At 42.2% G+C, this 72089-nt stretch overlaps 4 protein-coding genes across 5 annotated transcripts; 1 reads left to right on the forward strand and 3 right to left on the reverse strand.

Moving 5' to 3' along the window:
• Positions 1 to 11728: 11728 nt before the first annotated feature.
• LOC123044241 (stress-response A/B barrel domain-containing protein DABB1) lies at positions 11729 to 12717 on the reverse strand. Its single transcript, XM_044466930.1, has one exon. It carries the CDS (start codon positions 12639 to 12641, stop codon positions 11841 to 11843), a length of 801 nt encoding a protein of 266 aa, XP_044322865.1. The 5' UTR covers positions 12642 to 12717; the 3' UTR covers positions 11729 to 11840.
• A 333-nt stretch (positions 12718 to 13050) lies between these two features.
• On the reverse strand, positions 13051 to 18650 carry LOC123044240 (peroxisome biogenesis factor 10). Its single transcript, XM_044466929.1, has 11 exons — positions 18320 to 18650; positions 18198 to 18229; positions 16775 to 16864; positions 16180 to 16274; positions 15882 to 16083; positions 15661 to 15730; positions 14859 to 14937; positions 14489 to 14622; positions 14295 to 14383; positions 13762 to 13847; positions 13051 to 13659 (listed from the first exon to the last, which is right to left on the reverse strand). The coding sequence occupies exons 1-11, from the start codon at positions 18633 to 18635 to the stop codon at positions 13557 to 13559; spliced, it is 1296 nt and encodes a 431-aa protein (XP_044322864.1). The 5' UTR covers positions 18636 to 18650; the 3' UTR covers positions 13051 to 13556.
• On the forward strand, positions 18610 to 22035 carry LOC123044242 (probable small nuclear ribonucleoprotein G). The gene is made up of 4 exons (XM_044466931.1): positions 18610 to 18908; positions 19015 to 19037; positions 21479 to 21600; positions 21731 to 22035. The coding sequence occupies exons 1-4, from the start codon at positions 18874 to 18876 to the stop codon at positions 21791 to 21793; spliced, it is 243 nt and encodes an 80-aa protein (XP_044322866.1). The 5' UTR covers positions 18610 to 18873; the 3' UTR covers positions 21794 to 22035.
• Positions 22036 to 22984: 949 nt separating this feature from the next.
• Positions 22985 to 34061, reverse strand: LOC123044238 (DNA mismatch repair protein MSH4). 2 transcript variants are annotated; one of them, XM_044466927.1, is made up of 24 exons: positions 33812 to 34061; positions 32600 to 32803; positions 32480 to 32515; positions 32270 to 32382; positions 30375 to 30420; positions 29597 to 29643; positions 29342 to 29449; positions 29167 to 29242; positions 28524 to 28596; positions 28278 to 28423; positions 28053 to 28138; positions 27299 to 27438; positions 27094 to 27233; positions 26967 to 27017; positions 26471 to 26534; positions 25723 to 25866; positions 25537 to 25604; positions 25388 to 25446; positions 25136 to 25292; positions 24700 to 24752; positions 24510 to 24608; positions 23728 to 23842; positions 23527 to 23649; positions 22985 to 23445 (listed from the first exon to the last, which is right to left on the reverse strand). In XM_044466927.1, exons 1-24 carry the CDS (start codon positions 33917 to 33919, stop codon positions 23278 to 23280), a joined length of 2424 nt encoding a protein of 807 aa, XP_044322862.1. In that variant the 5' UTR covers positions 33920 to 34061; the 3' UTR covers positions 22985 to 23277. The 2 variants fall into 2 exon arrangements, with proteins under 2 accessions (XP_044322862.1, XP_044322863.1); XM_044466928.1 differs by having other exon boundaries at positions 32270 to 32527; positions 33812 to 34042.
• Positions 34062 to 72089: the final 38028 nt, after the last annotated feature.

Below are 72089 nucleotides of genomic sequence, written 5' to 3' on the forward strand. Positions count from 1 at the left end.
CAAAAATATGAAAAAGAGTGTCACTTGTTCTCCAGCAGCTATGCAACATCCTTGGGTGAAAGGAGTTTTATCCATCACGAGAAAGCTCCGCAAGGAAAAGATGGTCCTCAAGAAGCAAGTCAATAAGCTCGAAGAGGATAATCGTATCCTGAGGGCCATCATCGCCAAGAAGATCTCACCACCAACTTCGAAGAAGGATACAAATCACATGGGTATGGGCACTCCCCTTGGCAACTGCCAAGCTTGGGGGAGGTGCCCCGGTATCGTATCACCATCACACTCCTATCTTTACCATTTTTATTAGTTCGGTCCTTTTAGTAATATCTTCATCTAGTAGAATAAAGTTTTGGTATGATTTAGTTTTGAGTTTTTCTTTATGATCCCTCTATGTAATCGAGTCTGTGAGCCATATATAATAAAGATTAGTGTTGAGTCAAGGGCTTTGCTATCTTGCTATGATCTTGAGTGAATAAAAGAACAAAAAGAAATAAAAGAGACCATATTGATCTTGTGGATAGTAATGACTTCACATATAAGAGTATGATGATTAAAAGTTGTTGAGAGTTGGCAAACGTAGTTTTGGTCATCGTTGCAATTAATAGGAAGTAATAAAGAAAGAGAGGTTTTCACATATAAATATACTATCTTGGACATATTTTACGATTGTGAGCGCTCATTAAAGTATGACATGCTAAAGAGTTGATGTTGGACAAGGAAGACAACGTAATGGGTTATGTTTTCTCACATCTTAGTTAAAGTATATTGTCATGGATCATCCAACATGTTGAGCTTGCCTTTCCCCCTCATGCTAGCCAAATTCCTTGCACCAAGTAGAGATACTACTTGTGCTTCCAAATATCCTTAAACCCATTTTTGCCATGAGAGTCCACCATATCTACCTATGGATTGAGTAAGATCCTTCAAGTAAGTTGTCATGTTGCATGCAATAAAAATTGCTCTCTAAATATGTATGACTTATTAGTGTGGAGAAAATAAGCTTTATACGATCTTGTGATATGGAAGTAATAAAAGCGACAGACTGCATAATAAAGGTCCGTATCACAAGTGGCAATATAAAGTGATGTTCTTTTGCATTAAGATTTCGTGCATCCAACCATAAAAGAACATGACAACCTCTGCTTCCCTCTACAAAGGGCCTATCTTTTACTTTATGTCTTATACCTTACATTAAGAGTCATGGTGATCTTCACCTTTCCTTTTTACATTTTATCCTTTGGCAAGCACCTCGTGTTGGAAAGATCCTGATATATATATATATATATATATATATATATATATATATATATATATATATATATATATATATATATATATATATATATATATCCAATTGGATGTAAGTTAGCATGAACTGTTATTGTTGACATTACCCTTGAGGTAAAAGGTTGGGAGGCAACACTATAAGCCCCTATCTTTCTTTGTGTCCGATTTAAACTCCATAACCATAAGTATTGCGTGAGTGTTAGCAATTGTGAAAGACTAAATGATAGTTGAGTATGTGGACTTGCTGAAAAGCTCTTATATTGAATCTTTCCGATGTTATGATAAATTGCAATTGCTTAAATGACCAAGATCATAGTTTGTTGGTTCTCAATGAAGTTTCTGATTCATACTTGATATTGTGAATAGATTATTACTTAAGCATAAGAAATCATATGACAAAATGTATTTATGTTGCTGTTATAAGAATGATCATGATGCCCTCATGTCCGTATTTTATTTTATCGACACCTCTATCTCTAAACATGTGGACATATTTTTCGATATCGGCTTCCACTTGAGGACAAACGAGGTCTAAGCTTGGGGGAGTTGATACGTCCATTTTGCATCATGCTTTTATATCGATATTTATTGCATTATGGACTATTATTACATGTTATGTCATAATACTTATGGCTATTCTCTCTTATTTTACAAGGTTTACATAAAGAGGGAGAATACCGGCAGCTGGGATTCTGGGCTGGAAAAGGAGCAAATATTGGAGACCTGTTTTGCACAGCTCCAAAAGTCCTGAAACTCCATGAAAGTCATTTTTGGAATTAATAATAAATATTGAGCCGAGGAAGTACCAAAGGGGGCCCACATCCTGGCCATGAGGGTGGGGGCGCGCCCTACCCCCTAGGCGCACCCCCTTGCCTCGTGGGCCACCTGGAAGCCCTCCGGTGTGCATCTTCTGCTATATGAAGTCTTTTACCCTGGAAAAAATCATAAGCAAGCTTTCGGGACGAAGCTCTGCCGCCACGAGGCGAAACCTTGGCGGAACCAATCTAGGGCTCCGGCGGAGCTGTTCTGCCAGGGAAACTTCCCTCCGGGAGGGGGAAATCATCATCGATCCTCTCATCGGGAGGGGGTCAATCTCCATCAACATCTTCACCAGCACCATCTCCTCTCAAACCCTAGTTCATCTCTTGTATCCAATCTTTGTACCAAAACCTCAGATTGGTATATGCGGGTTGCTAGTAGTGTTGATTACTCCTTGTAGTTGATACTAGTTGGTTTATTCGGTGGAAGATCATTTGTTCAGATCCTTAATGCATATTAATACCCTTCTGATCACGAACATGAATATGCTTTGTGAGTAGTTACGTTTGTTCCTGAGGACATGGGTGAAGTCTTGCTATTAGTAGTCATGTGAATTTGGTATTCGTTTGATATTTTGATGAGATGTATGTTGTCTCTCCTCTAGTGGTGTCATGTGAACATCGACTACATGACACTTCACCATTATTTGGGCCTAGAGGAAGGCATTGGGAAGTAATAAGTAGATGATGGGTTGCTAGAGTGACAGAAGCTTAAACCCTAGTTTATGCGTTGCTTCGTAAGGGGTTGATTTGGATCCATATGTTTCATGCTATGGTTAGGTTTACCTTAATACTTCTTTTGTAGTTGCGGATGCTTGCAATAGGGTTTAATCATAAGTGGGATGCTTGTCCAAGAAAGGATAGTACCCAAGCACCGGTCCACCCACATATCAAATTATCAAAGTAACGAACGCGAATCATATGAACGTGATGAAAACTAGCTTGACGATAATTCCCATGTGTCCTCGGGAGCGCTTTTCTCTATATAAGAACTTGTCCAGGCTTGTCCTTTGCTACAAAAAGGATTGAGCCACCTTGCTGCACCTTATTTACTTTCATTGCTTGTTACCCGTTACAAATTATCTTACCACAAAACTATCTGCTACCTACAATTTCAGTGCTTGCAGAGAATACCTTACTGAAATCCGATTGTCGTTTCCTTCTGCTCCTCATTGGGTTCGACACTCTTACTTATTGAAAGGACTACGATAGATCCTCTACACTTGTGGGTCATCACACATCACATAGCATACCCTGCAAAAACAAGTTAGATGTCCTCTAATTGTTGTTGCATGTTTTACGTGGCTGCTATGGGTTTCTAGCAAGAACATTTCTTACCTACGCAAAAGCCACAACGGTGATATGCCAATTGATATTTACCCTTCGTAAGGACCCTTTTCATCGAATCCGATCCGACTAAAGTGGGAGAGACTGGGACCCGCTAGCCATCTTATGCAACAAGTGCATGTCAGTCGGTGGAACCTGTCTCACGTAAGCGTACTTGTAAGGTCGGTCCGGGCCGCTTCATCCCACAATGCCGCCAAATCAAGATAAGACTAGTAACGGTAAGCATATTGAACAAACCAACGCCCACAACTACTTGTGTTCTACTCGTGCATAGAATCTACGCATAGACCTAGCTCATGATGCCACTGTTGGGGACCATAGCAATAATTCAAAATTTTCTACGCATCACCAAGATCAATCTAGGAGATTCTAGCAACAAGAGAGAGAGAGAGAGAGGATGAGCATCTTCATACCTTTGACGCTAAGCGGAAGCGTTACTAGAACGCGGATGAGGGAGTCGTATTCACGACGATTCAAATCGCGGAAGATCCGATCTAATGCCGAATGGACGACGCCTCCGTGTTCAACACACGTACAGCCCGGGGACATATCCTCCTTGATCCAGCAAGGGGAGAGGAGAAGTTGAGGGAGAGCTCCGGCAGCACGACGGTGTGGTGGTGGAGCTTGCAGTTCTCCGGCAGGGCTTCGCCAAGCACTACTATGGAGGAGGAGGTGTTGGGGAGGGAGAGGGCTGCGCCAGGGGAAGGGTGCGGCAGCCCTCCCACCTCCCTCTATTTATAGGGGCAAGGGAGAGGGGAGTCCGGCCCCCTCTAGATGGATCTAGAGGGGGGTGGCGGCCAAGGGGGGAGGCTTGCCCCCCAAGCCAAGGGGGCGCCCCCTTTAGGGTTCCCCCCCCCAACCCTAGGCGCATGGGCCCTAGGGGGGTTGGCGCCCAGCCCACTTAGGGGCTGCTTCCCCTCCATATTCAGCCCATAGGGCCCTATGGGGCAGGTGGACCTCCCGATGGACCCCCGGAACCCTTTCGGTGGTCCCGATACAATACCTATATACCCACGAACATTTTCGGCGACCGAATAAGGACTTCCCATATATAAATCTTTATCTCCGGACCATTTCGGAACTCCTCATGACGTTCGGGATCTCATCCGGGACTCCGAACAACATTCGGTAACCACATACTAATTCCCATAACAACTCTAGCGTCACCGAACCTTAAGTGTGTAGACCCTACGGGTTCGGGAATCATGCAGGCATGACCGAGACATCTCTCCGGCCAATAACCAGCAACGGGATCTGGATACCCGTGTTGGTTCCCACATGATCCACGATGATCTCATCGGATGAACCATGATGTCGGGGATTCAATCAATCCCGTATACAATTCCCTTTGTCAATCGATATGTTACTTGCCCGAGATTCGATCGTCGGTATCCGAATACCTCGTTCAATCTCGTTACCGGCAAGTCACTTTACTCGTTGCGTAATGCATGATCCCGTGACTAACTGCTTAGTCACATTGAGCTCATTATGATGATGCATTACCGAGTGGGCCCAGAGATACCTCTCCGTCATACGGAGTGACAAATCCCAGTCTCGATTCATGCCAACCCAACAGACACTTTCAGAGATACTTGTAGTGTACCTTTATAGCCACCCAGTTACGTTGTGACGTTTGGTACACCCAAAGCATTCCTACAGCATCCGGGAGTTGCACAATCTCATGGTCTAAGGAAATGATACTTGACATTGAAAAAGCTCTTAGCAAACGAACTACACGATCTTGTGTTATGCTTAGGATTGGGTCTTGTCCATCACGTCATTCTCCTAATGATGTGATCCCGTTATCAATGACATCCAATGTCCATGGTCAGGAAACCATGACCATCTATTGGTCAACGAGCTAGTCAACTAGAGGCTCACTAGGGACATGTTGTGGTCTATGTATTCACACATGTATTACGGTTTCCGACTAATACAATTATAGCTTGAACAATAGACAATTATCATGAACAAGGAAATATAATAATAACCATTTTATTATTGCCTCTAGGGCATATTTCCAACATTATATTATTTTTGGGACTAACCTATTAACCAGAGGCCCAGTGCAAATTGCTGTTTTTTTGCCTATTCTAGTGTTTCGCAGAAAAGGAATATCAAACGGAGTCCAAACGGAATGAAACCTTCGGGAGAATCGTTTTTGGAACAAACGCAATCCAGGAGACTTGGAGTGGACGTCAAGGAAGCAATGAGGTGGCCACGAGGTAGGAGGGCGCGCCCAGGGGGGTAGGCGCGCCCCCCACCTTCGTGGGCCCCTCGTGGCTCCACCGACCTACTTCTTTCGCCTATAGTCATATACCCCAAAAACATCCAAGAGCACCATGAAACCCTATTTCCACCGCTACAACCTTCTGTACCTGTGAGATCTCATCTTGGGGCCTTTTCCGTCACCCTGCCGGAGGGGGGATCCATCACCAGTGGCCATCTTCATCATCCTGGCGCTCTCCATGACGAGGAGGGAGTAGTTCACCCTCGGGGCTGAGGGTATGTAGCAGTAGCTATGTGTTTGATCTCTCTCTCTCATGTTTTTGATTTGGCACGATCTTGATGTATCGCGGGCTTCGCTATTATAGTTGGATCTTATGATGTTTCTCCCCCTCTACTCTCTTGTAATGGATTGAGTTTTCCCTTTGAAGTTATCTTATCGGATTGAGTCTTTAAGGATTTGAGAACACTTGATGTATGTCTTGCATGTGCTTATCTGTGGTGACAATGGGATATTCACGTGATCTACTTGATGTATGTTTTGGTGATCAACTTATGCATAGGGGTTGGCACACGTTTTCGTCTTGACTCTCCGGTAGAAACTTTGGGGCAGTCTTTGAAGTTCTTTGTGTTGGTTGAATAGATGAATCTGAGATTGTGTGATGCATATCGTATAATCATACCCGTGGATACTTGACATTGAAGTATCTAGGTGATATTAGGGTTTTGGTTGATTTGTATCTTAAGGTGTTATTCTAGTACGAACTCTAGGATAGATCGAACGGAAAGAATAGCTTCGTGTTATTTTACTACAGACTCTTGAATAGATCGATCAGAAAGAATAACTTTGAGGTGGTTTCGTACCCTACAATAATCTCTTCGTTTGTTCTTCGCTATTAGTGACTTTGGAGTGACTCTTTGTTGCATGTCGAGGGATTGTTATATGATCTAATTATGTTATCATTGTTGAGAGAACTTGCACTAGTGAAAGTATGAACCCTAGGCCTTGTTTCGAAGCATTGCAATACCGTTTTCACTCACTTTTATCATTAGTTACCTTGCTGCTTTTATAATTTCAAATTACAAAAACCTATATCTACCATCCATATTGCACTTGTATCACCATCTCTTCGCCGAACTAGTGCACCTATACAATTCACCATTGTATTGGGTGTGTTGGGGACACAAGAGACTCTTTGTTATTTGGTTGCAGGGTTGTTTGAGAGAGACCATCTTCATCCTACGCCTCCTACGGATTGATAAACCTTAGGTCATCCACTTGAGGGAAATTTGCTACTGTCCTACAAACCTCTGCACTTGGAGGCCCAACAACGTCTACAAGAAGAAGGTTGTGTAGTAGACATCAACCGGCAAGGAAGGGGCATTGCGTATGTGCATTGGGTCGTGATATGTCTACAACGTATCTATAATTTTTTATTGTTCCATGCTATTATAGTATCAATCTTGGATGCTTATCATGCAATTATATAGTATTTTTGGGGACTAACCTACTAACTTAGTGCCCAGTGCCAGTTGCCGTTTTTTGCTTGTTTTTGGCTTTTCAGAAAATCAGTACCAAACATAATCCAAACACTACGAAACTTTTTGACGATTTTTTTCTGGACTAGAGGGATGCTAGAAGCTTCGGGAGAAGACCCGCGGAGCAACGAGGGAGCAACAAGCCCGCAGGGCGCACCCCTCGGCTTGTGAGTCCCTCGTGGCACCTCTTGACCTAATTCTAGCTCTATAAATTCCCAAATATTCCCAATACATCAGTGAGCCACCCGAAACACTTTTTTGCTGCTGCAAGCCTCTGTTCTTCCGCGATCCCATCTAGATGCCTTATCCATACTCTGCCGGAGGGGAATCGATCACGGAGGGCCTCTACATCAACCTTGTTGACCTTCTGATGATGCGTGAGTAGTTTACCATAGACCTACGGGTCCATATCTAGTAGCTAGATGGCTTCTTCTCTCTTTTTGATCTTCAATACAATGTTCTTATCCATGTTCTTGGAGATCTATTCGATGTAATCTTTTTTACGGTGTGTTTGTTGGGATCCGATGAATTGTGGGTTTATGATCAGATTATTCATGAATATTATTTGAGTCTTTTCTGAATTCTTATATGCATGATTGTTATAGCTTTGTATTTCTCTTTGATTTATCCGTTTGGTTTGGCCAACTAGATTGATTTATCTTGCAATGGGAGAGGTGCTTTGTGATGGGTTCGAACTTGCGGTGTTCGTTCCCAGTGACAGAATGGGACATGACATGTATTTGTATCGTTGCCATTAAGGATGAAAATATGAGGTTTATTCATATTGATTGGGTTTATTTTGTCTACACCATGTCATCTTGCTTAAGGCGTTACTCTGTTTTTATTAACTTAATACCCTAGATGCATGTTGGACATCAGTCGATGGGTGGAGTAATAGTAGTATATGCAGGCAGGAGTCGGTCTACTTGTCTCGGACATGATGCCTATATACATGATCATTGCCTTGAATATTGTCATAACTACGTGTTTTTCTATCAATTGTCCAACAATAATTTGTTTACCCACCGTATGCTATGTTTAAGAGAGAAGCCTCTAGTGAAAACTATGGCCCCCTGGTCTATCTTTTATCATATATAAAATTCAAAAATACCTTGCTGCAATTTATTTATGGTATTTTATTTTGTGTTTTAATTTATCTATCTATCATTGCGAGATTTGATCCTTGCAATTAACTGCCGAGGGGATTGACAACCTCCCTGTTTGTGTTGGGTGCAAGTATTTGCTTTTGTGTGTATAGATGCTGCTAGCGAGGTTCTATGTGGTTCTCCTACTGGATTTATAACCTTGGCTCTTAATTGAGGGAAATACTTATCTCTATTGTACTGCTTCCTCATCTCCCGACCGGCGGACCGGATGTAGAGCGCTGGCATGGAGCCAAGGTGAAGTTGGCCGACCAGCGCCCGATGAGGAGCCAACCTCTTGATCATGCTTGCCCTGTGAGCGCTTGAAGAAATCCATGGTGGGCGACAGCTAGGGTTGGTGTCGGGTGGTTGGGGTGCAAGAGGAAGAAGAGAAGTGGACTGGTCGACCCCCCACATCACACAGTGCACGCTTGAAGAAACCCATGGTGGCCAGCGGCTAGGGTTGGTGCCGGGCGGCTGGAGACAAGAGAAAGAGATGCAAATCAAATCTAAATTTGAGACGAAAATGCGTCTAACAAGAGATGGACCCAAACGGACACAACATTCATGGAGTATGCATGGGCATGTCAAAATCGTAAGCACACATAAAGAGGTTGGTGCAGACAGATAAGGTGACTAGTTGCCTGATGGATCACAATTCCACAAGGAGTCCATTATTCCCAAAGAGATGCAATCCTTGTCAGTTAGCGATGACCTTTTTTTATAATAACATCGACACTTTATTGATCAAACTCCGCCTATGTTGTCTCAACATAGCCGGTCCCAAGCCCGGGTAAAGGAGGAGGGTTGTGATAGGCTTGGCGAGCCAACGTAAAAACTCAGCCACTTTTATGGAGATGAAACCCAAAAGATTTTCGTTGGGGCGTAACCCTCTCAGCGACGCGCCACATCGGAACCCGGGTGTGGTGGAAAATGGGCAAGGGCCGGGCCGTCACCCCCCAAGTGGCGCGCCGTATCTTGATCCGGATACGGTGGCAAGTGAGCGAGGATCGGGTCGTCGCATCCTTAGTGGCGCGCTACATCGGCGCCCGGATGTAGTGGAAAATGAGCAAGGGTCTTCGCATTTGACTCGACGAGTGCGAAGGGTAAGGAAGCTAGCCGAGCCTAGGAGGATTCGCTTAGGTAGCTGGAACGTAGGGTCTCTGACAGGGAAGCTTCGAGAGCGAGTTGATGCAGCAGTGAGGAGAGGTGTTGATATCCTTTGCGTCCAAGAAACCAAATGGAGAGGACAGAAGGCGAAGGAGGTGGAGGATACCGGCTTCAAGCTGTGGTACACGGGGACGGCTGCAAACAGAAATGGCGTAGGCATCTTGATCAACAAGAGCCTCAAGTATGAAGTGGTAGACGTCAGGAGACGTGGGGACCGGATTATCCTGGTTAAGCTGGTAGCTGAGGACTTGGTTCTCAATGTTATCAGCGCATATGCCCCGCAAGTAGGCCACAATGAGAACACCAAGAGGGAGTTCTGGGAAGGCTTGGAAGACATGGTTAGGAGTGTACCGATTGGTGAGAAGCTCTTCATAGGAGGAGACCTCAATGGCCACGTGGGTACATCTAACACAGGTTTTGAAGGGACGCATGGGGGCTTTGGCTATGGCATCAGGAATCAAGAAGGAGAAGATGTCTTAAGCTTTGCTCTAGCCTACAACATGATTGTAGCTAACACCCTCTTTAGAAAGAGAGAATCACATCTGGTGACTTTTAGTAGTGGCCAACACTCTAGCCAGATTGATTTCATCCTCTCGAGAAGAGAAGATAGGCGTGCATGCCTAGACTGTAAGGTGATACCTGGGGAGAGTGTTGTACCCCAGCATAAGCTGGTGGTTGCTGACTTCCGCTTTTGGATTCGTGTCCAGCGGGATAAGCGTGCCAAGGTCGCTAGAACGAAGTGGTGGAAGCTCAAGGGGGAGGTAGCTCAGGTGTTCAAGGAGAGGGTATTTAAGGAGGGCCCTTGGGAGGAAGGAGGGGATGCGGACAATGTGTGGATGAAGATGGCGACTTGCATTCGTAAGGTGGCCTCGGAGGAGTTTGGAGTGTCCAGGGGAAGGAGAAGCGAAGATAAGGATACCTGGTGGTGGAATGATGATGTCCAGAAGGCGCTTAAAGAGAAGAAAGATTGCTTCAGACGCCTATACCTGGATAGGAGTGCAGACAACATAGAGAAGTACAAGATGGCGAAGAAGGCCGCAAAGCGAGCTGTTGGTGAAGCAAGGGGTCGGGCATATGAGGACCTCTACCAACGGTTAGGCACGAAGGAAGGTGAAAGGGACATCTATAAGATGGCTAAGATCCGGGAGAGGAAGACGAGGGATATTGGCCAAGTCAAATGCATCAAGGACAGAGCAGGCCAACTCTTGGTGAAGGACGAAGAGATTAAGTATAGATGGCGGGAGTACTTCGACAAGCTGTTCAATGGGGAGAATGAGAGTTCTACCATTGAACTGAATGACTCCTTTGATGAGACCAGCATGCGTTTTGTGCGGCGCATCCAGGAGTCTGAGGTGAAGGAGGCTTTAAAAAGGATGAAAGGAGGCAAGGCGATGGGCCCTGATTGTATCCCCATTGAGGTGTGGAAAGGTCTCGGGGACATAGCGATAGTATGACTAACCAAGCTTTTCAACCTCATTTTTCGGGCAAACAAGATGCCAGAAGAATGGAGACGGGGTATATTAGTACCAATCTTCAAGAACAAGGGGGATGTTCAGAGTTGTACTAATTACCGTGGAATTAAGCTGATGAGCCATACAATGAAGCTATGGGAGAGAGTCATTGAGCATTGCTTAAGAAGAATGACAAGCGTGACCAAAAATTTTGACATGGGAGGAGTCCGTTAAGAGAGACCTGAAGGATTGGAGTATCGACAAAGAGCTAGCTATGGACAGGGGTGCGTGGAAGCTTGCTATCCATGTGCCAGAGCCATGAGTTGGTTGCGAGATCTTATGGGTTTCACCTCTAGCCTACCCCAACTTGTTTGGGACTAAAGGCTTTGTTGTTGTTGTTGTTGTTGTTGTTGTTGTTGTTGTTGTTGTCGTCGTCGTCGATACTTTATTGATCAGATGACAACATTACAAGAATCCGGAGTAGAATGAAAAATACGCAAACGAACAGAATTTTTACATGACTTGGCTGATACATGAGCCGCCACATTCAAATGCCAACGAATACGCTTGAATACCACTGAGGCAGAGATGTCGGTCACATGCTTAATATCACATGTTTAGCGATGAGAAGGGTTGTGAACAAATGGCACAATCATTAGAGACTGCCGCTTGGTTCCTGATTCCTGGTATTAGAAACTGGAGTACCAACTGCCGGATGCATCGGCATGTAAAAACTTGGGAGCACACAACAGGCACATCAATTGATTGTTATTCATCTCAAGATCGATACAGATATCACAAAGGACTCCATTATTCCCAAATCGGCAGCACACTCGGATCCGAAATCAACCTGAAACCCCCCATCAGAGGCTCGCGGCCGCCGGAGCGTCGACGACGAAGTCCAGCACCATGACCTCGTCGAGCATGGGCCTGAGGGCGGCCTTGGCCTCCTCCACCTTGCCGTCGCCCTCCACGGCGTCCAGCTCCTCGACGCTCCCGAACACGGCCACCATCCCGAACTGGTACCCCTTGGCCCGCGCGGGGGAGAAGTTCTCCCCGAAGCTGACCTTGGCGCCGCTGGCCTCGCCGGCGTCCTTGGTGGCCGCGGCCACCTTCTCGACGAGCTGCCCGACCTCCACGCCCTCCTTGACCTTGGCGAGGGTGAGGCGCACGGCGGCGCCGGGGGCGACGGGGGACGGGGCGCCCGCGGCGTTGACCCAGTCAACGGCGGTGGCGTCGAGCGCGTTGGGGGCGACGTGCGCCTGCACGGCGGCCACGTGGGCCGGGTGCGGGGCGTAGGCGGCGAGGTCGGCCTTGGTGGCGTAGCGGGAGTGGAGGAGGTGGGTGGGGCCCAGCGCCTCGGCGGCCGGGGAGCGGAGGCGGAGCACGGGGCCCGCGTGGATGTAGGAGACCCCCGGGACGAGCGTGGAGAGCGCCTGCAGCGCGGAGACCATCGCCGCGGCGGCCCCCGAGGCCACGGCCTCCGGGCGGACCTTGATGAGCACGATGTGCTCGACCGGTGCCGCTACGGTGGGCGCGGCGACGGAGGGGGAGGAGGACATGGCTGCGGCGGAGGGCCTGAGGCGGCGGAGCGGGGAGGAGGCGAGGCGGGGTAGGGGTAGGTGGAGGAGTCGAGGGGAGGGGATGGCTCTGAGGCAAATCATGGTTTTGGTCAGTGCGAGGGGAGGAGGTTAAAATCGGGATGGGGCTGGGGGGACAGTGACCGGCGCGGCATCACATTTGTGTGAGCCAAGATGGATTTTATAGTGGGTGGCGCCGTGGTGGATTCTTCTTCTCCGGGCACGAGGCGAACGGACTAGCACGGTGGCGGCTGCGCTGCATCGCCGGTGACCGGTGTGTGCACGACACAACATGGGCTCTGTTTTGGTGGACGATGACTTTGCTGAAAAACGGCACACCGCCGGCGTCTTTTCTTCGGGAGCTGCAGACCGCCGGGAAGCTATCAGCGGAAGAAACTGTCATCCAGCACTGACGGGGTCAGTGTCAGCACGTATACAATTGATCCATGGCTCCAACAACCATGCGTAGGATGGTGCAATCCAGTTAATATAATGAAGCAGCTAACCTTACGTAAATTTACTGGTCGAAATGTTCAATGCAGATGTGGTAGGAATACATATGGGGTACAGGGCGTACGTGCAGAAAACAAAAGAGTATGACACTGCTCGACTGGTCTATGATCCTAGTCATTCATTCTTCAACCCTACAAAATTCACTTGTGTCCAACATGAACATATCTGTTCGCACTAAAACTTATCTTTTGTTTAATTTCAGATTGGTACTTGGTGTTACCGATGATCTCTACAGCGCGACTGTTTCAACTTCATCTACTGGTCTTCCATCATCCTTCTTTTGGTTGGTATAAATATGTCTTCGTCTTGAGGAAGCCATGGAGCCCGTGGGAGCTCTTTGCCCTACTGATTACGAATCTCGATAAGAAACCATCAGGCCATGTCTCCTGATTAAAGATGATCCGCACAATGGATGTCAGGCCTTGGCTTTATAGGATCCGCGCTAGAGGATATGAATGATATGATTGATCCCTTGCTAATGGTCTGCTAGAAATCTGAATGATATATACAAATTAAACTTGAATGTGTAATAGGAGTTCTGCATAGGGGGCATTCAGGCTTCTCATTGCACCACTCCATTATGCAGTTCCTGCAGCAGGTTATGCCATGAGTTACCATACCATTCCAGAGAGGGTGCGACGGATGAAACCCAGTTTGGTTAAAGACATGGCATTTGAAAGAGAAGTTTTACCAGCAGAAGACATGTCCGCAGGTTGTGGCAGTAGGATTCTGCCGGGTACTGAGACAGAGAGTGCACTTGCTCTTGCTACTGGATGACTGACAAATGATACACAAAACATAAGCACCACACAATAGATCACATGTACAATTTTCTTTAAACGGTGGTTTGAAATATATGCAAGTCTAGCCATAATCTTTTATCTTAAACTGTAACATTTGTACTCCCTCCGTCCGAAAATACTTGTCAGAAAAATGGATAAAAATGGATGTATCTTAAACTAAAATACGTCTAGATACATCCATTCCTTCGACAAGTATTTCCGGACGGAGGGAGTAGATTCAAGAGCTTGCTTTGTCAAGAAAAATGCATTGGGAAGTGCATCTGAAAGAAAACACAGTAATATATAACTGTCCACTTCCATACAAAGGTAAAGATTTTAGTTTGGTTAATGGAGCGTAAGTTAGTTTTCCACAGTTCTAACTTCTAGGGTACACAAAAACAGTAATTTAAACTCGATAATGTTCATATGAAGACACATATACCTCTGAACCAGAAGCCAAATCTACAGCTTTGCCATGACGGATGTCACTGATGATATTTCCATCCTCATTCACAACAGGGACACTCCGACCTGGTTCACCATTCACATGTGTAAGAATTGAACATCATCATAATAAGAAAAACAGTTATTGGTTCCGCAAAAACAGCCATTTAAATAAATTCAGTAAAAGAGTGCCTGTAGATGAAGGATAGCTTCCGGACGAAATTTGATTAATGGAACTAGCTATTGATGATAAGTTACTTCTTCGGAGTCTTTCAGCACCAAGAATACACAACTGGATCAGCAAAAAGATACCCAAAATTTGGTACCTGCAAATGTAGTGAATTAAACTGATCATCTGGAGAATTTTAGACCTCAAAGGAAAACAGTGTGAAGATAGTCCAAAAATACTAGAGACCATGATAAATTCCTTATCATTTACATTCTCAGATTCATTTGTGGCATAATATTGTGGGCTCGTGGCACCAATGGCTGTATGATTTGGTTTTATTGAGTTCATGTAGTTGGTCTTTTAGACAAAGCGAATAAGTACAGAAAAAGGTACCTGGGCCTCTGATTCATTGGCTTACCAATGAATACATAATGAATACCAGCTCCTCGCTTTGATAAATGATAATATAATCCTATTGAAAAGGAAACATAAGCGTAATCAGGCACCGAACAATTACTCCTTCCGCTCACAAATATAAGATGTTTTGGATATTTCAGTATGGACTACATATGGACTGAAATGAGTGAACAAACACACCAAAATGCGTCTATATACATCCGAATCAGAAAAAAGTTAAAACATCTTATAATAGTGAACAGAAGGAGTACTCCCTCCGTTTCTAAATATAGGCGTATGTAGTCCCTATTGAAATCTCTAAAAAGTCTCATATTTAGAAATAGAGGGAGTAGTTAATACAGATCCAACTGAGGTGATGAGAGAAGGATAAGGCCGATCATTACTGAGCCACTGTTACCCCATTGGTTAAGGCTTGAAAGTAAATTGAATGGAGTATTTATTTTTTTGAATAACAGAATTGCACAGCAACTTAACAACAGTGTCTTAGGAATGTATCGATGTGAGACAGTGTTTTGACATGCAGCATAACCTCATGATAAAGCGAGTGAGCTGAATTTGTCATTACGGGGTCAATCTGGGCATTTTAATTTATCTACTGTCCTCACAATAAATTCAGGTTCCATGACTTGGATGATTACTAAGCAGGACACAAGAAAGATAACTCCTCAGTTGATATTGTTACACAAACCCAAATTAACGATAAATTGGTCTACCAATATATCTCAAATAGATAATGATTTTAGTCATTTTATTACGTATCATATTGAATATAAGATACCTTCAAAGTAGAAGAACATCAGGTTTGTCCGTATAGCCAACTGTATAAAATCTTGACCAAGCGGCAGCATCTAGGAACGGCAAGACACGTCATATAGTTGTTTAGACAAGAAAAGCATCTCTTTAGTGTGAGAACTACATTCCTCATTTCTCAATGAGTAAATATAGGGAGGTTTTCTATATATAAACAGATTGCACATAAGAACTAGAACAGTTGCGTACCGAAGGCCATTTCTGAACCACCCATAGCCAAAAGGCATGCGCTTTGCTTCTCAACCTCGAGAGCATAGAGAAACTCAAGCTTCTCGAAGACTCATTCGTATTTGTAGAGGATTCTGTTATGCCTCTACTAGGATTGTCACTTTCATGATGATTATCAAGCTGAGTGTCATCCATGTAAATACCACGGGAGACAATTCTCGAACTGTTAAATCGGTACGAACAGAAAATATGCGATCAGCTTCTTCCAGCAAAGAGAATGTTGGCTAAAGGACCGTATTTAAAACTGTTACTACATTACCTGATTCTTTCAGCGAGATAGGGCACAGTAGTATGATACAAAATGAAAAGCATCCGCCTAGCAGGTGTCGGCGGAAGCCCATGTGAGGTTGCAACCTGAACGGCTCAATAATAACATGGCCATCATCAGCATATAATACATTAATATTATTGCTTCAAGAATCTAATGGTACAACTATTTTCTTCATCTCAAATTTTACAAGATACAAAACAAATTTGACCATCTCACCGGTCATAACACTTGGTGTTCCATGTCTTTTGTTTAACAGGATCTTACATTAATTTGCTAATCAACAGGTCCATCTAGTACACTAATACAGTATTGTGTTTACCGTGAGATGAAAAGTAACCCTATATTTTACATTGACAGACTTTTTTTTCTTGTGATTTCTATGTAGAACTTTTTCTTGTGATTTCTATGCAAAACCGAGACAAGGGTAAATTTCCAATGGCAACAGATGAACTACGGGCCAACAATATACTACCAAGTATAAACTGAAATAGCTGGAAGCACACACTTAAAGGTGGATAACATTTGTCCCCGCTGACAGAAAATAAAAACATAAACGGTGTTAAAGAACAAAAGGCAATACAACCTGAGATATATCACAATATTCTTCTCCGAGTGTTTGCTGGCCTGAACCAGTTGTTAGCAAGTAATATAAGGACTGCCCAAGCAATTTTATCTGTGGAAGTTCAAATCAATGTAAGTTCTCGCCACCTTCAATAAATTACATGACAAAAAAGAAAATTGTTCTACCTCTGTATCAAAATATAAGACGTTTTTGCGGTTCAAATTGAAGTGCAAAAACGTCTTATATTTTGGTACGGAGGGACTATATATGAATGTTGGCACAGGAAAAAAATTACAGAGAGAACAATACTCAAACCCATTCTCTATGAAATAACTGGTGGAGCTCACAAAGATAGGAAACGCAACTCTTTTATCCAGCACGACAATCATCCTACATTCCTACTCTACCGAGATTACCGTACAAATGCCATCTTCACATTCTCCAATCAAAATGTAATATTACCTCATTCAAGATCCTACTCTAGTGTTACAGCTACTGCCTCAGCAGATTCATATAAGGAACAGTCAAGATGGATCAAGGCAAGATGGATGGCGCTCTGCATTTGCCATATTAGTTACTGTTAAGTTTTTAACTAGAAGGACAGGCCTGGCACAGTGGCAGAGTTCCTCCACTTGTGACCTACTCTAGTGTTACAGCTACTGCCTCAGCAGATTCACAAGATGGATCAAGGCAAGATGGATGGCGCTCTGCATTTGCCATATTAGTTACTGTTAAGTTTTTAACTAGAAGGACAGGCCTGGCACAGTGGCAGAGTTCCTCCACTTGTGACCTGGAGGTCCTGGGCTCGAACCAGCCTCCTTGCAGAATTATTATGCAAGGGTAAGGCTGTCTAGAAACTCCCTTCCCCAGACCCCACCTTGTGTGGGAGCTTTCAGCACTGGTTAAGTGTTGAACTGGTTACTGTTCATCTTTCACCCGTTGTTGTTTTAACCTGTACTTAGTTCCCCTTATATAGCACCGCTATCTTGATTTCCAAAATTGCCTTTGAGCAAAACATATACTTATGTTATAGTAACATATACAGCGGAGATATTCCCCGAATATACTTTTCCTCTTTCTTTTCAATCTGGATCCCCAGTTCATCCTCAAACTAACCAGTGGGGTATGACAAAATTGCAAACCTCTGAATCGTGTTATCTTTGCTAGGTGTTCCGCAAAATTCACCCGCTAAAACATCAACGTCTGAAAACATTCGCCACCACTTGTGATCATGGTAAATCTATAAATCGATATTCGACGGCTGAACAATTTCTACCACTAGGTAACCAAATACTGATAGAGTCCATTTGGCTTGGGAGTTTGGAGCACACTCCACATCCCCCAAACCACTCACCAACACGCAAATCATGTTAAATTTCGAGGAGAATAGGATAATTGCCGCAAACTAAGTAGAAGCACATGCCACTTTAGTTTAGCAAGTCACCTCGTTCTGGTAAGCAACGGCAACCCTGGTACCTGCATCACCACCAAAAACACCTCAAATCACCCAAAAAAAATCACCACCAAATCTTAAGCTAGGACGAGCTCGGGGGAGGTTCTGCGAACCGAAGAGGTGGCGGAAGGCGTCGCGGCAGGCCTCGGTGACGTGGGCGGCGTAGCTGTCGTCCTTCTCCGCCGCGCGCATGACCTCCGGCTGCGCCGCCGTCGGGAACCGCCGCGGACGCGCGGCCCGGCCGCCGCCGCGGGAGCTGGGCCCCGCATCGCCGGCGGGATCCCCGGCACTCATCCCCTCTCCCCGCGCGGTCGAGTCCAGAGCTCGGGGGAGTCCGTTCGTGCGCGTGCGCCGTTCGTCCGGACCTCCAGTGGTAGCTTTTGCACATACGCCCCTGCTCTCAGCATTATTTCTGCCCGCACACCACATCCCAGGATTCTCTCGGTGTGTGATTCCTGTGGGCCCGCCGGGCCCGCGTGTCATTGACCCTTCAGCCCCCTCTGCCCTATTTAGAGAGGCGGCTCGTCCCAGTCCTCCTCCCTCGTCTTATATCTAGGGTTCAGGGTTCTTGCGGCGGCGGCGCGACTTCCTTCCCCCTCTTGCGAAGGTCTAGGGTTTGGCCGAGTAGAGGAGAGAGGCTTTCCCCCTCGTCCAGCCGGGAGCCGCCATGAGCCGATCGGGGCAGCCGCCGGATCTGAAGAAGTAAGCCCTCCGCCTTTTCATATCGAATTCGATCCGTTTCGCTTGGTTTTCTGTCTGTTTCGCTGGGATTTTGATGCTAATTTGATTTTGTTCCGGTGGTTCGCAGGTACATGGACAAGAAGCTCCAAAGTAAGTGCGCCTGTCAGATTCTAGATCTTCTTGTTCTGAATAAATATTAATCAGACGCGAGATTTAGTTTATAAGGTTCCCTGGACGTCTATGCGCTGGTATTACTGTGTGCTATCGGGAATGAAGATTAGGTTATGCGATATTTATGTGACTTGGAATAATCTTGTGTTTGTGTTAGTTTTCACTGCATCTGACTAGTAATTGGTACTTGGTATCAGTATATGACTACTGAGGAAATTGTGGAATGCTGTTTAATTTGTTGATCCATTCGTTCAGTCTGTGCACTATTGTGGTGAAACTTTAGTGTTTCTGCGACCTACACAAGTGTGTATGGGCTCTGATCTCTAGAAGTATTTGAGTTGGCATCTTTGTTGGTTTAGACAGTACAGGAATTGTGAAGGGTGGTTGCTTTGCTTCTGGTTTATGAAATAGAGCTAACTATAGTTATGCATGAACACAAATATGCTTGTAACTGGTGACAGATATGTTCTGCTGACCAGCTTTGCTGTTTGCCATATCGGTGATGTAAATGCCCCTAAATGATGATATCTTAGCAAAGCTATGGATTTATGTCCAGATGAAGCTTCTTTGTCATAGTTACTCTGATAGGGCATTTATGGTTCTGTTCTGTTGTTTGGGTAGTCTTACCAATTTATGATATTTGTGCACATGTTGTCATGTGAAATTGTACGTATTCTTTGGAGCTTCTTGTCATGTTTCTTTTTAAGTTCTCCGCTGCTTTGTTATTTTATAATTCTATCTGCTAGTGTTACTCTGTCCGTAGATTGTGGAACCATGATTGCCATGGTACCATAACCTAACGGCTTTTAATGAGTGTTAGGCTGTCAAACTTAGTAAAAGTAGAACTATTGGTAGTGCTGGTAGCTAGTGTTTGCAGCATTCTTTGTCATTTTGGTTATGTAAATGCCCTAAATGATGATATCATAGCAAAGCTATGGGTTTGTGCCCAAATGAAGCTTCTTTGTCATAGTTACTCTGATAGGCATTTACGGTTCTGTTCTGTTGCTCGGGTATAGTTTTACCAAATTACACATTTTGGTATTGGTACACGTATTGTCATGTGCAATTTTGCACATCTTGATTTATTCTCTGGTTTATGAATATGCTAGTAAATAGCGGCGGACATTCTACGCTAACCAGCTTCACAATTTGCCACTGTGGTTATGTAAATGTCCTAAATGATGATATCTTAGCAAAGCTATGGGTTTATGTCCAAGTGAAGCTTCTTTGTCATAGTTACTCTGATAGGACATTTATGGTTCTATTCTTTTGTGCACATATTGTATGTGCAATTTTGTGTAGTTTTTGTACCTTGTTTTTGCTCTATTATTTTATAGTTTATTTATCTGCTAATATGTATGTTGTGTGTTTTTGTGGTTTAGTTCTTGGTTTTCTTAGTTACCATAGTTTACCCCCCTGAATGAGTAATGATTGCCCTGTTGTTAGTTAAAACTTGAGACAATTAAGAATTGTTATGGTTGCTTTATTTCTTTTCTGGTTTATGGATAAAGCTAGCTATGAATGTGCTCCTAATACTATAAAATATAAATGGACTGTTTTTTTACGCTGACCAGCTGCACTATCTGGCACTTTGGTTATGTATATGCCCTAAAGGATGATGTCTTAACAAAGCTATGGGTTTATGCCCAAATGAAGCTTCTTTGTCATAGTTACTCTGATAGGGCATTTACTGCTTTGCTCTGTTGCTTAGGTGTAGTCTTACAAAGTTGACATTCAGATATTTGTGCACATCTACTCACCTTTAGTTCTGTTTACTCCTTGTAGCTGGTTATTATGTTTAAAAAAAAGTTTTCTGCTCTGTTTTATAAGTTTTTGTTACTTTGCTGAGTTTGTGGTATATTCTTGCGATGTATTTCTTGGTTCTCTTAGTTAACTCTATAATGAAGCCATGGTTGCTACTCCCTCCATTCCTAAATATAAGTCTTTGCAGAGATTCCACTATGAACTACATACGGATGTTTATAGATACATTTTAGAGTGTAGATTCATTCATTTTGCTCCGTATGTAGTCCATAGTGGTTCTTATAAAGACTTGTATTTAGGATTAGAATGGAGGGAGTATTTGTATCATTGTTGCAGCCTAGGATATAGTTCTGTGCTGGTCTGCTGTTAAAGTGTTAAGACTCTGATAGTGCAGTTGATGTTATTTCTTGTGTGTGCGTGCTTTTTGGACTATAGTCTAGGTAATTACTTTACCATTAAATTGATTAAAGTTTATCCATAAGGTTGATTAAAAAACATTGTTATTGTTTTCTCAGAATCACTGGGTTCTTAATTTCTGTTTATTTTTAAGAACGGTACATTTTTTTCAACAGGAAATAGTCTGTAACAATCCTCTGAAGAGAATTCTTGTTTATGCATTAGCCAGTACTCACTGGATTTCTTTTCAATTTTGCCAGTCAAGCTGAACGCGAACCGCGTTGTCATTGGCACGCTTCGTGGATTTGATCAGTTCATGAATTTGGTGGTGGACAACACTGTGGAGGTCAATGGAGATGAGAAGACCGACATAGGGATGGTGGTTAGTAGTTCTTCCTCTTGTTCTCCTAGGACGAGTCACCGTGACATTTTGGCCAGACATCAATCTAAATGTTCCCTGCTGGGTCTTCCTCAATTAAAATACTTATCAAGTTCTGTCTCATCTTTTGCAGGTTCTGAGAGGAAATAGTGTTGTGATGATTGAAGCCCTTGAACCAATTGCCAGGTCTCAGTGATATTTTGGCTTACCTGCTTCTGGTTTAGTACTTAATAGTGTTTGGTCAAAACCGATGCTTATGGAATCAGGCATTTTGTGTCCTAATATTTGTAATGTGTGAGATTTAGCACTTGTTGTATGGTTTGGAGTTCGGACTGTCTTCAGAGATGCTTGCCATGCTCACTCAAACTTACATTGTTTGGGTTCAATGCTATTTTGGTCCAGACTGGGCCCACTATTTGTGCAATGTTTGTGCTTTTATGTTTTGTGTGAACCGTAAGCTTAACATCAAATTCGGCTGCTGTTTGGATGCAGAAAATTAACTGCCGTAACATTTGTTTTGCGCTTGTACAACTTTATTTCAGAGGAATTGGGCAACCTGACGACCATTCTTTACAGCGCGCAGAGCCCAGGAGTAAAAATGCCTGCTCCCAAAGACGGACTAAATATGAAACCACAGCACACCAAGATCATTTGCCGCTCAGCCCATTTTTGAGAGTATGGCACAGATGAGATCGGTCGTCAAGATGAGTCAACCCGGGTCTGGCCACAGCAATAGCGCGATGCACGAGCAAATTGCTCCAACTCCTTAACCAGAGTTTGACCTGCGAGATCGAAGAAATTTTAAGTCGTTCCGAATTTTCCACAAGGCCCAAAGGGCGGCTGCATGAACACGGTGGTTATTGTCACTAACCCACCAACAAGAAATAGATTCAAAAAAGTGTCAAAACCAGTAAAACAAGATATAGTTCTCCACATTTCCATAGCCATCACCACACTCAAAGAAGAGATGATTACAGGATTTTGCTTCAGAGGTCAGGAACAATTTGCCTCTTGTTATAGGATGCTCATGTTCCTTGTGTTTGTTATCTCTAGTGAGCAGTTTATTAGTATTAGCCATTAACCATAGGAAATTACGAACCTTAGGAGGCACAGCACATCTTCCAAACTGCCGAAATGTTGACAGGCAAAACCCCTCTAAAATTGACTATGGCATAAAGAGAACTGGCAGAATATTCAGGACATATCACTTGCAAAAAATAAAATTGTCCCCAGATTAATGCGGTGGCTAACGACTATTTTATTTTTACATATTTTTGACTGATTTTTGACATTTTGATATTATTTTTAATGTTAGAGAATAAATAAATACCAATGCCAAATTTCATCACATGTCAAACCTTTGAATTTCGGGGAACAATGTGGGAAAGAGTAAGAAGGTGGCTATCACTTAGCAGGATTTTGTAACTCCATAAAGTACAACTTTTCTTGCGCAAATATGCAATTGTAAGGAGGATTCCTCCTATTCCGCGTCTCAACATCGACTCCGGGTGTGCTTTGTGTTAGGGGATCTCTCCCTTATCGCCACTTTCAGTGTCGGATTTTGACTAATATACTATATAATTACAGTGACAGATGAAAATAAGACTGATGGATCCTCTGCGGCCATAGACCTACAAACAGACCTCTATCAAATTCCTGGAGACGTAATCTCCTGTTGTTTCATATCAAATTGCCTGCAGCGTAACTCTCCTTGAGGTCCTGCAATGCTTCACGGATGTAGTCGTCCCCTTGGTTCGAGTACTTCAAGCAGATGAGCCGTTGCGCGGCCTGGTACGCCATCCTCAGCGGCTGGTACTGCACACAGTTCGCATCCATCCTAACCATTTCCTGCAGGAACCGAACAATAACCAGTCAATAACCAACACAAGGAACATGAGCATCATACTCAGAAGATAATTAGAATTGGACCTGCTCTGTGATACGTGAAGTGATGCTGGTCGCGTTGTCGATCACTGAAGCAGGGAGGCCGGCCACTCTGGCTAGCAGAAGCCCATAGTGCGGTACCCGTCGGACGCCATCCTTCAGCCGGAACTGGTGTTCGGTAGGCGCAGCAGCACGGAGTTAAAGATACGAAAAATGAAATGCCCAGAGTCTTGCATTGAACCCTACCTTGAAATCCAAGCGACCATTCCTCAAGTCAACCTCGAAATGGAGGACCTTCACGTTTGGATACATCGTTGCGAGCTCTGACAAGCCCTCCATGTGTGTCGCAAACACCGTGTAGCTGCATGAGTGGAAGACACAACACTGTTAAATTACTATTCTCTCAAACATGCACCTGACTGACTGCATGTCATTTTGCATTAGAAGAAGAAAGCATCGAAATGACGTGACAACACTAATAAATTTTATATAGCAGGAACTACTCCGGCAGGATACTGTCTTCATTGTTCCACCAAAAAGGGTACCATCTACATAATTAAATGTTAAACCTCTCATTACCAAAACAATAGAGGTTACTCCAGATAGTTTGGGTTACGGATGAACAGTTACTAAAATTAACCAACCAAGTACATGGCCAGCTACATCTGGCATGACAAATCCCCTAGTTAAGCTTAATACTGAAAATTTTGAAAACCAACAGTTTACAGATTGCCATAAGAGGACAGAATGCATAATCTTGGTGTAATTAACTAATTATCTGTACCTATAAGCTAGACGGACATTACTTATTTGATTAAGAAATCAAATTTTCCTTAGAAAAAACAAATAGTTGTTGGCTATAACTAAAATTGGACACTGGAAATGCAGAATAACATGGAACTGAGCCTAGCTCAGTTAGTGGGAGGTGTGGGTGTGTACCACCTCATAGAACAACCTTATCCCAGGCACATCTTCAACATCACGAATAAGAACAACACATCAGTACATATGATGTTGCTAATTCTTACCCTTTGAGGGATAGCAGGTGCTCGCAGCAGCTCCATGCAATTGCCAACCCATCAGAGGAAGAAGTAGCTCTTCCAAGCTCATCCACTACAACCAAGCTCCTGTAACTCAAATGTCCATGGTCATTCATCAGAAGGAAAACAAGACAAAGTCAAACATATCCAATTTCATTCCATTGCAGCAGCGTAGTACCTTGAAGAAACATTTTGCATGATGAAAGCTGTCTCTTTCATTTCCGTCATAAACTGCAAACAGAAATTAAGCTAATTAGGAACAGCTAAGATATACATTGTATTCAACAGTCTGTGCACTGGACAGGAATCTCTTCTGTGCCATGTAATTAGAATATCTGTGCACTCAGCTATTGAGGAAAAATAATCATGTCCAACTTTTCAGGTAGGTAAATCAGTTTCCAAGTATATTAAACACACTGATTGGCTCACACACTATTGATGAGATAACAGGCCTGATGGAAGAAAAGGTATATACATATCGCTGTCCCAAGCAGATCACTATGCTGTGAACACAAGATGCAAATGATAAAACTAGAATAACACATTCAGAACAATATACCACACCTTTTATTTTGACAAAACTAATAGTACAAAGTCTTTCTTCAAGCACGTACCGTGCTCGAGTTGTTTTCAACATTATCTCCAGTGCCTATGCGTGTAAATATACGATCAACCACTCTCAGTGATGCAAATTGAGCTGGGACATAACAGCCGACTTGCGCAAGAATAACTATTAGACAAATCTGTTGAAGATATGTACTTTTTCCACTCCTGTAATAGCAAGATAATGCAGGGACTAAATACACTTGGGCAAATAAATCAGTAGCTTGCTAAAGCAACTTAGAAGCAATGTTCATGTGACTCACATATTTGGCCCCATGACAAGAACCATATTCGATGCTTCGGAAAGGAAGATATTATTTGGCTACATGACAGTGATAACATATAATTAATAAAGAAAATCATGAAATATAACATAAATAAGGAGAACTGAATAAAAATAAAAACAACTCACAACAAAATCAGTATGTAAGCTCTCCAGAATAGGATGTCGTCCAGCATTGATTGCCATTGGACCATCACCTGCTTAAGTGAAAATAGCAACATAAGTATATAAAGATTGGGATTCCATGAACACTAATAACAAAAGAATTCACATTCAAACAAACAAATAATTACAAGCTTTGTGTTATAAGGCCACCTGTGAACTCCGGTCTAGTGTAGCGATCAACAGGCTTTGTAGATATTGTATAGGCAAAAGAATTTACAATCATGTCCAAAAGACATAATACTTCTGCGAGCATTGTTAAGATACGAATGTCTTCTCTGATCTCACTAATAAGTCCTGAAACAATGAAAGAGACTTGGAGATACTTGCATAGTACTAATATGTAATGTTGCATGAAAAATCTAGTGCTCCACTGCCCACAAGCTTCTAAAATTTTGAAAAACATTAGGAGTTAATTTGCATTGAAATTTTGTGAGATAAACCCCAGCCATTGCTTTCAGCCATTCAGGTGTACGATTCCCATTTTCCAACCTGGAAATTTTGGCCAATAGCCCAACACACTCCTCAGCCGGAAGAGCCTGGAAGGCAAATAAATGTCCGACTGGAACATTGATGATACAGTTAAAAATGGAGATCTATATACAGTTATATACACAAAAAGAAGCATGATAATGCTCCGTTATACAACAGCTAATAGCTACTACCTACATGGAGGGTGCCAGTAAATATAGACAGTGAACACTGTGCAACAAATGGGTTCATCACATTACGCAAGTATTCTTTTTTGTCAGTTATAAGAGGGGTTATCAATCAACTGAGACAAAGATGAACCAGTACATTATTGAAATTAACACAAGAAAGAGTACTCCAAAGATGGCTTCAAGCAAGAATTACACGTGATATGAAAAATAAGAAGTCAAAACTTAATGGTTGGAGCAACCTTCTAAACAGAGTTCAGTGCGCAAGAAGCACTCAGCAGCAGCCGACTTGTTCCTAACATTTAGCTGCACTTAATAGAAGACATATATGATGTTAAGTAGCTGTAGGAAGAAATAAGTACTCCTACACTATAATCATGTTTGTCAGGGTTGCACATTTATAAAATAAAATATCTGCTCGCATGCAGTATAATTTAATTTTTCCAGAAGTCAGTCCTCTTCTGAGATTTTCCCATTCCAAGAGCTAATTATTATACAAGTCACAAGGCTTTCACAAGAAGATTACTCCCAGTTATAGTAGATAACATTTTAACCTTTTTTAGCTAAAGTAAAATGGGTGAGATCTACCAAGTAGCTAAGCCTTGTTGGTTAACATGTACTGTACTGGAAACTTAAACCAGAAAAGTTACCCGCACGGTCAAAGCTTTGTAGTGTGGCAGTTAGTGCCCAGTTACCCAAAAAACCTAAGAATATTAACTTACTACGAAGTAAACTTACCGAAGCTAGCTCAAAGCTTGAGCAATGGACATTCTTCCCATGCCTAACAACCTGATTGATTGTTTAGAATTTGCAATTGGTTAGCATGCAATTAGGAAGCTGAATTTTTAAAGGGACATACACATACCTGGATAAATTTATTAGGAAGCTTTTCAGTAATATCCCTCTGCGGTATAATAAAGTAAAACCCCAGTCTATTGTTATACGGTATCTTCAAATTTGGCAGAGTAAACTCCTCTCTGTACTTGGTGGCAAGGTTATGTATGGCTACAAAATACTATGTCACAGTAATGCATTATACAAATTAGAAATGAATATGGAACAATAAGCACCTTCGCTTGTATCGCAGAAGGATCGACGAGCAACATCAAGTAGGCCATCAATCCCTGGTTTAATAGCGAAACATTGCTGAGTGCAGGCTACAAAAGGAGCCCTCGAATGAATAACATCTTCATCAATCACTTCTCCGATTCTAGGGTCAGAAAGGAGAACACAAAAGCATTAGAAAAGAAGGTGAAAAATCACAATTATTTAGTGTACATGAATATAATTAAGCTTAGCCAATGCTGATATATGACAATGCAAGCCAAGAAAGAAAATAAAAAGACAGGAGTATAGCAGGAATGAAAAGGGGGGGGGGGGGGGGGGGGGATACTGATTCAAAACCTCTGGAAAGACTTGATGTTAAAACAGTATCATCATGCTCGACCATACTAAACTACAACTGCCTGTGCTGCTCAGGTGCATGGTGAAATCAGTATTTCATAGGCTAGCAGCTAGCTACAAGCAAGATTTGGAACAACTGATGGTAAAATGTCTTGTGATAATTCATCCTAAGATATTGCTTGGAAGTTGAGTGTAACAATGCAACTTACATCAGTGAAGAATATACCTATAGTTGTAAAAGCACCTTTAAGCAACTGAACGTGATATATACAAACACTAAGGGTATCTAAATTTCCAATCTCCTATTTTCATATGTGTATCGAACAAGACCATGTGTACACATTAAGCAAAAGAAAGGGATAGAGGGCATATAATTTTTTCTCTTTGACACGTGAGGGAAAAGTGCACATAAAACTGCACCTCTTTCTCATGCTCCCATACTTTGGGTTTTCACATATGGTCTGATAAATGTTCTGAAGAAGAAAACTGTTCGCCCCCTTCAGAACCTGCAAGTTAAGGCTACACATTACATGCTTGAAAACTAGCTGTTGTCAGTTTTAGTAGAAATGTGAGGAAAAATCAGCAGAAATACGACAGAATAAGATTCAACTATAAAATGAGATACCAGGATTCTGATTAAAGCACCTTGGAGAGGAATGGTATTGCATCCAGAGCAGTTTTTAGAACAATAATGTCAGATATCAACAATTGGCTCTTTCGACCATTGGCAGGCTTCAGTACCTCATCTGTGACCTTTTTGGGTTTGAAGCAAAAGTGACAGAGAACCTTATATAGGACACAAGAACGGCATGCAGCAATTTTGTATCAGTGAGAATCATATTACCTACAGAACAGCACAACAAGAGAAGGGCATAGAAATTATAGAGTAACCTGATTCTTTTGGAAATTTACGGAGACCTTGTGTCAAGCCAAAGAATAGTTCCTCGTTGCTCACTAGCTCATCCTGAAATTTAGATATTAACATCAAAAGTATGCACAAGTGTCAATTTCAAAAGCATGCATAAAGTTGAAACGCCTTACTGAGATATAAAAATAATGCAATATTAAGGTACAGGCTAATGTTTTCACAAGGGGGAATTTAGAGCCATACCACCACAAAGTTGAAGCTATGAAAAATACTACTGCATCTGCATGTCTCAATGAGATGTGAACTTTGGCCCCGCACCACATATCATACTCACAGTCAGTGGTAATTTTCAAAATGCAAAGTTCATATTCGCATGGTCCCCGTATTTCCTCTCTTTTCTAAGAAAACAGAGATATTCACAAATTATAAGCACTGGTCTAAGGTGGACAGCATATTAACTTCCTACTTTTTAGACCCGGTAGTTACATGCAGCAAAATCGTACGAAAGAACATGGATTTGTAGTTATGAACACTATAAGAAGATCCACTTCTATTTCACATACAAAAATCTCGCACATAAATTCAGAGCTCTTGTATATGTCCAGTTACAGATCAATTTGGTAATGCTCACAAATAGACTATAATGTAAATGCAAAATATACTTACCAAGCAGTCAAGCCGAGCATTGATAGTTTGAATATCTTTTAATGGTTGTAATAAGTTGGCTCTCAGTAGTCTAGACCTGGGACAGCCATGTTGTTGTGCTTAGTAACTCAACATACAGCATCATGATATGAATACAAAGTTAGCGTAAGATTTTAGTATGTGTTGTGAGGCATACCCTCCCGTAGTCTTTGTAGTCTTCAACATCTGAAAGAGACTTTTCTTTTTGTTGCTAGTACCCCACAGTTCAGTATGGAGAGGGTCAATTATTTCTAATGTTTGAACACTGTTGGGTGCAAATCAAAGAATGCAAACCATTCAGTAATGGCAACTGAACTGTTGAACTCTTGTTCTCCCAGCTCTTTTGATGAACAAGATTAATCAGGTTACATTACTTGATAGAATTTGAGGGTCGGTTGTTTCAAAATAATACCTAGTTGAATCGATGTTCATATGGTCAAATGAGCCGTTGAATGTAACCTGGAGGCAAATGCAGTTTTTTTGAACATAACTATGGGACGCCATGAGCTCATAACAGAAAGAAAAGGAGAATAACAGCCTTCAACTGGCATTTTTGGAGGTTAGCACAACACATGAGTAATAACCATACCAAAAAACAAATGAAACATGGTGGCTTACTCTTTGAGGAACATACGTGGGCTTAGGAACTGTAGACACTTAAATCCTAATATCTTCTGTTTCGAGGCTTCAGCAACAAAATTTTCCAAGGAAATAGCGCTTTAAAATTAAAACTATATGATTCGTGTTTAAGTGTAAAATCCATTAAACAAAATTAAACCCTGAAACATGCATGAGCTTTCAGAATACGAAGATCGCAGACAGCGAGCCTGCATGCATGTAACAAGCAGCAATCCAGCATACAGTACAATCTAATGGACAATCAATAGTCATAAAGCTACAGCTCAATACGCTGATTGTTGCCATTAACACACTAATGAATTAATGTGGCTCCAAGAGCCCATTTGTGAAGACAATGCATATGATTTTTCAAGTATGCATACCATTTGTTCTTCAAAAAAAAAGTACACATAACCGGCATAGAACCTATGAATGAAATAGGCATCAATGGGGGAATAAACAGCAAGCAATAGATTTTTCCACTTGTTCATAATAAGTAAATTAATAAGAATGAACATAGGTGAGGCTTCAGAAGTGCAATATATGGTAAAGCAAATTTTCCAATAACTTACTGATAGTGAATGGTTAGTAATAATAACACCTTTTTCTGATTCTATCCTGTAAAAAGATACAGACATAACGTCAGAAGACTCATGTGATGCTGGGTAACCTTGTTGTAGAATGATAGAAATTAGTATCTTACCCTAAAGGTATATTTTAATTGAAAGATTCCATAAAAGAAATGAGTGGAAAAAAAACATGTGTTGGACATGATTAAAATTAAACAGATGTTAGAGCTAGCTTTCAACATAGGGTGCTCAACTCTCTGAACAACGAAAGCTGAAAACAAGGGACCAGCACTGCTCATGGCATACTAGAGTTGTTATTTTTGGAGGTCTGACGCCCGGTTGGTGCACTAGGTGGGGCAACAGATGCCTCGACTCTAGCAGGAAGGTCCTAGGTACACCAGCAATGTGTCGATGCGGCTACCGTGGTTGGCATGGGCAGCAGGTAGTGGAGGATATTTGGATTGAAAGAATTCCATAAACGAAATAACACCTCCAGGAAGGTCCTAGGTACACTAGCAATGTGTCGGTGCGGCTAGCGGGCAACATGCCTTGACTCTTACCCTAAACATAAATTGAAAGATTCCATAAAAGAAATGAGTGAAAAAAACATGTGATGGACATGATTAAACCAATAAACAAACGGATGTTAGAGCAGGTGTTCAACTCTCTGAAGCACATATGTTCAGAGAGTTCAACATAGGATGTTCAACTCTCTGAACAACAGAAGCTGAAAACAAGGGACCAACACTGCTCACAACATACTGGAGGTGTTATTTTTGGAGTTCTGATGCCCGGTTGGTGCACTAGCTGGCAAAAACATATGCCTCGAATGTAGTAGGAAGGTCCTAGGTACACCAGCAATGTGTCGGTACGGCTACCGTGGGTGGCATGGGCAACAGGCAGCAAAGGATCCCGTGTTGTAGCGTCTTGGTCGCATGGAAGCACTTTGACTAGTATTGGTTAACGGTTGTGGGCGTAAGTTGTGTCGGTGTGATGTCTTCCGTACCCTATCAGGACTGCCAGCCCCCCCCCCCCCCGCCGCCCTTCTGATTGGGCCACGGCGGATCTGGTCTGCTTGCTGGTGTGTGAGATGTGGCGGACATCATTGAGACATGTGTGACGCGTAGCAGCCCACGGCGCCATTGATTTGCTGCCTCCAATGTAGGAATGTCCCAACTCTGCCCTTCTTTGTGGAGATGGCTTCTCTATTTCTGTGGTGAGGGTTTGGTAGGTTTGTTGCGCACGATGTCATTGAGGCCGGGGGTTGTTAGGTTGCTTCGGTTGTAATGTATGTCTAGCGGCAGTCGGTTGTGGTCATGTCTCGAGTGGTCAGTTGTGCTGCCTAGTCCCAGGCTTGTGTAAATTATATTCTTTCTATCAATGCATCAAGGCACAAGCTTTGTGTTTTCTCAAAAAAATGTTCGAATTTTTTTCCTTCAATTGCTCATGGAGTTTCAGCTTGAATATTGCATCCCTTTAAATGAATCATGCAGCAATCAATTTTCAGGACCATTATCTAAAATGAGTATCGTCAACTGAAGGTGAAAGTGTTAGGACAAGACCACTATCAAATGGTGCAAACATCAACAAAAGAGCTGTAACTAAATCTGGAAACACATGCACTTTTTGAAATTAGTTAACTATTCATAGAGTTGTAATTAGTTGTCTTGATTCAGCCATAGATTAAACTCAATAATAAGGTCATAAATATGGCAGCTTGGTTCATAGTGATGGTATACAATAGTAACTCGGGTCAGACTGATACTTGATACAATGCTGTATTATATGCATGGGAGACATGTCATGACAAATTCACTCCCATTGGTGTGGGTTAATCATGAAGAGGGAAAACTTCAAACTAATGATGTCTTTGACTCTCAAGTGTTGAGCATATTTACCACTTAATTGTTGCAGAGGCCGCAGCAAGACAAAGATAGTACTGCTTGCAGTAAGTATCCAAACCAAGTGCAGATGGGTCTCTAGCCGACAGATTTTTTACCATAACCGCCCCCTTACAGATAAAGGGAACATGAGTGATATTAAGGGGTCTCATTAACCCGATAACTGAAAGAATAGATGTCCCAGTAAGTGGAAACAAAACATAATACCTTGGTATCATCAAAGCAACCACGTGCCATCGTGACCTACAAAGTGAGCTTTTCATAAGAGTAGAACGCTATTATTCTTTCCTTCTGTAAAATATAGATAAAATGTCATAAGAGTATCACCTTTTTGCTTGCTTGGTAATTTTTATCAACCAGCTCTGAAACTCCAACCATACCATCTGCCGCAGTTTTATTTGGGGGCACAATTACAGTATTCGGATCATAGAAATGCAGTAGTGTCTTCGTATTCTGGTATGAACAGCTCGTCTCGATATACTGAGATAGGTGCAGTGAGGCTGATCTCAAATCAAATGCCGCAACACCAACCTGTAACATTTTTATTTTTCTGTAAACAGATTCTGGCAAAGTAGCAAAACTGTATCTGTTCATGAATTCGAAGATGAAGACCGGCTTTCTCTGCTTTGCTTTTACTAGCATTTCCTTTAGTTGCCAACATCAGATTCATTACTATATCAGCCTAAGGTGCACTTCAATTCTATATATCCACGCATAAAAAAACACAAATGTCCAACACTTGCAGGTGCAGCAACCAATTATGTGACATGGGATGCGGTGAACACACAAAGATCCCTCTAAAAATAGAAGATACATTTTACGCCTGGATATCGAATTTTAATTTGGTGAATTGTGTATGGAGATCAGAAAATGCTGTTTGTAAATAAACAGTCAGACAAACGCCAAAAAATGAACTATACAGACGAAGGAAATCATTTTAGTTACATACTATTCATATACTTATGTGTCCCAAACATAAAACGTCTTATAAGTATTAAGTTACAGATGGAGTAGTTCATAGGAGATTATCTCTGTGGCGGTTAAACAGAATATCAGTCAAAGCAAATGAAATCAAATAGGGTCTGCATTTCTGGACGGAGATTAAAGCAACTTCTAGGAATTACCGCCCAAATCTGTTTATGAGTTACTGCAACATCAGGAAAGTACTAAAAATCTGTTCGCCAGGTGCGGGTGCAGTTTACATCATATCACACGGTTTCGATTTCGATTCAGTCGGGACGGCAAATGCAGCAGAAGAGCTATCGTGCAGCAATCGTTCTGAAACTAATATTCGACCCAAAGACCCTCCAAACCCTAAACAAATCACCGGCCGGAAGATTTTGAGCAAATCCGAAGGGGAAACATCGCACTGGCATGCCAAACCGAGGTAATTCCTTCGATTCAATCCGCGGCAACCCCGGGAAGACACGGGTCGGGCGGGGCACTGAGATGGGGACGTTCGAAATGGAAGGCGCGGGGGCGAAATCGACGATCCGACTAAGCAATGCGGGGGGTGAAGAGGGGGGTTTAAGGCGTGACCTCCTTGGCTCGGTTCTCGATGAGGCCGATCACGAAGCTCGATCGATCGCCGGCGACGGCGACGCCGCCGCCCCCACCCCCTCCTCCTCCGGCAGCGCCCTCCTCCATCTCCTGCGCCGAACCCTGGAAGGATGCAACCACGGCTGCTAGCTGGTGTGTGCGCGCGGATGTGTCTGTGCGAAGCGGCGAGGAGAGCGTTTGGTCGCTTCCGTTTTCTCTACGCGGCCTGCGGCGGGGCCAGAGGAAGTGACGAAGAGGGCGAGATTTGTGAGGCTGAGCTAGTGGCCAACTCCATCGCGCGATCCAAATGGATGTTCGTTTTTCCGGATTCTATCCGTTTATACAGGGGGTCGTGTCCGGGCCTGTTCTGGGATGCTGGGCGCACGGCCGCATCCTTTTGCCCCATCTCATCTGTCAGGTCTAAAAATGTCCATATTTTCATATGAAAACAAGTTTGCACGTCTAAATATTAATTGTTTGAAAATTAAAATAGTTTTACAACCCAATCAAAATCATCTCTAATAAAGATAGTTTTACAACCAAATCAAAATTGTTTTGATGAACATAAAACGAACCAATACATCTATCGGTTGCCAAAATGCTCCCAGACGTGCTCAACCAAGTCATTTTGAAGAGCCTTATGAGTGTGCCAATCACGTAGCTCACGATGGAACTGGCAGAACTGATCAAACGTGGCCGGTTCTTGATGCAGGGGCTCAACATTGTCACCTTGATAGTCAAATCCTTGGTCGAAGATACTGTCATCACGCTCGTCCTCGACGATCATGGTGTGCATGATCACACAAGCAGTCATCACCTCCCAAAGCTTTCTTTCATCCCATGACAGTGCAGGGTATCGAACGATGCCCCATCGGGATTGAAGCACACCAAAAGCACGTTCCACATCCTTTCTAGCACTCTCTTGCATTTGGGCAAATCTCTTTCTCTTCTCACCTTCGGGCTTCGAGATTGTCTTCACAAAAGTTGACCACTGAGGATATATACCATCAGCTAGATAGTATACTTTGTTGTACTGGTGCCCGTTGACCTCAAAGTTGACAGGTGGGGAGCGGCCTTCTGCAAGCCTCGCGAAGACTGGAGAACGTTGCAGCATGTTGATATCATTGTGAGAACCTACCATACCGAAGAAATAATGCCATATCCAGAGATCCTGCGATGCCACAGCTTCTAATATGACAGTGCACTCGCTGACATGCCCCTTGTACTGGCCCTGTCAAGCAAATGGACAGTTCTTCCACTCCCAGTGCATACAATCTATGCTGCCAAGCATGCCTGGAAAGCCTCTAGCTGCGTTGGTCGCCAACAATCTCTCTGTATCAGCGGCAGTTGGCTGCCTCAAGTATTCTGGGCCAAACATCTCGATCACAGCTTGGCAGAACTTGTACATTGACATCAGACATGTTGTCTCGCTCATACGCACGTACTCATCCACCAGATCGCCTGAAATTCCATAGGCAAGCATGCGGACGGCCGTCGGTGCATTTTTGGTAAGAGGAGAACCCAAGCTTGCTAAGGGCATCCGTCTTGCACTCGAAGTATGGGTCATGAGCAACCACTCCCTCTCGAATACGATTGAACACATGCCTTGCCATTCAAAAACGGCGACGGAATTTATCCTGCTTGAAGAGCGGTTTGTTGGAAAAGTAATCAGCATAGAGCAGGGCGTGGCCTCTCTCCCTGTTGCGGTTCAGGTTGGGAGCACGCCCAGGGACTGACCCCCTATACCGAGGAAGCTGCCGTTGAATGTGGTCGTGAACGACCAGTGCAGCCACCACAAGATCTTCATCATCCGACGACGAATCGTCCGATGAACAAAGGAAGTGGTGGAAGAAGAACTCGTCTCCACTGTCCATACCTTTGTGGGCAAAATGTCGAACACCTTGCGGTTGTGGTGGCGAAGAGGTCGCGATGATCACCTCGACCCAGCAAGGGTGGTTGCCGGCCGGCTACTGGCCGCTCTGGAGCCGTCGGAAGCTGCTGCGGCCGCTGTGGTACGTCGCCGGTGGTCGTTTCTCCTCTGCCACCAGCAAAGACGGCGACGGCCAAACCTCCTTCGATCAATGGCCAAAACTACGGCGAAAGCGCGAGCGTCGTGGCGGCCATGTCTACACGTGGTTTGGTATGGACGGTCGGGGGCTGCGCGGTGCGGAGGCGGCCGAAGAATAGCGGCGGCGCCGGCGGCGGGGCGGGGCGGGAGAGGGAGGGTTGAAGCATTGGGAGGGAGGGACTGCTAGTGTCCCCGACAGGCGGGCCACGGGAGGGGGGGACAAGGGCGTGCGTCGCGGCCGTCCGCGCGCGTCCGTTTCACCCAAAACCGAGCGCAACTTTGGGCCGGGGATGGGTCGAAAACAGACAGATTCCGGACATTTGTCCGTTTGAGGCAGCGCGCCGGGCCGCGCTATTCGTCCGTTTTACCCCAAACGGACGCACCCGGACAAGATGGGGTCGTGCGGTGGAGTTGGCCTTAAGGGATTTGCTAGCTGAACATTTTTTTTACAAATTTGACATTTTGAAACTAGGAGAAGGTTTAAGGGGTCAGGGCAACTCCACACTTACCCAAACGAATAAGCAATGTGTCTGTTTTCTTTATCCGTTTGGGTCGGGGCTGGCGTTCGTCCCTTGCCACGTGTTCCCTTGGCAGTACACACAACCGGTCGACTCACTTGATCCGTCTCGACAGGTTTTTTTCCAACAAACATATTTTTATCATCAAAGATAGTAAGTAGATATCAAAATAAAGTTTTTTTTCATAGCCCCATATGTCATGTCGGCATACAACATTGCCTCAAAATAATCGCATCTTGAGCATGGTTCATGCATCAGTTTTGCAAAACGAACAAACATAAGATGATCACGCATCTCGCTCAAACATTAATTGTTGCTTCTTCTTGAGTCAAACTTTTTTTCTTAGGGACATCTTGCTCAAGTCGGCCCCATGATCTCCACTTCATTTGAGCTTAGGGTAAGCTCTGCCTCCTTGGCTCTTGAGTCTTGACCGGGAATTTCCCTCATTGATCTCTTCTTTTAGGGTAGGCCTCATCGATCTCGAGTTTCTACTTTTGTATGTCAAATAAGGTCTCCATCGCCTCCTCTTTTTCTTGGCGTTTTCTCTCTTCCCTTTTCTCGATTGATACCTCTTTTTGAATCATGAACCCCTTCAAAGTTTCTTGCAAGGCGAGTGTAGCATCACGCTTTGCATCCACCTTGGAATTGGTCTTTCCCCTTAGTATTTTCTCACCTTCACTTGGGTCAATGACCAATGAGCCCCCCTCCATCTTTTTTTTGGGTCGTATATTGCTCCTTAAACTTTGGGCATTTTTTTCATCCAAAAATGACTCGAGGTGAATGATTTGCCCCCATGTTGGACCTTAAAGGTATCCAAAATTTGAAACACATGCATATAAGGATGAGACCGACAAGATGAAGGAAATATGCCCTAGAGGCAATAATAAAGTTATTATTTATTTCCTTATTTCATGATAAATGTTTATTATTCATGCTAGAATTGTATTAAACGAAAACATAATACATGTGTGAATACATAGACAATATAGTGTCACTAGTATGCCTCTACTTGACTAGCTCGTTAATCAAAGATGGTTAAGGTTTCCTAACCATAGACATGAGTTGTCATTTGATAAACGAGATCACATCATTAGGAGAATGATGTGATTGACTTAACCCATTCTGTTAGCTTAGCACTTGATCATTTTAGTTTACTGCTATTGCTTTCTTCATGACTTATACATGTTCCTATGACTATGAGATTATGCAACTCCCGATTACCGGAGGAACACTTTGTGTGCTACCAAATGTCACAACATAACTGGGTGATTATAAAGGTGCTCTACAGATGTTTCCGATGGTACTTGTTGAGCTGTCATAGATCGAGATTAGGATTTGTCACTCCGATTGTCGGAGAGGTATCTTTGGGCCCTCTCGGTAATGCATATCACTATAAGCCTTGCAAGCAATGTGACTAATAAGTTAGTTGCGGGATAATGCATTATAGAACGAGTAAAGAGACTTGCCGGTAACGAGATTGAGCTAGGTACTGAGATACCGATGATCGAATCTCGGGCAAGTAACATACCGGTGACAAAGGGAACAACGTATGTTGTTATGCGGTTTGACCGATAAAGAACTTCGTAGAATATGTAGGAGCCAATATGAGCATCCAGGTTCCGCTATTGGTTATTGACCGGAGACGTGTCTCGGTCATGTCTACATAGTTCTCGAACCCGTAGGGTCTGCACGCTTAACGTTCAGTGACGATCGATATTATGAGTTTATGTGTTTTGATGTGCACTATTATTATTATACACATCGTTCGGTCGTGCAAGTGAAAGGCAATAATGACGATACATTATGGACTTATTGAGATGAGAAAAGCTGGTATGAACTCGACCTCTCTTGTTTTTGTAAATATGATGAGTTCATCATTTCTGATTCAGCTTATTATGAAGTAAACATATTTGCAATGATATTTAGAGATTATAGTTGCTTGTGCCATGCTTGATTAGCTATGAGTTATAATGATTTACCTTGCGTGCCAACATGCTATTAGAATGATTATGATGTGGTATGATGGGATGGTATCCTCCTTTGAATGAATTGAGTGACTCGACTTGGCACATGTTCACGCATGTAGTTGAAACAAATCAACATAGCCTTCATGATATTTATGTTCATGGTGGATTATATCCTAATCATGCTTGTACTCGGTGTGAATTAATTTTAATGCATGTTTATGACTGTTATCGCTCTCTCAGTTGGTCGCGTCCCAGTCTTTTGCTAGCCTTCACCTGTACTAAGCGGGAACACTGCTTGTGCATCCAAACTCCATAAACCCCAAAGTTGTTCCATATGAGTTCACCATACCTTCCTATATGCGATATTTACCTGCCGTTCCAAGTAAATTTGCATATGCCAAACTCCAAACTTTCAAATGAAATTCTGTTTTGTATGCTCGAGCAGCTCATGTTACAACTAGGGATGCCTATATCTTCCATGCTAGGTGGGTTATTCTCAAGAGGAGTGGACTCCGCTCCTCATTCACGAGAAAGGGCCGGTAACCGGGATGCCCAGTCCCATGATCCAAAAAGATCAAAGCAAATCAATATAATTAAACAAAACTCCCCCAGGGTTGTTGTTAGTTGGAGGCACTCGTTGTTTCGAGCAAGCCATGGATTGATGCTTGTTGGTGGTTGGGGGAGTGTAAACGTCTACCATTCTGTTTGGGAACTGCCTATAATGCATGTAGTATGGAAGATACAGCCATCTCATAGTTGTTGCGTTGACAGTGAAAGTATGCCGCTCAAAATGTTATTCAATCTCTATTTTAAAATCGAGCTCTGGCACCTCTACAAATCCCTGCTTCCCTCTGCGAAGGGCCTATCTATTTACCTTTATGTTGAGTCATCACCCTTCTTATTAAAAGCACCCGCTGGAGAGCACACCGTCATTTGCATTCATTACTATTGGTTTATATTGGGTATGACTTGACTGGATCTCTTTTACCATGAATTACAATGTTTAGTTTGTCCTTGATCTTTAAAGGTGCTCTGCATTTATGTTTTGCGGTCTCAGAAAGGGCTAGCGAGATACCATTTTTTATATCATGTTATGATTGTTTTGAGAAAGTGTTGTCATCTGAGTTTTATTATTATGGCTCGCTAGCTGATTATGTTATTGATATGAGTAATTGTGAGACCTAAGTGTTATTATGAGTATGGTTAGTTCATAATATTTGCTGAAACCTGAATGATGGCTTTGCATGTTTACAACAACAAGAGCAAACAGATTTTGTAGAAGTTTTTCTTTATCACTTTCAGTTTATCAACTGAATTGCTTGAGGACAAGCAAAGGTTTAAGCTTGGGGAGTTGATACGTCTTCAACGTATCTACTTTTCCAAACACTTTTGCCCTTGTTTTGGACTCTAACTTGCATGATTTGAATGAAACTAACCCGGACTAACGCTGTTTTCAGCAGAACTGCCATGATGTTGTTTTATGTGTAGAAAAGAAAAGTTCTCAGAATGTCCTGAAAATCCACGGAGGCACTTTTTGGAAAATATAAAAAATACTGGCGAAAGAATCAAGACCAGGGGGCCCACACCCCGTCCACGAGGGTGGGGGCGCGCCCCCTCCCCCTGGGCGCGCCCCCTGTCTCATGGGCCCCCTGGACCTCCATCGACCTCAACTCCAACTCCATATATTCATGTTCGGGGAGAAAAAATCAGAGAGAAAAGTTTCATCGCGTTTTACGATACGGAGCCGCCGCCAAGCCCTAATCTCTCTCGGGAGGGTTGATCTGGAGTCCGTTCGGGGCTCCGGAGAGGGGGGATTCATCGCCGTCATCATCATCAACCATCCTCCATCACCAATTTCATGATGCTCACCGCCGTGCGTGAGTAATTTCATCGTAGTCTTGCTGGACGGTGATGGGTTGGATGAGATTTACCATGTAATCAAGTTAGTTTTGTTAGGGTTTGATCCCCAGTATCCACTATGTTCTGAGATTGATGTTGCTATGACTTTGCTATGCTTAATGCTTGTCACTAGGGCCCGAGTGCCATGATTTCAGATCTGAACCTATTATGTTTTCATGAATATATGTGTGTTCTTGATCCTATCTTGCAAGTCTATAGTCACCTATTATGTGTTATGATCCGACAACCCCGAAGTGACAATAATCGGGATACTTCTCGGTGACTACCGTAGTTTGAGGAGTTCATGTATTCATTATGTGTTAATGCTTTGTTCTGGTTCTCTATTAAAAGGAGGCCTTAATATCCCTTAGTTTCCACTAGGACCTCGCTGCCACAGGAGGGTAGGACAAAGGATGTCATGCAAGTTCTTTTCCATAAGCACGTATGACTATTTACGAAATACATGCCTACATTACATTGATGAATTGGAGCTAGTTCTGTGTCACCCTATGTTATAGCTATTACATGAGGAATCGCATTCGGCATAATTATCCATCACTGATCCATTGCCTACGAGCTTTTCACATATTGTTCTTCGCTTATTTACTTTTCCATTGCTATTGTTACAACCACTACAAAACCCAAAAACATTACTTTTGCTACTGTTACCTTTATTATCATATTACTTTGCTACTAAATACTTTGCTGCAGATACTAAGTTATCCAGGTGTGGTTGAATTGACAACTCAACTGCTAATACTCAAGAATATTCTTTGGCTCCCTTTGTGTCGAATCAATAAATTTGGGTTGAATACTTTACCCTCGAAAGCTGTTGCGATCCCCTACACTTGCAGGTTATCAAGACTAATTTCTGGCGCCGTTGCCGGGGAGCATAGCTCTATTCTCTGAGTCACTTGGGATTTATATCTGTTGATCACTATGAAGAACTTGAAAGACGACAGAACTACGATTTTGCCCTCAACTACGAGGGGAGGTAAGGAACTGCCATCTAGCTCTGCACTAGATTCTCCTTCTGTTGTTAGTAAGCTTGCGACACCTAAACCTGTTACTGCTATGAACTCTGATATGTCGCATGTTATTGATGATGCCACTTCTGCTATGCATGATACTTATGATGAAACTACTTCTGTGCGTGATACTACTTTGCCATTAGGTGAATTTCTTGATGAACAACTTGCTAGAGTTAGGGGGAATGAGATTATTGAAGATGCTATTAGTGATGATAGTGATGATGAAAATTCTCCCAATGATTATGAATTGCCTGTTGTTCCTGAGGGTTATGTTATAAATGAAGAAGCTGCTAGAGCTATCTTTGCTTGCAATGATAGATATGATCTTAAGAAGTTATTAGCTAAATGGAAGCAGCAGTCTCTTAATGATAGAATGAAACCTGACCCCGCTTTTGCTACTTCACCTATCTGTGTTACTAATAAGGATTATGAATTCTCTATTGATCCTGAGATTATTACTTTGGTTGAATCTGATCCTTTTTATGGCCTTGAATCTGAAACTGTTGTGGCACATCTTACCAAGTTGAATGATATAGCTACCTTGTTTAGTCATGATGATAAATCTTGCTATTATTATATCCTTAAGATATTTCCGTTCTCGTTAAAGGGTGATGCTAAGACTTGGTACAAATCTCTTGCTCCTGGTTGTGTGCGCAGTCCCCGGGATATGATTTATTACTTCTCTGCTAAATATTTCGCTGCTCATAAGAAACAAGCTGCCTTGCGGGAAATATATAATTTTGTGCAAATCGAAGAAGAGAGTCTCCCACAAGCTTGGGGGCGGCTTCTCTGGTTACTTAATGCTTTGCCTGGTCATCCTCTCAAGAAAAATGAAATACTTGATATCTTTTATAATGGACTAACCGATGCTTCCAAGGACTACTTGGATAGTTGTGCTGGTTGTGTTTTCAGGGAAAGAACAGTCGACGAAGCTGAATTACTATTGAATAATATGTTGACTAATGAAAATAAGTGGACTCTTCCTGAGCCAATTCCTGAGGCAATTCCTGAACCAATTAAGCCAACTCCTGAGCCTATTCCTAAACCCACCCCAAAGAAGAGAGGTGTTTTATTTCTCAGTCCTGAAGATATGAAAGAGGCAAAGAAATCAATGAAAGAAAAAGGTATTAAAGCTGAAGATGTTAAGAATTTACCTCCTATTGAAGAAATACATGGTCTTAATATACCGCCTATTGAAGAACCACATTGTCTTGATAACCCGACACAGGTAGTAAAGGTAAATTCTCTCTATAGATATGATAAAGTTGAAATCCCCTCTACTAAATTTCATAGCCCATGCTTAGATGAATTTGATGACTTTATGACTAGACAAGAAAGTTTTAATGATTATGTTGGTAGAGAGTTAAAGAATAATGCTTTCAAGATAGGACGCGTGAGCGATAATATGGCTAGAGTTAAAGGTGAACTCAAACTCATTAGCAAATATGCTTGTATGGTTGCTACTCAAGCTGAGCAAGTACTTAAAGCTCAAAATGATTTGCTTGATGAATTAAATAATAAAAATGACTTTGCTGTTAGAGTGGCTACTAGAACTGGTAGAATGACTCAGGAACCTTTGTATCCTGAAGGCCACCCTAAGAGAATCGAGCAAGATTCTCAAAGAAACAATTTAGAGGCACCTAGTTCTTCTAAAAAGAAGAAAAATAAAAACGATAGGACTTTGCATGCTTCTAGTGAACCTACTGTAGACACACCTGAGAATCCCAATGATATTTCTATTTTCTGATGATGAAACACAATCAGGTGATGAACATGAAACTAGTGATAATGTTAATGATAATGTTCATGTTGATGCTCAACCTAGCAAAAACAATGATGTAGAGATTGAACCTGCTGTTGATCTTGATAACCCACAATGAAAGAATCAACGTTATGATAAGAGAGATTTTGTTGCTAGGAAGCACGGTAGAGAAAGAGAACCATGGGTTTAGAAACCCATGCCCTTTCCTCCTAAACCATCCAAGACAAAGGATGATGAGGATTTTGAGCACTTTGTGGAAATGATTAGACCTATTTTCTTACGTATGCGCTTAACTGATATGCTTAAAGTAAATCCTTATGCTAAATATATGAAGGATATCATCACAAATAAAAGAAAGATACCGGAAGCCGAAATTTCCACCATGCTTGCTAATTACACTTTTAAGGGTGGAATACCAAAGGAACTTGGAGATCCGGGTGTACCAACTATACCATGCTCCATTAAAAGAAAATATGTTAGAACTGCTTTATGTGATCTTGGAGCCGGTGTTAGTGTCATGCCTCTCTCTTTATATCATAGACTTGAATTGAATAAGTTGACACCTACTGAAATATCTTTGCAAATGGTTGATAAATCAACTGCTATACCTGTCGGTATTTGTGAGGATGTGCCTGTTGTGGTTGCAAATGTCACTATCTTAACGAACTTTGTTATTCTTGATATTCCCGAGGATGATAGTATGTCTATTATCCTTGGTAGACCCTTTTTGAATACTACAGGGGCTGTTATTGATTGCAACAAAGGTCACTTTTCATGTTAATGGTAATGAACATACAGTACACTTTTCGAGGAAACAATCTCAAGTTCACAGCATCAATTCTATTGGAAAAGTTCCAACTATCATTATTGGAGGTTTTGAATTTCCTCTCCCTACTGTCAAGAAAAAGTATGATATTCTTATTATTGGGGATTTTCGTATCCCCGTTGAGGTAACTTAGCGTTATTCGAAATTTCTCCGGTTCCGTGTTATTCGGAATGAGTTTGTTAACAAGACTTGATCAACCTTGTTAGTGGATTCATTTTGATGATCATGAGATGGATGAAACTAGAAGGCATGACCTTCTATACCCTCTTTTTACTTTCTGTTATTTAGAATAAATAAAGCAAAAATAGCATTATCCGTCTATTTTCTGAATTATCTGTGCATTAAAAAATATCTCGAAAATAAAAGTGCTCCAAATGTCATGCAAATTTAGTATGATTTTTTATGGAATATTTGAGGATTTTAGGCACTGAAATCATTGCAGGAGGGGCAAGCACCAGGCCACGAGAGTGGAGGGCGCGCCCACCCCCTAGGCGCGCCCCCTGTCTCGTGGGCCCCTGGTGGCCCCCCTCCACTTATGCCAGCACCCACACACTTCATCGTCTACCCAAAAAAATCCCCATCCAGCTCAAGCATGAGTTCTAGCTCATTTTGCTGTGATTTTCGAAATCCTTGCTCAAAGCTCCATTCACAAAACTGCTTTGGGAGATTGTTGCTTGGTATGTGACTCCTCCATTGGTCCAATTAGTTTTTGTTCTAATGCTTTATTCATTGCAAATTTTTGCTGCATAGGTGACCATCTTTTGGAGCTTGCATGTTGAATTTATGTGGTCCCAAGTAATTCCAATGCATGATATAGGCTTTAGGCACTTGTAGGAGTAGTTGCTATCAATCTTGTTTAGTTTTATTCACTTTTATTTTGAAGTTACTAAAATTTTAGAAATTTTCAGAAAATGTTAAGGAAACTTTTGAGGGGCTCTTCTAGCCAGGGCTCTCAGGAAAAACAAGCTAAAGAGAAGGAAAAAGCCAAGTATAATCTTCCTCGCTTAGCGGAAGTACGGTCGTGTAAATGGCCATGCGATGATTTCTTGAAAGAAGCTGGAATTCATGAAGATTTTTATTCTTTTGATCAAGAATGCAGGCCTCACCAGTTTCCTCCAAGACCGGATCGATCGGTATCTCTTACTCACCAATACTTTTGTGCAAAATTTTTATTATTATCCTCAGAAGTCACCGCCTTCAGTATCATTTCACTTATACGATGAATTCAGAGAAATGTCTTTACGTAATTTTTGCGCGGTATGTAGGATACCCTATGAGGGAGAATTAGAGGAACCCCATCGTAAGGATGTGGATGGCTTTGTTAACACTATAGCTATAGAGGAGCCAAAGAAGGGTTCCGAGGCAAAAATCTCTAGCATACATTTTCCTGTTTTACGCTACTTTTCCATATTTGCTAGTAGATGCTTGATTGGTCGTGGAAATAGTGGAAACTTTAGTGTTACTGATATTATCCTTCTTCAGCATGCCTTGCTTGGAGATAATAGTTTTAGTATGGGTGCCGTCATTGCTAAACGGCTAGGCCCGAATCGTACAAAAGGCCCCATATTTGGAGGTATCTATGCTTCACGTCTTGCTAGACATTTTCAGATACCTATTAGGCACTATGAGAAAGAGGAGACAAAATTGCCTCCTCACATTTTAGATTACAAGAGCATGGTAGCCCACACGTTTATTGTTGACAACGAAGAGAAGATGCTCTTGTATAACCTTAGATTTAATAAGAAACACAATGAGACTATTATTTTGCCTGCGCCTCTATTGTTTGATTTGCTTGCAGAAAAATTTCTTGTCACCCCGAAGGCGGTGTATGCTCATCGAGCCCAAGCATCCACACCTGAACCTAAACCTGAGCCGGAACCTGTAGCGACCAGACCTCAAACGGTTCGATCTCTGTGCATCAGTGTCATCCCTGGATCAATAATGCTGACACGCATAATACTTGAAGGATTTATAACAGAGTAGCAATCACACACTTATTACATCGAATGTCTCCAAAGAGAACTTATTACAATAAATATGGCTTAAGGCCATCTAATGACGATAACAGCGGAAGGCTTGGAAGATAAGTGAGTCCATCAACTCCAACGGCATCACTGAGTATAGAACCACGATCCTAAGGCATCTTACTCGTCGTCTGAAAAGTCTGCAACATGAACGTTGCAGCCCGAAAACGGGTCAACACATGGAATATGCTGGCAAAGTAACACATAGAGAGTAATGAAAGAATAAAGCTATACTACATGCATATATGGCTGGTGGAAAGCTCTATGGTTACAATTTTGCATAAAGCCAATTTTTTCCTACAACAAAGGAATACATTTATTTAACTATCATGGTGGTTGTTAAACATTGAGAATGGTTGACAGCATTCTCAATCCCAATTAAGTAACATCATCATTAAACAAACCCAACAATATTAATTAGAGTAACGTGATGAGATTCACATGATAATCCAAGTAGTAGATACTCAAAACGTCCATAACCGGGGACACGGCTAATCATCATTAGTTGATACACTCTGCAGAGGTTGCACACTTTTCCCCACATGACTCGATCTCCTCCGTTGGGATTCTCGCACTACATGGTGTTTGAGAAACGGATGACCGAGACATAGTCTTTCAGAAGCGCTAGCACCTTACGATGGGTAGACCGTACCAACCTACATCCCCTACATCTGCTAGTCTACCACTGTAAGAGTTCGCACGACTTAGTCAACTATGCTAGAGCCCATAATAGCATGTGGTTGCACACGGAAGTTTCTAGCATGAATAATCTTATGATCCCTGCCACCTCTTGAGCACTGCGTTGGATTTCCCCGAAGAGGAGAGGATGATGCAGCAAAGTAGCATAAGTATTTCCTTTAGTTTTTGAGAACCAAGCTATCAATCCAGTAGGAGACCACGCACAAGTCCCTCGTACCTACACAAAACGATAGCTACTCGCAACCAACACGATTAGAGGTTGTCAATCCCTTCACGGTTACTTACGAGGGTGAGATCTGATAGAGATGATAAATAATATTTTTGGTATTTTCGATAGATAGATGCAAAGTAAAAAGTAAAAGGCAAAGTAAAAGGAAAGCAAGTAAATAAAGCGATAGAGATTGATATGATGAGAATAGACCCGGGGGCCATAGGTTTCACTAGTGGCTTCTCTCAAGAGCATAAGTATTCTACGGTGGGTGAACAAATTACTGTTGAGCAATTGACAGAATTGAGCATAGTTATGAGCATATCTAGGCAATGATCATGTATATAGGCATCACGTCCAAGACAAGTAGATCGAAATGATTCTGCATATACTACTATTACTCCACTCATCGACCGCTATCCAGCATGCATCATGAGTATTAAGTTAAAAACGGAGTAACGCCTTAAGCAAGATGACATGATGTAGAGGGATAAATTCATGCAATATGATAAAAACCCCATCTTGTTATCCTCGATGGCAACAATACAATACGTGCCTTGCAACCCTTTCTGTCACTGGGTAAGGACACCACAAGATTGAACCCAAAGCTAAGCACTTCTCCCATTGCAAGAACTACCAATCTAGTTAGCCAAACCAAAAAGGATAATTCGAAGAGACTTGCAAAGATAACTCAATCATACATAAAAGAATTCAGAGAAGAATCAAATATTTTCCATAGATAATACTGGATCATAAACCCACAATTCATCGGTCTCAACAAACACACCGCAAAAAGAAGATTGCATCGAATAGATCTCCACGAGAGAGGGGGAGAACATTGTATTGAGATCCAAAAAGAGAGAAGAAGCCATCTAGCTACTAGCTATGGACCCGAAGGTCTGAAGTAAACTACTCACACTTCATCGGAGGGGCTATGGTGTTGATGTAGAAGCCCTCCATGGTGGATGCCCCCTCCGGCGGAGCTCCGAAACAGGCCCCAAGATGGGATCTCATGGATACAGAAGGTTACGGCGGGGGAATTAGGTTTTGGCTCCTGTTCTGATAGTTTGGGGGATACATAGGTATATATAGGAGGAAGGAGTACGTCGGTGGAGCAACAGGGGGCCCACGAGGTAGGGGGCGCGCCCAGGGGGGCGCCCTCCACCCTCGTGACCGCCTCTGGCACTTCTTGGAGTAGGGTCCAAGTCTCCTGGATCACGTTCGGTGAGAAAATCACGTTCCCGAAGGTTTCATTCCGTTCGGACTCCGTTTGATATTCCGTTTCTTCGAAAACTAAAATAGGCAAAAAACAGCAATTCTGGGCTGGGCCTCCGGTTAATAGGTTAGTCCCAAAAATAATATAAAAGTGGAAAATAAAGCCCAATATAGTCCAAAACAGTAGATAAAGTAGCATGGAGCAATCAAAAATTATAAATACGTTGGAGACGTATCAGGCATCCCCAAGCTTAATTCCTGCTCGTCCTCGAGTAGGTAAATGATAAAAAAGAATTTTTGATGCGGAGTGATACTTTGGCATAATTTCAATATAAATCTTCTTAATTGTGATATTAATATTCAGATCCGAAAGATTCAAGACAAAAGTTCATATTGACACAAAAATAATAATACTTCAAGCATACTAATCAAAGCAATCATGTCTTCTCAAAATAGCATGGCAAAAGAAAGTTCATCCCTACAAAATCATATAGTTAGGCTATGCTTCATTTTCGTCACACAAAGATGTTCCCAACTTCTATACCCCCGATGACAAGCCAAGCAATTGTTTCATACTCAAATAATCTCAAACTTTTTCAACCTTCACGCAATACATGAGCGCGAGCCATGGATATAGCACTATGGGTGGAATAGAATATGATGATGGGGATTGTGTGGAGAAGACAAAAAAAGGAGAAAGTCTCACATTGACGAGGATAATCAATGGGCTATGGAGATGCCCATCAATTGATGTCAACACGAGGAGTAGGGATTGCCATGCAACGGATGCACTAGAGCTATGAATACTCAACAAAAGAAAACTAGTGGGTGTGCATCCAACTTGCTTGCTCATGAAGACCTAGGGCATTTGAGGAAGCCCATCGCAGGAATATACAAGCCAAGTTCTATAATGAAAAATTCCCACTAGTATAAAAAGACAACTTATGAGACTCACCACATGAGGAACAAGGTGCTACTTTGAAGCACAATATGTGAGACTTACTACATGAGAAACAAGGTGCTACTTTGAAGCACAAGTGTGGAAAAAGAGATAGTAGCATTGCCCCTTTTTCTTTTTCTTTTTTCCCCTTTTTTTGGGCATTTCTCTTTTTTGGCCTTTTTTGGCCTTTCTTTTTCTTTTCTTTTGAGAAATGCTCTAACAATGATGATCATCACACTTCTATTGATTACAACATAAGGATTACATCTTGAAACTTAGAACAAGATATGACTCTATATGAATGCCTCCGGCGGTGTACCGGGATGGTGCAATGAATCAAGAGTGACATGTATGAAGAATAATGCATGGTGGCCTTGCCACAAATACAATGTCAGCTACATGATCATGCAATGGCAATATGACAAAAGTAATGTATGTCATGAATATGATGATGGAAGTTGCATGGCAATATATCTCGGAATGGCTATGGAAATGCCATAATAGGTAGGTATGGTGGCTGTTTTGAGGAAGATATAAGGAGGTTTATGTGTGATAGAGTATATCGTATCACGGGGTTTGGATGCACCGGCAAAGTTTGCACCAACTCTCAAGGTGATAAAGGGCAATGCACGGTACCGAAGAGGCTAGCAAAGGCGGAAAGGTGAGAGTGCGTATAATCCATGGACTCAACATTAGTCAAAAGAACTCGTATACTTATTGCAAAAATTTAGAATCCATCAAAAATTCAAGTACTATGTGCATGCTCCTAGGGGGATAGTTTGGTAGGAAAAGACCATCGCTCGTCCCCGACCGCCACTCATAAGGATGCACAAGCCAGGTACACTTCATGTTTCAAATTTGTTACACAACTTTAACCATACGTGCATGCTACGGGACTTGCAAACTTCAACACAAGCATTTCTCAAATTCACAATCACCCACCTAGCATGACTTTGATATTATCACCTCCATATCTCAAAACAATTATCAAGCATCAAACTTATCTTAGTATTCAATTTACTCAAAAGAAAGTTTCACATATCTTGAACACTAAGTATATTAACATTAAGCAAACTACCATGCTATTAATGACTCTCAAAATAATCTAAGTGAAGCATGAGAGATCAATAGTTTCTTCAAAACAAATCCACCACCGTGCTCTTAAAGGATATAAGTGAAGCACTAGAGCAAAAATTATCACGCTCAAAAGATATAAGTGAAGCACTATGAGCAAAACTATCAAGCTCAAAAGATATAAGTGAAGCACATAAAGTATTCTATCAAATTCCAATTCATGTATGGCTCTCTCAAAAGGTGTGTACACCAAGGATGATTTTGGTAAACTAACAAGCAAAGACGCAAATAATACAAGACACTCCAAGCAAAACACATATCATGTGGTGAATAGAAATATAGCTCCAAGTAAATTACCGATGGAAGTGGACGAAAGAGGGGATGCCTTCCGGGGCATCCCCAAGCTTTGACTTTTTAGTGTCCTTAGATTATCTTGGGGGTGCCATGGGCATCCCCAATCTTAGGCTCTTGCCACTCCTTGTTCCATAATCCATCAAAAGAATTCACCCAAAACTTGAAAACTTCACAACACAAAACTCAACAGAAATCTCGTGAGCTCCGTTAGAGAAAGAAAACAAAAGACTACTTCAAGGTACTGTAATTAACTCATTCTTTATTTATATTGGTGTTAAACCTACTATATTCCAACTTCTCTATGGATTATAAACTAATTTACTAACCATAGATTCATCAAAATAAGCAAACAACACACGCAAAACAGAATCTGTCAAAAACAGAACAGTCTGTAGCAATCTGTAACTAACGCAAACTTCTGGAACTCTAAAAATTCTACCAAAATAGGAAGTCCTGGACAATTTGTTTATTGAACAGCAGCAAAAATAATCAACGCAAAATCACATTCCTGTGATTTAACAACATTATATTCGTGCGTGCAAAGTTTCTGTTTTTCAGCAGAATCAAATCAACTATCATCGTAGGTTATCCTATAGGTTCTACTTGGCACAAACACTAATTAAAATATAAAACCACATCCAAACAGAGGCTAGATGGATTATTTATTCCTAAACAGAAGCAAAAACAAAAAACACAAAATAAAATTGGGTTGCCTCCCAACAAGCGCTATCGTTTAACGCCCCTAGCTAGGCATAAAATCAAGGATAGATCTAGGTATTGCCATCTTTGGTAGGCAATCCATAAGTGGCTCTCATGATAGATTCATATGGTAATTTTATTTTCTTTCTAGGGAAGTGTTCCATGCCCTTCTTTAAGGGAAATTGGAATCGAATATTCCCTTCCTTCATATCAATAATTGCACCAATCGTTCTAAGGAAAGGTCTACCAAGAATAATAGGACATGAAGGATTGCAATCTATATCAAGAACGATAAAATCTACGGGCACATAATTCCTATTTGCAACAATAAGAACATCATTAATTCTTCCCATAGGTTTTTTAATAGTGGAATACGCAAGATGCAAGTTTAAAGAGCAATCATCAAAATCACGGAAATCTAGCAAATCACACAAAGCTTTGGGAATAGTAGAGACACTAGCACCCAAATCACACAAAGCATGAAACTCATAATCTTTAATTTTAATTTTAATACTAGGTTCCCACTCATCATAGAGTTTTCTAGGGATAGAAACTTTCAACTCAAGTTTTTCTTCATAAGATTGCATCAAGGCATCAACAATATGTTCGGTAAAGGCCTTATTTTGACTATAAGCATGAGGAGAATCTAGCACGGATTGCAACAAGGAAATACAACCAATCAAAGAGCAATTTTCATAATTAAATTCCTTGAGATCCAAAATAGTGGATTTAGCAACATCTAGGTTTTTATTTCTTTCAATCCCACTTTCATCAATTTCATCATCAAGATCTAGAAACTCCGAATTCTTAAAACGCCTTCTAGGTAAGGGAAGATAATCTTCAGTTTCATCAAGATTCATATTGCAAAACAAAGATTTAATGGGGGACACATCAATAACTTTTAGATCTTCATCTTGATTTTCATAGGAATTGGAAGAACACTCTTTAATAAAGGCATCTTTGGAAGCATGCATCCTAGCGGTTCTTTCCTTGCACTCATCAATGGAAATTCTCATGGCTTTGAGAGACTCATTGATATCATGCTTAGGAGGAATAGATCTAAGCTTTAAAGAATCAATTTCAAGATAAATTCTATCAACGTTCCTAGCCAAATCGTCAACTTTAAGCAATTTCTCTTCAAGCAAAGCATTAAAATTCTTTTGTGAATTCATAAACTCTTTAACACTACTCTCAAATTAAGAGGGCATATTATTAAAATTTCCATAAGATTTGTTGTAGGAATTTCCATAATTATTAGAAGGATTACTAGGATAGGGCCTAGGATTAAAATTCCCTCTATACGCGTTGTTTCCAAAACTATTCCTACCAACAAAATTCACATCCATAGATTCATTATTATTCTCAAGCAAGGTAGACAAAGGCATATCATTGGGATCAAGAGGAGTATTTTTAGGAGCAAACATCTTCATAAGTTCATCCATCTTTTCACTCAAAACATTGATTTCTTCTATAGCATGCACTTTTTTACTAGAAGATCTTTCGGTGTGCCATTGAGAATAATTAGCCATAATATTATCAAGCAATTTTGTAGCATCTCCTAACGTAATTTCCATAAACGTGCCTCCCGTGGCCGAATCTAAAAGATTTCTAGAAGCAAAATTTAATCCGGCATAAAATTTTTGTAAGATCATCCATAAATTCAAACCATGAGTAGGGCAATTGCGAAGCATCAATTTCATTCTTTCCCAAGATTGGGCAACATGCTCATGATCAAGTTGTTTAAAATTCATAATATAGTTCCTAAGAGTGATGATCTTAGTGGGAGGAAAATACTTAGAGATAAAAGCATCTTTGCACTTGTTCCAAGAATCAATACTATTTTTAGGCAAAGACGAAAACCAAACTTTAGCATGATCTCTAAGTGAAAACGAAAATAACTTCAATTTGACAATATTGTTATCCGTATCTTTCTTCTTTTGCATATCACACAAATCAACAAAATTGTTTAGATGAGTAGCCACGTCTTCACTAGGAAGGCCGGCGAATTGATCTTTCATAACAAGATTCAGCAAAGCGGTATTGATTTCACAAGACTCATCATTATTAAGAGGAGCAATCGGAGTACTAAGGAAATCATTATTATTGGTATTCGAGAAATCACACAACTTGGTATTATCTTGCAATGTGGCAACAAGTAATCCAACACACAAGCAAACAGAAAGGCAAAGGCAAACGGGAAAGAGAGGAGGAGATTGGGAAAGAGAGGGCGAATAAAATGGCAAGGGTGAAGTGGGGAAGAGGAAAACGAGAGGCAAATGGCAAATAATGTAATGCGAGAGATAGGGATTGCGATGGGTACTTGGTTTTGTTGACTTGCTTGCGTGAGCCTCCCCGGCAACGGCGCCAGAAATTCTTGTTGCTACCTCTTGAGCACTACGTTGGATTTCCCCGAAGAGGAGAGGATGATGCAGCAAAGTAGCGTAAGTATTTCCCTTAGTTTTTGAGAACCAAGGTATCAATCTAGTAGGATACCACGCACAAGTCCCTCGTACCTACACAAAACGATAGCTACTCGCAACTAACGCGATTAGGGGTTGTCAATCCCTTCACGGTTACTTACGAGGGTGAGATCTGATAGAGATGATAAATAATATTTTTGATATTTTTGATAGATAGATGCAAAGTAAAAAGTAAAAGGCAAAGTAAAAGGAAAGCAAGTAAATAAAGCGATAGAGATTGATATGATGAGAATAGACCCGGGGGCCATAGGTTTCACTAGTGGCTTCTCTCAAGAGCATAAGTATTCTACGGTGGGTGAACAAATTACTGTTGAGCAATTGACAGAATTGAGCATAGTTATGAGCATATCTAGGCAATGATCATGTATATAGGCATCACGTCCAAGACAAGTAGATCGAAACGATTCTGCATATACTACTATTACTCCACTCATCGACCGCTATCCAGCATGCATCAAGAGTATTAAGTTAAAAACGGAGTAACACCTTAAGCAAGATGACATGATGTAGAGGGATAAATTCATGCAATATGATAAAAACCCCATCTTGTTATCCTCGATGGCAACAATACAATACGTGCCTTGCAGCCCTTTCTGTCACTGGGTAAGGACACCGCAAGATTGAACCCAAAGCTAAGCACTTCTCCCATTGCAAGAACTACCAATCTAGTTAGCCAAACCAAAAAGGATAATTCGAAGAGACTTGCAAAGATAACTCAATCATACATAAAAGAATTCAGAGAAAAATCAAATATTTTCCATAGATAATACTGGATCATAAACCCACAATTCATCGGTCTCAACAAACACACCGCAAAAACAAGATTACATCGAATAGATCTCCACGAGAGAGGGGAAGAACATTGTATTGAGATCCAAAAAGAGAGAAGAAGCCATCTAGATACTAGCTATGGAACCAAAGGTCTGAAGTAAACTACTCACACTTCATCGGAGGGGCTACGGTGTTGATGTAGAAGCCCTCCATGGTGGATGCCCCCTCCGGCGGAGCTCTGGAACAGGCCCCAAGATGGGATCTCGTGGATACAAAAGGTTGCGGCAGTGGATTAGGTTTTTGGCTCCTGTTCTGATCGTTTGGGGATACGTAGGTATATATTGGAGGAAGGAGTACGTTGGTGAAGCAACTTGGGGCCCACGAGGTAGGGGGCACGCCCAGGGGGGGCGCCCTCCACCCTCGTGACCGCCTCTGGCACTTCTTGGAGTAGGGTCCAAGTCTCCTGGATCACGTTCGGTGAGAAAATCATGTCCTAGAAGGTTTCGTTCCGTTTGGACTCCGTTTGGTATTCCGTTTCTTCGAAAACTGAAATAGGCAAAAAACAGCAATTCTGGGTTGGGCCTCCGGTTAATAGGTTAGTCCCAAAAATAATATAAAAGTGGAAAGTAAAGCCTAATATAGTCCAAAACAGTAGATAAAGTAGCATGGAGCAATCAAAAATTATAGATACATTGGAGACGTATCAATCCCTTTGGGCCTGGGTGGCGGTCCAAAAACAAACAGGAAATCCTGGAATACCGAGGTACCTCAATCCACCCAGATGTGTATTAAAGTTGCCACCTTAAATAAACCATTAATTAACAATCTCACATCTGTCATGGATACACTCACCCAATCCACGTCTACTAGCATAGCATGGCAAAATAAGCAAACGTAGAAGTAACTCCCAAAGGTTTGATAATAAAACAGGTAATAGGTACTACCTCATCTACTTCCCAAAACCCACATATTAATCAGATCCTAATCATGCAATTGTTTGAGGATTGATCTAATGCAATAAAACTGGGTAGTAAAGAGGTATGATCAAAGTGTTACTTGCCTTGCTGATGATCCGCGAAACCTAGGGATTCGAAGTAGCAAGCGGCGCAATCCGGGTACTCTATCGCAAGCAAACAAACAAACAAGCATACAGTAAGTACTCATCTAATGCACGGGTAAAACTCAAATAAGAGGTATAACCAGAAAATTCAACTTAAGAACTCCGGTTTGCAAAAATAATCAAATCGAACGAAGAAACAAAACTCAAACGGCGAAAGAAACAAGCTTCGTTTACTAATCTGTATCTAAGTCAAATTTTTACAGAAGCAAAAACTTGTTTGAGTAGATTATTCGGAAAGAGGGTTTCGAGATGAAACTCTAGGCGCTTGAATCGCCTGATTCCGATAAACGAGCGAAAAGATAAACTAAAACGAAAATCGGATCAGAAATCACGATCAGAAAAATCGCGGAATAAATCCGAGAAAAAGAAAAATGACGAAAAAATTAACGAATGAACGTTCATTATCTGGATCTAAACGAAGAACGCGTTCGTTAAAACGAACGAATGAGCGAACGCTCGCTAACTAAATAAACCGAAAACAAACCGATCTAAATAAAAAAATCTAGGGTTTTCTTAAAAAAACCTGAGGTGGTTTTTTCTCAAAAAAAAGGTGTCGGCGGCGGCTCGGGCGGTACCTCCGGCGGGGCGGGGCGGCTCCGGCAGGGCTGGCGAGGGGCGGCGGGGCTCCGGCGACGCGGTGGGGGTGGTGCGGCGGCGATGACGGCGGCTGCGGGCGTCAGCGGCGGCGACACGAGGCGCAGCGGCGGCTCGGCTCGGGGTGGCGGTGGGCAGCGGCGGCGGCGACTCGGGGCTCCAAGGGAGGGCCCGGGGTGGTATTTAAAGGGGGGAGAGGGCGGCGGGGGCTCCGACTTGGGGAGGGGGTCGGGCGGCGGCGACGTCTTGGACTCGATCTCCCGAGTCCGGTGGCAGCACGGGACGGGGAGGCGGTGGCACGGGCTGGCCGGCCTGGCTCGGCTGGGCTTCGGCCCAGTCAGGCGCGGGGAGTTTTTTTTTAAATAATTTTACCGAACAGAAAAAATCTAAAATAAATAAATAAAAATTTAAAAATACCAAAATAAATTTTCATCGTCCAAATAAAATATTTAGAACAAGATGAACATTTTTTGGTCCTAAAATGCATTTTTGAAAATCGTGCATTTTTTCCTAAATTCAAATAAAATAGCAAAAACACCAAAATAACTCTTATTTGATTTGTTATTAAATCCTCATGATTTCTTTATTTTGGGAAAGTCATTTTATTCCCTCTCTCTTATTTTTATGATTGAAATAATTGAAGATAAATAAATAAAATCAAATGATCCTATTTTCAAAATTTGAGAAAACCCAAATATGAAAATAACGAAATCCCCAACTCTCTCCGTGGGTCCTTGAGTTGCGTAGAATTTCTAGGATCAAGGCAAAATGTATTAAAATATGATATGCAATAAAGGTCTATTTGTATAACATTCCAAATTGAAAATTTGGGATGTTACAAACCTACCCCCCTTAAGATGAATCTCACCCTCTAGATTCGGGTTGGCTAGAAAATAGGTGAGGGTGGTCCTTCAGCAAATCTTCCTCTCGCTCCCAGGTGGCTTCATCCTCGGTGTGGTGGCTCCACCAAACTTTACAAAACTTGATAACCTTGCTGCGGGTGACTCGGCTGGCATATTCAAGAATGTTAACTGGTTTCTCCTTGTAGGTCAAATCACTGTCCAACTGAATCGCCTCTAGTGGCACTGTATCTCTCAGCGGTATATCAGCCATCTCTGCGTGGCACTTCTTCAACTGGGAAACGTGGAACACATCGTGAACTCCTGACAATCCCTCAGGCAATTCCAACTTGTAGGCAACCTCTCCCATACGTTCCAAAACTTTGTATGGTCCCACAAAATGTTGCGCTAACTTTCCTTTAACACCGAAACGCTTGACTCCTCGAAGTGGAGATACACGAAGATAGACTCTATCTCCGACTTCATAAACTGTCTCCTTGCGTTTTGAATCTGCATAGCTTTTCTGCCTGGACTGGGCTACCTTGAGCCTGTCGCGAATCAACTTCACTTTCCGTTTAGACTCCTTAATCAAATCTTGTCCAAACAACTGACGGTCTCCAACTTCATCCCAAGACAACGGGGTTCTGCACCTCCTTCCGTATAATGCTTCGAAAGGGGCCATCTTCAAACTGGATTGATAACTGTTGTTGTAAGAGAACTCTGCATATGGCAAATTATCGTCCCAACTAGATCCATAATCTAGCGCACAAGCTCTCAGCATATCCTCCAAAATCTGATTGACTCTCTCGGTCTGTCCATCCATCTGCGGATGAAAAGCTGTACTAAACTCTAGCCTGGTACCCAAAGTTTCGTGCAACTGGTTCTAGAACTTTGATGTAAACTGGGTTCCTCTATCTGATACAATGCTCCTTGGAACTCCATGCAGACATATGATCCCGGTCATGTATATCTTGGCCAACTTAGCACTGGTGTAAGTGGTCTTCACTGGAATGAAATGAGCTACCTTCGTCAAACGATCGACTACAACCCAAATCGAGTCATAGCCTGAACGAGTCCTGGGCAACCCTGTGATAAAATCCATGCCTAGCTTATCCCACTTCCATTCGGGTATCGGCAATGGTTGCAACAATCCTGCTGGCTTCTGATGCTCTTCCTTTACTCTCTGACATACATCACAAACTGCCACATACTCCACAATATCCTTCTTCATTCCGGTCCACCAGAAGGTCTCCTTTAAATCCAAGTACATCTTGGTATTACCTGGGTGAATTGAATACGGCGAATCATGGGCCTCTTGCAAAATCAACTTCCTGATCTCTGGGTCATTAGGCACATAAACACGGTCTTCAAACCATAAGGTATCGTGCTCATCCTCACGAAATCCCTTGGCTTTTCCTTTGCTCAACTTCTCCTTTATCTCAGCAATTTCCTTGTCGGTTTTCTGAGCTTCTCTGATCTTATCCATCAAAGTCGACTGAATTTCCAATGTTGCTATGTAGCCTCTCGGAACTATCTCCAAACATAGTTTGCAAAGGTCCTCGGCTAACTCCTTTGGCAATTCTGCGGTCATGAGTGTATTGACATGGCTCTTACGGCTCAACGCGTCGGCTACTACGTTAGCCTTTCCGGGGTGATACTGCAATCTCATATCATAATCCTTGATGAGCTCTAACCATCTCCTTTGCCTGAGATTCAACTCCTTTTGCGTGAAAATGTACTTCAAACTCTTGTGATCCGTGTACACCTCACAATGATTTCCGATAAGGAAATGTCTCCATGTCTTCAATGCATGCACTACGGCTGCTAACTCCAAATCGTGTGTGGCATAATTCAACTCATGGGGTTTAAGCTGTCGCGAGGCATACGAGACAACTCTCCCCTCCTGCATAAGCACTGCTCCAAGTCCTCGACGTGAAGCGTCGCAATACGCCTCATAATCCTTGGTTTGATCTGGCAGAATCAACACTGGTGAGGTAACTAAACGTTCCTTCAATTCTTGGAAACTGGCCTCACATTCCTCAGTCCAATTGAACTTGGTATCCTTCTTTAACAACTCTGTCATGGGCTTTGCAATCTTTGAAAAAATCTCAATGAATCTCCGGTAGTATCCTGCCAGTCCAAGAAAACTTCTGATCTCTCCAACTATCGTTGGTGCTACCCAATGTGTCACGGTGACAACCTTCGTGGGGTCTACTGCTATTCCTTCTTCGGATATAACATGTCCGAGGAATCCAACTTCCTTCAACCAAAACTCACATTTGCTGAACTTGGCGTATAACTAGTGTTCTCTGAGCTTCTCCAATACCAAATGCAAATGCTCCTTATGCTCCTCTTCGTTCTTTGAGTAGACCAAAATATCATCAATGAACACCACGACGAACTTATCTAGAAACTCCATAAATACTTCGTTCATCATGTTCATGAAATAGGCAAGTGCATTAGTCAGACCAAATGACATAACGGTATACTCGTACAACCGATGCCTGGTGGTAAAAGCCGTCTTAGGTATATCCTGCTCTCAAATCTTCAACTGATGGTATCCTGATCGCAAATTGATCTTGGAAAATACCTTTGCTCCTTGCAGTCGGTCAAACAGATCATTGATCATCGGCAGTGGGTACCTGTTCTTGATGGTTACTGCATTCAATCCTCGATAATCAACAACCATCCTTAATGATCCATCCTTCTTCTCGACTAGAAGTACTGGTGATCCCCAAGGTGAAGAACTTGGGCGAATGTAACCTTTATCCAGTAACTCCTTAATCTGACTTTTAATCTCCTCCAAATCTTTTGCTAGCATCCGGTATGGTCTATTGGATATCGGCCCTGTGCCTGGCAAAAGTTCAATCAAAAACTCAATGTCTCTATCTGGTGGCATGCCTGGCAACTCTTCTGGAAATACATCAGGAAAATCCTTCACTACTGGTACTTCCTCCTACGCAACTCCTGATAAGGAATTTGCGTGCATCCTCTTTGGCTCATGTATGGATACATACTTGATCCTCTTCCCTTCTGGCGTTGTAAGTAAAATTGTCTTACTGGCACATTCAATGTTCCCGCCATACTTCGATAACCAATCCATGCCTAATATCACATCCAATCCTTGTGATTCCAATACTATTAGGTCTGAGGGAAACACGTAGTTACCAATCCTTAATGGTAATCGATCACACCATAGCCTAGCCATATACTCTGCTCCAGGCGAGGTTACTAACATGGGTGTCTTGATGGGTTGGCAATTTATACTTATCCACAAATCCCCTTGATATGTATGAATGTGATGCACCAGTATAAAAAAGAACAAGTGCAATAAATGACTTAACCAAAAACTTACCTATTACTGCATCGGGTTGGGCTTCAACCTCCTCCACACTAACGTGGTTCATCTGTCCTCTGTTGAAAGGGTTTGGCTTCTTCCCAGAGCTTCCATTGCCATTTCCATTCTGGCCTTTAGGACATTCATTGGCATAATGTCCGGTCTTCTAGCATTTAAAGCAGGTGACTTGACTCAGATCTCTCTTGGCTGGTGTTGAGGGGTTGGTACGGTTCTGGCCATTACTTCCTCCATTCCCGTTACCATTCTTGGAACCATTATGATTGTGCGAGCTACCACCTCCATGGGTATGCTGAAACTGTCCTCCCGACTTCGGGGTAAAACGTGGCTTCTGCTGAGCTCCAGAATTGAACTTCCCTTGTCCATACTTCCTCTTGCGGTTTTCAATCTGCTGCTGCTTCCCTTCAATCATAAGAGCACGGTCTACCAACTCCTGGTAGTTGTTGAAACTTGCTACCATCAACTGCATGCTCAGCTCATCATTCAGTCCTTCCAGAAACTTCTCTTGCTTAGCTGCATCTATAGCAACGTCATCTGGGGCGTAACGTGCTAGCTTACTGAAATCATCCATATATTGGCCAACTGTACGTCCTCCCTGGTGTAAGTTGCAAAACTCACGCTTCTTCATGGCCATAGCTCCTGCTGAAACATGAGCGGTATGGAAAGCCTGCTGAAACTGATCCCATGTGACAGTGTCTACTGGATAAGTGGCTGTGAAATTCTCCCACCATGATGTTGCGGGTCCCTCAAGCTGATGTGCGGCAAATCACACCTTCTCCGCATCTGTGCAGCCTGCAGTGGTCAACTCGCTGGCTGTCTTGCAAAGCCAATCATCTGCAACAATTGGCTCGGTGCTACTGGAAAACACCGGCGGATTCAGCCTAAGTAAACAAGTTAAGTGATTAACAGGTGGTGGTGGTGGTGGGTTGTTGTTGTTGTTTTTCCCCTGATTCTGATTCTGAACTAGTATCTGCATCAATGCATTCTGCTGCTGGATCAATTGGGTGAGCTCCGGTGGAAAAGCAAATCCATTGTCATGTCTCAGAGGCATCTGAGGGTTTAGAAAAGATGAGAATACAGAATAAAATGAGGTCTAGAGGGAAAACACTACCCATATGCACATGAGACAAATTTCAATCAAAACACTTCATTCAAACAAGCAAGGGCATACAACGGTCTATCTATCGTTACAAAAGTGCTCGAACTATACTAAATACATGGAGGGGAAACTACTACTGTTATGGTGGTCTACTAGAAAAACTGCTCCGATGAAGACTCCATGATATCTGCTCCAGCTTCATCTACATAGTCATCATCACTATCATCCGGGTCCGAGTCGGTGTCGTCGATGATTATGTAGTTCTCGGGACAAGTGCAATCTTCATCTTCTCCAGTTGCTGGAAATCCCATGAACACTCTTAGCTTCTTCTTCAGATCTTCATTCTTCTCGACTAGCGTTGCTATTTCCTCCTCATATCCATCGTGTGTCGACTTGAGTTCTTTCTCCAGTTCCGTGATCTCGGTCATGGCCTTCTTCAGATCCATCATGCATGCACACATATGGTTCTCCTGGCGTTGAATGTGCTGGTTTAACTCCTGGATGAAAGCTGCAATTGATCTGTCCTTCCTGGTGCTAATCATCACCCATTGCTCATCTCGGCGCCCACAAATGTGATAGGTAGTATCCTTAAGCTCGTTGTGGTAAATTTCTCCAATACGTCCCATGGTAATGCGGGCTGTCATGCTCTTTCCTAGGCTCCAGGTTGGTGCATCAAAGGAAAACTCTATGGGCTCAGTGACGGGCATGAACGTCCTTCCTGGAACTTGAACTTGAATCATCCAGCGCTCTTCTTCCGGTGAAGTGGCGTTGTAGGTTCCGGTGAAGCTTGGTACTCCGATCTTCAGGTACTTGGTAACTTCCTTCAGGTGTCGTCCAAAGGGTGTATCTTCATCCGGTTGCATGAACTTGTTCCTTGCATCCGCCATCCTAAAAGAGTAGAAAAGATTAGGAGTTAGAAATGAGAAGAGAGAGTAGTGATCTAGGGCTTTTTCTTAGTGGTCGTGTCCTACAGTCAGCGTGGGCTCTCTTACCATCTTGTAGCGACCAGACCTCAAATGGTCTGATCTCTGTGCATCAGTGTCATCCCTGGATCAGTAATGCTGACACACACAGTACTTGAAGGATTTATAACAGAGTAGCAATCACACACTTATTACATCGAATGTCTCCAAAGAGAACTTATTACAATAAATATGGCTTAAGGCCATCTAATGACGATAACAGCGAAAGGCTTGGAAGATAAGTGAGTCCATCAACTCCAACGGCATCACTGAGTATAGCACCACGATCCTAAGGCATCTTACTCGTCGTCTGAAAAGTCTGCAACATGAACGTTGCAGCCCGAAAACGGGTCAGCACGTGGAATATGTTGGCAAAGTAACACATAGAGAGTAATGAAAGAATAAAGCTATACTACATGCATATATGGCTGGTGGAAAGCTCTATGGTTACAGTTTTGCATAAAGCCATTTTTTCCCTACAACAAAGGAATAAATTTATTTAACTATCATGGTGGTTGTTAAACATTGAGAATGGTTGACAGCATTCTCAATCCCAATTAAGTAAATTCATCATTAAACAAACCCAACAATATTAATTAGAGTAACGTGATGAGATTAACATGATAATCCAAGTACTAGATACTCAAAACGTCCATGACCGGGGACACGGCTAATCATGATTAGTTTATACACTCTGCAGAGGTTGCGCACTTTTCCCCACATGACTCGATCTCCTCCGTTGGGATTCTCGCACTACATGGTGTTTGAGAAACGGATGACCAAGACATAGTCTTTCAGAAGCGCTAGCACCTTACGATGGGTAGACCGTACCAACCTACATCCCCTACATCTGCTAGTCTACCACTGTAAGAGTTCGCACGACTTAGTCAACTATGCTAGAGCCCATAATAGCATGTGGCTGCACACGGAAGTTTCTAGCATGAATAATATTATGATCCCTTTGGGCCTAGGTGGCGGTCCAAAAACAAACAGGCAATCCTGGAATACCCAGGTACCTCAATCCACCCAGATGTGTATTAAAGTTGCCACCTTAAATAAACCATTAATTAACAATCTCACATCTGTCATGGATACACTCACCCAATCCACGTCTACTAGCATAGCATGGCAAAATAAGCAAACGTAGAAGTAACTCCCAAAGGTTTGATAATAAAACAGGTAATAGGTACTACCTCATCTACTTCCCAAAACCCACATATTAATCAGATCCTAATCATGCAATTGTTTGAGGATTGATCTAATGCAATAAAACTGGGTAGTAAAGAGGTATGATCAAAGAGTGACTTGCCTTGCTGATGATTCACGAAACCTAGGGATTCGAAGTAGCAAGCGGCGCAATCCGGGTACTATATCGCAAGAAACAAACAAACAAGCATACAATAAGTACTCATCTAATGCACGGGTAAAACTCAAATAAGAGGTCTAACCAGAAAATTCAACTTAAGAAATCCGGTTTGCAAAAAGAATCAAATCGAACAAAGAAACAAAACTCAAACGGCGAAAGAAACAAGCTTCGTTTACTAATCTGGATCTAAGTAAAATTTTACAGAAGCAAAAACTTGTTTGAGTAGATTATTCGGCAAGAGGGTTTCGAGACGAAACTCTAGGCACTTGAATCGCCTGATTCCGATAAACAAGCGAAAAGATAAACTAAAACGAAAATCGGATCAGAAATCTCGATCAGAAAAATCGCGGAATAAATCCGATAAAAAGAAAAACGACGAACAGATTAATGAACGAACGTTCGTTATCTGGATCTAAACGAAGAAAACGTTCGTTAAGATGAACGAACGAGCGAACGCTCGCTAACTAAATAAACCGAAAAAACTGATCTAAATAATTTTTTTAGGGTTTTCTTAAAAAAAACCGAGGTGGTTTTTTCTCAAAAAAAACGGCGTCGGCGGCGGCTCGGGCGGTACCTCCGGCGAGGTCCTCCGGCGGGGAGGGGCGGCTCCAGCGGGGCTGGCGAGGGGTGGCGGGGTGGGGGTGGTGCGGTGGCGACGACGGCGGCACGAGGCGTGGCAGCGGCGGCTCGGCTCGGGGCGACGGTGGGCAGCGGCGGCGGCGACTCGGGGCTCTAGGGGGGCCCCGGGTGGTATTTAAAGGGGGGAGGGCGGCAGCGGCTCCGACTTGGGGAGGGGGGCGGGCGGCAGCGGCTCAGACTCTCCCGAGTCCGACGGCGGCACAGGACGGGGAGGCGGTGGCGCGGGCTAGTCGGCCTGGCTCGGCTGGGCTTCGGCCCAGGCGGGCGCGGGGAGTTTTTTTTTAAATAATTTCGTCGAACAGAAAAAAAATCTAAAATAAATAAATAAAAATCTAAAAATACCAAAATAAATTTTCATCGTCCAAATAAAATATTTAGAACAAGATGAACATTTTTTGTCCTAAAATGCATTTTTGAAAATCGTGCATTTTTTCCTAAATTCAAATAAAATAGCAAAAACACCAAAATAACTCTTATTTGATTTTTTTTTATTAAATCCTCATTATTTCTTTATTTTGGGAAAGTCATTTTATTCCCTCTCTCTTATTTTTATGATTGAAATAGTTGAAGATAGAATAAATAAAATCAAATGATTCTATTTTCAAAATTTGAGAAAACCCAAATATGAAAATAACGAAATCCCCAACTCTCTCCGTGGGTCCTTGAGTTGCGTAGAATTTCTAGGCTCAAGGCAAAATGCATTAAAATATGATATGCAATAATGATCTATTTGTATAATATTCCAAATTGAAAATTTGGGATGTTACAGAACCTACACTGGACCCTTATCATGCATCATCTTTCCAGTGGGATTCGGAGATGACCAACCAGTGGTATCCTAATTACACCTCCCAGTACACTGGGGAGAGTAGCGGCGGTCCTTGGTATTAGACCAACTTAGGCCAAAAGCCTAAGCTTGGGGCAGTACGTATTTCTCACCGACTTTACATTCATGTTCACACACTAGTCGTCGGTGCTCATACTCTTTCATTGTATTATCCATGTTAGTTTAATTTTCTTCTTCTCGCTTTCTTCTTGTGTGTTTGATAAACCTTAAGAAAAAACCAAAAAAAAATAGTTAGTTTAATTTCCATGCTTGTAGTAGAAATTAAAATGAAAACCCAAAAAGATTTCTAGTTCTTCTTCTTACTTGTTGGGAGCTTTCCCGTGTAAATAGTTTTATTTTCTTTTCTTTCCTTTGGGGGTCGAGAAGACCATATTGAAAATGTTTAGTGGCTCTCATATGCATGATTGTTTATTTAATTTAGGGCCCATATTACCCTGTCTTCTCTCTTGAGTTGAATGCTTGCAGATTCCAGCTTAGTCCAATGCACGTGCACTATTATTATTATACACATCATTCGGTCGTGCAAGTGAAAGGCAATAATGACAATATATGATGGACTTATTGAGATGAGAAAAGCTGGTATGAACTCGACCTCTCTTGTTTTTGTAAATATGATGAGTTCATCGTTTCTGATTCAGCTTATTATGAGGTAAACATATTTGCAATGACATTTAGAGATTATAGTTGCTTGTGCCATGCTTGATTAGCTATGAGTTATAATGATTTACCTTGCGTGCCAACATGCTATTAGAATGATTATGATGTGGTATGATGGGATGGTATCCTCCTTTGAATGAATTGAGTGACTCGACTTGGCACATGTTCACGCATGTAGTTGAAACAAATCAACATAGCCTTCATGATATTTATGTTCATGGTGGATTATATCCTAATCATGCTTGTACTCGGTGTGAATTAATTTTATTGCATGTTTATGACTGTTGTCGCTCTCTCAGTTGGTCGCTTCCTAGTCTTTTGCTAGCCTTCACCTGTACTAAGCGGGAATACTGCTTGTGCATCCAAACTCCATAAACCCCAAAGTTGTTCCATATGAGTTCACCATACCTTCCTATATGCGGCATTTACCTGCTGTTCCAAGTAAATTTGTATGTGCCAAACTCCAAACCTTCAAATGAAATTCTGTTTTGTATGCTCGAGCAGCTCATGTTACAACTAGGGCTGCCTATATCTTCCATGCTAGGTGGGTTATTCTCAAGAGGAGTGGACTCTGCTCCTCATTCATGAGAAAGGTCCGGTAACCGGGATGCCTAGTCCCATGATCCAAAAAGATTAAAGCAAATCAATATAATTAAACAAAACTCCCCCAGGGCTGTTGTTAGTTGGAGGCACTCGTTGTTTCGAGCAAGCCATGGATTGATGCTTGTTGGTGGTTGGGGGAGTGTAAACCTTTACCATTCTGTTTGGGAACTGCATATAATGCATGTAGTATGGAAGATACAACCATCTCATAGTTGTTGCGTTGACAGTGAAAGTATGCCGCTCAAAATGTTATTCAATCTCTATTTTAAAATCGAGCTTTAGAACCTCTACAAATCTCTGCTTCCCTCTGCGAAGGGCATATCTATTTACCTTTATGTTGAGTCATCACCCTTCTTATTAAAAGCACCCACTGGAGAGCACACTGTCATTTGCATTCATTACTATTGGTTTATATTGGGTATGACTTGACTGGATCTCTTTTACCATGAATTACAATGTTTAATCAGTCCTTGATCTTTAAAGGTGCTCTGCATTTATGTTTTGTAGTCTCAGAAAGAGCTAGCGAGATACCATTTTTTTATATCATGTTATGATTGTTTTGAGAAAGTGTTGTCATTCGAGTTTTATTATTATGGCTCGCTAGCTGATTATGCTATTGATATGAGTAATTGTGAGACCTAAGTGTTATTATGAGTATGGTTAGTTCATAATATTTGCTGAAACCTGAATGATGGCTTTGCATGTTTACAACAACAAGAGCAAACAGAGTTTGTAAAAGTTTTTCTTTATCACTTTCAGTTTATTAACTGAATTGCTTGAGGACAAGCAAAGGTTTAAGCTTGGGGGAGTTGATACGTCTCCAACGTATCTACTTTTCCAAACACTTTTGCCCTTGTTTTGGACTCTAACTTGCATGATTTGAATGAAACTAACCCAGACTGACGCTGTTTTCAGCAGAACTGCCATGATGTTGTTTTATGTGTAGAAAAGAAATGTTCTCGGAATGTCCTGAAAATCTACGGAGGCGCTTTTTGGAAAATATAAAAAATACTAGCGAAAGAATCAAGACCAGGGGGCCCACACCCTGTCCACGAGGGTGGGGGGCGCGGCCCCTGTCTCGTGGACCCCCTGGACCTCCACTGACCTCAACTCCAATTCCATATATTCGCGTTTAGGAGGAAAATAGAGAGAAAAGTTTCATTGCGTTTTACGATACGGACCGCCGCCAAGCCCTAATCTCTCTCGGGAGGGCTGATCTGGAGTCCGTTCGGGGCTCCGGAGAGGGGGATTCGTCGTTGTCGTCATCATCAACCATCCTCCATCACCGATTTCATGATGCTCACCGCCGTGCGTGAGTAATTCCATCTTAGGCTTGCTGGACGGTGATGGGTTGGATGAGATTTACCATGTAATCAAGTTAGTTTTGTAAGGGTTTGATCCCTAGTATCCACTATGTTCTGAGATTGATGTTGCTATGACTTTGCTATGCTTAATGCTTGTCACTAGGGCCCGAGTGCCATGATTTCAGATCTGAACCTATTATGTTTTCATGAATATATGTGTGTTCTTGATCCTATCTTGCAAGTCTATAGTCACCTATTATGTGTTATGATCCGACAACCCCGAAGTGACAATAATCGGGATACTTCTCGGTGATGACCGTAGTTTGAGGAGTTCATGTATTCACTATGTGTTAATGTTTTATTTCGGTTCTCTATTAAAAGGAGGCCTTAATATCCCTTAGTTTCCACTAGGACCCCACTACCACGGGAGGGTAGGACAAAAGATGTCATGCAAGTTCTTTTCCATAAGCACGCATGATTATTTACGGAATACATGCCTACATTACATTGATGAATTGGAGCTAGTTCTATGCCACCCTATGTTATAACCATTACATGAGGAATCGCATCTGGCATAATTATCCGTTACTGATCCATTGCCTACGAGCTTTTCACATATTGTTCTTCGCTTATTTACTTTTCCGTTGCTATTGTTACAATCACTACAAAACCCAAAAACTTTACTTTTGCTACCATTACCTTTATTATCATATTACTTTGCTACTAAATACTTTGCTGCAGATACTAAGTTATCCAGGTGTGGTTGAATTGAAAACTCAAGTGCTAATACTCAAGAATATTCTTTGGCTTCCCTTGTGTCGAATCAATAAATTTGGGTTGAATACTTTACCGTCGAAAGCTGTTGCGATCCCCTACACTTGTGGGTTATCACCCCCTAGCTCCTTTATATACGGGGGCGGGGGGCACCCCAAGACACACAATTTGATCATTGATCTTTAGCCGTGTGCGGTGCCCCCCTCCACCATAATCCACCTTGGTCATATCATAGCGGTGCTTAGGCGAAGCCCTGCGTTGATAGCTTCAACACCATCATCATGCTGTCGTGCTGACGGAACTCTCCCTCGAAGCTCTACTAGATCGTGAGTTCGTGGGACGTCACCGAGCTGAACGTGTGTAGATCGCGGAGGTGTTGTATGTTCGGTACTTGGATCGGTCGATCGTGAAGACGTACGACTACATCAACCGCGTTGTCATAACGCTTCCGCTTACGGTCTACGAGGGTACATGGACGACACTCTCCCCTCTCGTTGCTATGCATCACCATGATCTTACGTGTGCGTAGGATTTTTTTTTGAAATTACTATGTTGCCCAACAGTGGTATCAGAGCCAGGTTTATGCGTAGATGTTATATGCACGAGTAGAACACAAGTGAGTTGTGTGCGATACAAGTCATACTGCTTACCAGCATGTCATACTTTGGTTCAGCGGTATTGTTGGATGAAGCGGCCCGGACCGACATTACGCGTACGCTTACGCGAGACTGGTTCTACCGACGTGCTTTACACACAGGTGGCTGGCAGGTGTCAGTTTCTCCAACTTTAGTTGAACCGAGTGTGGCTACGCCCGGTCCTTGAGAAGGTTAAAACAACACTAACTTTACGAAATATCGTTGTGGTTTTGATGCGTAGGTAAGAACGGTTCTTGCTCAACCCATAGCAGCCACGTAAAACTTGCAGCAACAAAGTAGAGGACGTCTAACTTGTTTTTGCAGGGCATGTTGTGATGTGATATGGTCAAGACATGATGCTAAATGTTATTGTATGAGATGATCATGTTTTGTAACAGAGTTATCGGCAACTGGCAGGATCCATATGGTTATCGCTTTATTGTATGCAATGCAATCGCCCTGTAATTGCTTTACTTTATCACTAAGCGGTAGCGATAGTCGTAGAAGCAATAGTTGGCGAGACGACAATGATGCTACGATGGAGATCAAGGTGTCACGCCGGTGATGATGGTGATCATGACGATGCTTTGGAGATGGAGATCAAAGGCACAAGATGATGATGGCCATATCATATCAGTAATATTGATTGCATGTGATGTTTATCTTTTATGCATCTTATTTTGCTTGATTGACGGTAGCATTATAAGATGATCTCTCACTAAATTTCAAGGTATAAGTGTTCTCCCTGAGTATGCATCATTGCGAAAGTTCTTTGTGCCGAGACACCACGTGATGATCGGGTGTGATAAGCTCTACGTTCAAATACAATGGGTGTAAGACAGTTTTGCACACGCAGAATACTCAGGTTAAACTTGACGAGCCTAGCATATACAAATATGGCCTCGGAACACTGAGACCGAAAGGTCGAGCGTGAATCATATAGTAGAATGATCAACATAGTGATGTTCACCATTGAAAACTACTCCATCTCACGTGATGATCGGACATGGTTTAGTTGATTTGGATCACGTGATCACTTAGATGGTTAGAGAGATGTCTATCTAAGTGGGAGTTCTTAAGTAATATGATTAATTGAATTTTAATTTATCATGAACTTAGTACATGATAGTATTTTGCTTGTCTATGTTGTTGTAGATAAATGTCCCGTGATGTTGTTCCATTGAATTTTAATGTGTTCCTTGAGAAAGCAAAGTTGAAAGATGATGGTAGCAATTACACGGTCTGGGTCCGTAACTTGAGGATTATCCTCATTGCTGCACAGAAGAATTACGTCCTGGAAGCACCGCTGGGTGCCACGCCTGCTTCAGATGCAACTGCAGACGTTGTGAATGTCTGGCAGAGCAAAGCTGATGACTACTCGATAGTTTAGTGTGCCATGCTTTACGGCTTAGAACCGGGACTTCAACGACGTTCTGTACGTCATGGAGCATATGAGATGTTTCGGGAGTTGAAGTTAATATTTCAAGCAAATGCCCGGATTGAGAGATATGAAGTCTCCAATAAGTTCTATAACTGCAAGATGGAGGAGAATAGTTCTGTCAGTGAATATATACTCAACATGTCTGGGTATAATAATCACTTGATTCAATTGGGAGTTAATCTTCCTGATGATAGTGTCATTGACAGAATTCTTCAATCACTGCCACCAAGCTACATGAGCTTTGTGATGAACTATAATATGCAAGGGATGGAAAAGACTATTCCTGAGCTCTTCGCGATGCTAAAGGCTGCGAAGGTAGAAATCAAGAAGGAGCATCAAGTGTCGATGGTCAACAAGACCACCAGTTTCAAGAAAAAGGGTAAAGGGAAGAAGAAGGGGAACTTCAAGAAGAACGACAAACAAGTTGCCGCTCAGGAGAAGAAACCCAAGTCTGGACATAAACCTGAGACTGAGTGCTTCTACTACAAACAGACTGGTCACTAGAAGCGGAACTGCCCCAAGTATTTGGCGGATAAGAAGGATGGCAAGGTGAACAAAGGTATATGTGATATACATGTTACTAATGTGTACCTTACTAATGTTCGCTGTAGCACCTGGGTATTTGATACTGATTCTATTGCTAATATTTGCAACTCGAAACATGGACTACATATTAAGCGAAGATTGGCTAAGGACGAGGTGACGATGCACGTGGGAAATGGTTCCAAAGTTGATGTGATCGCGATCGGCACGCTACCTCTACATCTACCTTCGGGATTAGCTTTAGACCTGAACAATTGTTATTTGGTGCCAGCGTGAGCATGAACATTATATCTGGATCTTGTTTGATGCGAGATGGTTATTCATTTAAATCAGAGAATAATGGTTGTTCTATTTATATGAGTAATATCTTTTATGGTCATGCACCCTTGAAGAGTGGTCTATTTATATTAAATCTCGATAGTAGTGATACACATATTCATAATATTGAAACCAAAAGATGCAGAGTTCATAATGATGGTGCAATTTATTTGTGGCACTGCCGTTTAGGTCATATTGGTGTAAAGCGCATGAAGAAACTCCATACTGATGGACTTTTGGAATCACTTGATTATGAATCACTTGGTACTTGTGAACCATGCCTCATGGGCAAGATGACTAAAACGCCATTCTCCAGAACAACAGAGCGAGCAACAGATTTGTTGGAGATCATACACACTGATGTATGTGGTCCAATGAATGTTGAGGCTTGCAGCGGGTATCGTTATTTTATCACCTTCACAGATGATTTGAACAGATATGGGTATATCTACTTAATGAAACATAAGTCTGAAACATTTGAAAAGTTCAAAGAATTTCAGAGTGAAGTGGAAAATCTTCGTAACAAGAAAATAAAGTTTCTACGATCTAATCATGGAGGAGAATATTTGAGTTACGAGTTTGGTCTTCATTTGAAACAATGCGAAATAGTTTCGCAACTCACGCCACCCGGAACACCATAGCGTAAT

The sequence above is a fragment of the Triticum aestivum genome, chromosome 2B, assembly GCF_018294505.1.
Source record: "Triticum aestivum cultivar Chinese Spring chromosome 2B, IWGSC CS RefSeq v2.1, whole genome shotgun sequence".
Lineage (NCBI taxonomy): Eukaryota > Viridiplantae > Streptophyta > Magnoliopsida > Poales > Poaceae > Triticum > Triticum aestivum.

Bases quoted from the DNA above. Each gene is read 5' to 3' on its own strand.
- LOC123044241 (XM_044466930.1), bottom strand. From the start codon at position 12,641: ATGATTTGCCTCAGAGCCATCCCCTCCCCTCGACTCCTCCACCTACCC.
- LOC123044240 (XM_044466929.1), bottom strand. From the start codon at position 18,635: ATGTGGTGTGCGGGCAGAAATAATGCTGAGAGCAGGGGCGTATGTGCA. The intron at 16,084-16,179 runs GTAATGTAGTAA...CCGATTTAACAG, and splicing joins TATCTCGCTGAAAGAATCAG to TTCGAGAATTGTCTCCCGTG. The intron at 15,731-15,881 runs GTACGCAACTGT...TGCCGTTCCTAG, and splicing joins TGGTTCAGAAATGGCCTTCG to ATGCTGCCGCTTGGTCAAGA.
- LOC123044242 (XM_044466931.1), top strand. From the start codon at position 18,874: ATGAGCCGATCGGGGCAGCCGCCGGATCTGAAGAA. The intron at 18,909-19,014 runs GTAAGCCCTCCG...GGTGGTTCGCAG, and splicing joins CAGCCGCCGGATCTGAAGAA to GTACATGGACAAGAAGCTCC. The intron at 21,601-21,730 runs GTTAGTAGTTCT...CATCTTTTGCAG, and splicing joins AGACCGACATAGGGATGGTG to GTTCTGAGAGGAAATAGTGT.
- LOC123044238 (XM_044466927.1), bottom strand. From the start codon at position 33,919: ATGGAGGAGGGCGCTGCCGGAGGAGGAGGGGGTGGGGGCGGCGGCGTC. The intron at 32,804-33,811 runs GTCACGCCTTAA...AAAATGTTACAG, and splicing joins TCGAGAACCGAGCCAAGGAG to GTTGGTGTTGCGGCATTTGA. The intron at 25,293-25,387 runs GTGAGTCACATG...TTGCTATTACAG, and splicing joins CTTGTCATGGGGCCAAATAT to GAGTGGAAAAAGTACATATC.